Source organism: Pelmatolapia mariae, linkage group LG5, assembly GCF_036321145.2.
Source record: "Pelmatolapia mariae isolate MD_Pm_ZW linkage group LG5, Pm_UMD_F_2, whole genome shotgun sequence".
Lineage (NCBI taxonomy): Eukaryota > Metazoa > Chordata > Actinopteri > Cichliformes > Cichlidae > Pelmatolapia > Pelmatolapia mariae.
In genome coordinates this window covers 21,716,833-21,788,054 of record NC_086231.1, presented here as the reverse complement: position 1 = coordinate 21,788,054, position 71,222 = coordinate 21,716,833, and the positions used below count along the sequence as shown (strand labels likewise).

At 39.1% G+C, this 71,222-nt stretch overlaps 5 protein-coding genes and 1 long non-coding RNA gene across 7 annotated transcripts; 4 read left to right on the top strand and 2 right to left on the bottom strand.

Annotated features, from left to right (window-relative positions):
- The first annotated feature begins 13,807 nt into the window (after positions 1-13,807).
- Positions 13,808-15,628, top strand: LOC134627134 (uncharacterized). The gene is made up of 4 exons (XR_010093871.1): positions 13,808-13,873; positions 13,973-13,999; positions 14,458-14,480; positions 15,296-15,628. It is a non-coding gene; the product is annotated as an uncharacterized LOC134627134 (long non-coding RNA).
- Positions 15,629-18,168: 2,540 nt separating this feature from the next.
- crbn (cereblon) lies at positions 18,169-39,723 on the top strand. Its single transcript, XM_063474185.1, has 11 exons — positions 18,169-18,274; positions 18,534-18,646; positions 18,758-18,960; positions 20,455-20,604; positions 23,634-23,796; positions 26,446-26,508; positions 26,610-26,694; positions 27,869-27,984; positions 31,154-31,218; positions 34,220-34,351; positions 35,893-39,723. The coding sequence occupies exons 1-11, from the start codon at positions 18,202-18,204 to the stop codon at positions 36,074-36,076; spliced, it is 1,347 nt and encodes a 448-aa protein (XP_063330255.1). The 5' UTR covers positions 18,169-18,201; the 3' UTR covers positions 36,077-39,723.
- Positions 39,724-40,382: 659 nt separating this feature from the next.
- On the bottom strand, positions 40,383-43,338 carry LOC134627133 (uncharacterized). Its single transcript, XM_063473066.1, has 2 exons — positions 41,690-43,338; positions 40,383-41,547 (listed from the first exon to the last, which is right to left on the bottom strand). Exon 1 carries the CDS (start codon positions 43,252-43,254, stop codon positions 42,526-42,528), a length of 729 nt encoding a protein of 242 aa, XP_063329136.1. The 5' UTR covers positions 43,255-43,338; the 3' UTR covers positions 40,383-41,547; positions 41,690-42,525.
- Positions 43,339-49,224: 5,886 nt separating this feature from the next.
- On the bottom strand, positions 49,225-51,460 carry LOC134627792 (vasopressin V2 receptor-like). The gene is made up of 3 exons (XM_063474182.1): positions 51,294-51,460; positions 50,291-51,154; positions 49,225-50,108 (listed from the first exon to the last, which is right to left on the bottom strand). The coding sequence occupies exons 2-3, from the start codon at positions 51,117-51,119 to the stop codon at positions 49,900-49,902; spliced, it is 1,038 nt and encodes a 345-aa protein (XP_063330252.1). The 5' UTR covers positions 51,120-51,154; positions 51,294-51,460; the 3' UTR covers positions 49,225-49,899.
- A 699-nt stretch (positions 51,461-52,159) lies between these two features.
- Positions 52,160-55,964, top strand: LOC134627793 (von Hippel-Lindau disease tumor suppressor-like). The gene is made up of 3 exons (XM_063474183.1): positions 52,160-52,624; positions 53,904-54,026; positions 55,179-55,964. Exons 1-3 carry the CDS (start codon positions 52,438-52,440, stop codon positions 55,370-55,372), a joined length of 504 nt encoding a protein of 167 aa, XP_063330253.1. The 5' UTR covers positions 52,160-52,437; the 3' UTR covers positions 55,373-55,964.
- A 1,193-nt stretch (positions 55,965-57,157) lies between these two features.
- On the top strand, positions 57,158-70,266 carry LOC134627794 (von Hippel-Lindau disease tumor suppressor-like). 2 transcript variants are annotated; one of them, XM_065470864.1, is made up of 3 exons: positions 57,158-66,216; positions 68,319-68,441; positions 68,568-68,790. In XM_065470864.1, exons 1-3 carry the CDS (start codon positions 66,030-66,032, stop codon positions 68,666-68,668), a joined length of 411 nt encoding a protein of 136 aa, XP_065326936.1. In that variant the 5' UTR covers positions 57,158-66,029; the 3' UTR covers positions 68,669-68,790. The 2 variants fall into 2 exon arrangements, with proteins under 2 accessions (XP_065326936.1, XP_063330254.1); XM_063474184.1 differs by lacking the exon at positions 68,568-68,790 and adding an exon at positions 69,496-70,266 and having other exon boundaries at positions 66,015-66,216.
- The last annotated feature ends 956 nt before the right edge of the window (positions 70,267-71,222 follow it).

Here is a 71,222-nt window from a genome sequence, read left to right as displayed (position 1 = left end):
CAAACAGATTCATCCACAGTACACAGATATTGTTATCAGAGATGATGCATTGCTTTGTGATCCAACGTTACCTGATGATGACAGCAGTGATGAAGCCAGCATGGCAAGTGATGATTATAATGAAGCAGATTTAATGGAAATTGACAACTATGAAAAAGATGCCCTTTTGAGTGAAAGTGAGTCTGAAAGTGAACAAGATATTAATATGCAATCCTGTGATGAACAACCAGAGGAACAAAATCCAGAAGAACCAGAAAGTGATTTGAACAATGGAGGTTTTGCTCTAGAAAGTTGTCTGCAGCCTGTAGACATTTCAGAAGAGATTCTCTCTTTCACTGATAACACATATTGTGTGGCTCCTGCAGAAAGAAACAATCCTGTTAGCTTCTTCAGAACTCCTCATTTGGAAGCCATGGCATTTCCTGTGCAGTTTCCTACCGGGCAAAATACACTGGATGAAAAGAGACGTCTTAAACTCACACCAAGTGCTTACTTCAAGTCAAGGCTTTTCAACATTGATGCAAGATTTGCTAAAGATACAAATTACCTGTTTTTCTCACAGTTTGTCACTGAAATACACTTGGCCAATTCCAGCATGACAATACAGTTAAGGAAAGGTAAAACTTTGACCAAAGATGGACGCAAAATCACATCAGGAATGTTACAAAGTAAGACAGAAGTAGAGAAGCTGGTAAGAAATAAAGATGCAATCAGATTTATGCAGCCACTCAGAGGAACTCCAGCTTACTGGCAGAAAACTACCAGAGATTTATTCAGTATGGTTCGCCAAATAGGAACACCTCAGTTCTTTGTCACTTTCTCTGCTGCTGAGATGAGATGGCCTGAAGTGATTCAAGCAATAAAGAGACAGCAAGGTGAAGAGGTTGATTTTGAAGCACTGGACTGGTCAGAAAAGTGTGAAATTCTAAGATCAAATCCAGTAACCACCATGCGAATGTTTGATAAACGTGTTGAGGCTTTGTTCAGAGATTTGCTTTTTTCTCCTGCACAGCCCCTTGGTGAGATCATTGATTACTTTTACAGAGTTGAGTTCCAGCACAGAGGCAGTCCGCATATACACATGTTGCTGTGGATTCAAGAAAAGGTAGAAGTAGATGTGGATGATGACCAAACTGTCTGTGACTTTGTGGACAGATACATCTCAGCTCAACTCCCTGATCCAGAAAAACAGCCTGAACTGCACAAAAAAGTCGCTGAACTACAAAAACACAGCAAAAACCACACAAAAACATGCTTTAAGAGTGTGAACTCTGGTTGTAGATTTGGGTTTCCAAAACCACCAGCCACAAGAACAATGATTGTGAGACAGGATGAGGATTCAGACACTGAAGCTGCAAAAGCCAAACTCAGACCTTTGTTGAACCTGCTGAAGGAACCTGAAGCTGCTTCTCTCACCATAGAGCAGATTCTGTCACGATGCAACTTGACAATGAATGAGTATGAGCAATGCCTCCAAGACATAAACAAGAAAACGGCGCTGATTCTGAAACGTGACCCAAAGGACTGTTGGATCAACAATTACAACCCACAGCTGCTTGAAGCCTGGAACTCTAATTTAGATGTCTCGTTAATATTGAATGCCTATTCATGTATAGAATACCTCTGTAAATATATAACGAAGAAAGAATCTGGCATCTCTGAATACCTAAAGACAGTTATTGACAACTCTGATAAGAACATGGTCAATGAATGTGATGAAATGAGAGCTGTGATGCAGGCTTATTCAAAAAAGAGAGAAATCAGCGCACAGGAGTGTGTGACTCGAGTCTGTGGCCTAAAAATGAAAAAATGTTCCCGCAGTGTTGTATTTGTACCAACAGATGATAACCCAGTAAAAATGAGTCGTCCAATGAGCTATCTGGAAACCACAACACATGACAGTTGTAATATTTGGATGACAAGTTTGGCTGATAAATACAAATGCAGACCTGAGACACCAGAATATGAGGAAATGTCACTGGCTGATTTTGCTGCCTTGTGCCGGTTGGTGAGTGGTCCAAATGAAGGAAAAGATGTGCTTCCTCTTCTAAACCAGCTTGGATTTGTACAAAGGCGAAAGAATGATAAACCAGCTATAATCAGGTATTACCACTGTTCAGAGGAAAAAGATCCTGAGCAATATTATGGACGACTGTTGAGACTTTACCTTCCACACAGATCAGAGCAGGAACTGAAACCACAAGGGTTCCAAACCTATCAGTCCTTCTACAACTCAGGTTTTGTACGACTTTCATGTTCAGACCACAGTGAGTCTGTGAAAAGGGTTGTAAAGAGAAATAAAGACAAGTATGAGAAGAACTCTGAGGATATTGAGAGTGCACTGGAAGAGTTTGAACAAAATAGGGATGTTGTGATCAATGAATGGTGTAATCTGGCTCCTGAATCTGAAGTTGTGAGGTTGCAATGTGATGAGAATCTTCCTGAGAGACATTCTGATGACGAGAACGAACAGGAGAATGTTCCCGACTACAGTCGTCAGTCTGATGCTGTAACAGAGATCAGAGCCATCAGAGAACAACCTGCAGTCGATCCAGCTGTGGTACGTGTAATGTATCAGAATCTGAACCAGAAGCAGGCCTGCGTGTTCTATGCTATAAGAGACTGGTGTATTCAGCGCGTTTGTGGTTTGAACCCAGATCCATTTTTCTTCTATATCAACGGTGGTGCAGGAACTGGAAAGTCACATCTGATTAAATGTATTCACTCTGAAGCATCAAAGATCCTGAGCAGACTGCCTGCTAATGCAGAAGAAGCTGACATATCAAATCCAACTGTTTTACTGACGTCATTTACCGGGACAGCAGCTTTTTCTATCAATGGCTCTACATTACATTCTCTACTGAAACTACCCAGAAGTCTGAAACCACCCATTCAAGGACTTGGTAACCAACTGGATGAAGTCAGATGTGAGCTTATAAATGCTGAAATTATTGTTATTGATGAGATTTCGATGGTTTCAAAACCCCTTTTTGCTTATGTGGATGCAAGACTGAAACAGATCAAAGGCACTCAGAGACCTTTTGGTGGAATGTCAGTTTTAGCTGTTGGAGATTTTTACCAGCTGCCACCAGTGCGACAGTCTAAACCTCTCTGCATTCATGATCCAGAACAGATTGACCTATGGCAGGAACATTTTCAGATGATCACTCTAACCGAGATCATGCGTCAGAAAGATGATGTGGCCTTTGCAGAGATGCTGAACAGGATTAGAGTCAAAGAAAAGACAGATGAGCTTTCTCAGTGCGACAGAGATTTGTTGTCACAGGCTGTAACTGCACCAGAAGAATGTCCAATCGAGGTCTTACACATTTATGCCACCAACAAGAATGTTGAATCCCACAACACAGATACGCTCAAGAAGCTTCATTCAAACATTATAATCATCACTGCAGACGATTTCCAGAAGGATAAACGTACAGGCAGAATGGCACGAAGAGACAAACCATTTACAGGTGGGAGAAATGATTTACCCGACACCCTGAATGTTGCTGAAGGAGCTCGAGTGATGCTGACCAGAAACTTGGACACACTAAACGGTTTGGTCAACGGTGCTTTTGGTATATTGATAAAGGTGGTAAGATCTGAAAATGATGGACAAATAATTAAACTGGGGCTCAGAATGGACAACCGGCAGCCTATGAGACACAACCGCAGTTCTAATGCAGCATCTGATGATCTGGTTTACATTGAGAGAGCAGAGGAGAGTCTGAAGTTTAAAGGAGCGGTACGCAGACAGTTTCCTGTAAAGCTAGCATTCGCCTGCACAATTCACAAAACTCAGGGTCTTACAACACAGACAGCTGTAGTTTCAATGAAGAACATTTTTGAACCTGGTATGGCTTATGTTGCTCTCAGCAGGGTGACGTCTCTCAGTGGACTCTATTTACAGGACTTGGATGAGAAAAAGATTTACGCCAATCCCGAGGTAACTGCAGCGCTCCAAACCATGAGACAAGCCAGTGTTGAGGAAATGATGCCTCTTCTTCAGGTCAGAGAAATAGCCAGCAGACCTGACACACTTACACTGATCCATCACAATACGGAGGGTTTGCCATCTCACATCAGTGACATCAAGAGTCATCATGAAATGTGCTTAGCAGATGTTTTGTGTCTCACAGAGTCTCACCTCCAAGGCTCCTTTGTTGCAGACAGTCTTCATTTGGACGGCTACACCATGTTCAAACGCAACAGACATGTGTCCTACACAAACTTTCCTCACATGGCCAGCAGAAGTGGTGGTGGAGTTGTTGTGTATTTGAGGAATCATTTTCAGGTTCAGGTAAAACAGTATCTGCATAATGTCACTGATCTTGAGTTCTTAGTGTTGAAGGTTCAGGCTCCATTCCCTGCGCTCATTGCTGTTGTGTACAGACCTCCAGACTACAGTTTGACACCATTCATGCAAAACCTGGTAAGTCTTTTAGATTCACTTGAAATAATGGACTGTCACCCAATAATTGTGTGTGGAGATTTTAATGAGAACCAGTTACAGAGTGGAAGGAAACAGATTCTGGAGCAGTTTCAGTCGAGAGGGTATTCACAGCTGATCACTTCTGCCACTACAGACAAGAACACCCTGCTTGACCTCATTTTTATTTCTCAGCCACAGAAAAGTCTCTATTCAGGTGTCCTGAGGACATATTACAGTTACCACAACCCTGTGTTTTGTGTCCTGTCCTCCAGCCAATCATGAAATCGTCTGGTGAGTTTTGAAACAATTACAGATCATGTTTGTTACAGAGTTTACTGATTGTAGAGCATGAAAAAGATTTTTCATTGAAAAATCATATTTCTTCATATTGTCTTCCCTACTCTGTCTGTAAGAAGACCCTTTCTTATTGCAGTGTTATTAATCATTTCACCAAATCATGGCTGTACTTCATGCAGAGCCGGGAGATCTGCTTTCTGTTATCATGCACCTCAGATCTGAAAAATGCTGCAAAAAGTATTAAACGGACATCATTTAGTTTTTTATTCTCATGTTTTAAATGACTAAATCTACTAATGCCTTTTTTCATGGATGTTAATTGTCATCTCCTTTTTGGATACTTTTTTTACTCTGACGTATGTATCTCAACAAACGAGAGCTTCCCCTCAAAGTGCTTTCAAATATGAAATAGTAAATAAATAAATCCCAGATAAATGCAGGTATTTATTATGGGTCACATGAATAATAACAGACAATTATATTTTCTTGATTATAGTAAATTTTGTAGAATCAAATGTTTTTGGGATGAATGAGGTTTTGCTTATCATGTTTTACAGGTAAAAAATGTTAAAAGTTTTAAACTATCTTTAGGTTATCAGAGATGTCTATAATGATACATTATGTAGAGAAAAATATTTTTACAGCTTACAGAATATATATTACATCTGATTTAGAAGTACATGGAAAGTTTCTGCATCCATTTTCTGACTTGGCCTTTATCCGGGTGGGTTTGGGTTTGGGTGGATAAAGGCCAAGTCAGAATTCTCTGAGCAGCTGGAAAAAGCTGCTAATAAACAAAGACATCAGAAAGCGGGGGCTTTAGGTGTAGCCCCCGCTTTCTGATGCACTAATTAGATTTAGTAACTGACACCCCATACCAGCATTACATAGACACTTGGGGGCTGAGATGGGTGGGTGGGGAGGGTGGATGGGTGGTGTTAAAAGCACTTTATGTTTTGTAGATGTATTTTTTCAGACAGGGCACACACAGTCCTGTTTCCTTTGTGGGAAAACCTTCAAGCTTCACCATCCTCAGCTGAAACAACACCATCTTAACACCATCTTCATGAACTGCTGAGCCAAACCTGATCCATCAGTGCTGGACTGCACAGATAACTACATGCCACAAGGAGACTGCTGTTTCATGAACTGCCTTACCAGTGTGTCTTCAATGGAGAAGATGACACACCCATCACCTGATCTCCTGCCTGATCTGGAGAACATCATCATGCTGCCACACTACACACCTCTGAGACCATCAATGATGACTGATACTGAGGAAACTGTATTTCCTGTCAGAGATGCTCAGTGATCCTCAGCGCAGAGAGAGGTATGATTCTTTATCTTTGCTAAAAATGTCATTGCTTTTAATTCATTTAATTAATTTAAATCCTGTTTAATGCATAAAGAATTACACACTCAAATGATTATACTTGTTGACACTTTTTGAGTTTTAATTCACATTATGGATTAAAAATCTATGCTTTTTCTACTCTGTCTCTCTGTGCAGGTACTGCTGTCTTCTAAGTTCTTCAGTGTCCCAACTGAAACATTCAAACCTCATTGCAGAGCTCAAGTCTTTCCTCACCATCATGTGAGTGTGAGATTGCTCTGGATTCTGGTTATGTGGCCTGCAGCACCTATAAGGTATTTCAAAATTGTCCATTTTATAACTTATTTGTAGTTTTTAGGCCTACACAAATAAAACACAAATAAAACACAAATAAAATGTTCCTTTTTCTGTATTTTTTTAGAACAAGCTCGTACAGTGTGCCTGCATTCCAGCTTCTTAGACTCTACGCAAGTGGACAGAGTATCAGTGTTTGGCCACTCTTACAGACACCGACTTCTGTCAACTCACTGCTACTGATCAGGCACCTCACTCCAGGAAGACAGAGGGCTGCAAGCCTGTCATCGTTTCCAGTGTGGCTTTGAATTCTTGGGGTAGTATCAGATTTTTCCCACAAATATTCAAAGGTAACACTTATTTTAAGCTTAGTTATTAAATCAAGTCTTCCCTTGTGTTAATTTTTCTATTTTTTTTGTTTTTTTTTGTTTTCTTTTACATTTATATGCAGTGATCGGATGTGGTGGAGCTTTGTTAGCTGTGTGTAAAACATCTGTTTGTGATGATATTTACAATGAGGCTTTAATGTGACAGTTTCAATGTAATTTCAGTCCTTTTACTAAGCAAAAACATATTTGCAATTAACATATTTTTTTTCAGTTTTGTCTTTTGGATTTATTGTTAACATTCCTCTGTGACAGCAAATACTAAACTGGTCCAAGTAACCAGCATATCATTGGTCAAAGGCAAAAAAGACCACATGTCACACTAGCAAGGAATTTTTGACTGTGTTTGTGTCACCAGATTTAACAAACAATATCAGACATATGAAACTGAACTCTGGATTAATGTGCAGATGTTTTTTGTGTTTTTTTTATTGTTGAATAATTATTTTGTAGGACAAACCCAATCTATTTACCCAAACAATGTAATTTGTTTGGGTAAATAGTGGATTAATATATCTAAGTCTATAAGTATAGCAAGCTGAATTCATACAAACACACAGCTCTAAATCTTGAATTCTAGGATATACAAAAATGATCATGTGATTATTATGGACATTTAAATAACTATATCTACTGAACCATTACACATATTCTTTATAGAAATTACACAATCTCAAAATGTGAAAAAAGAAAATGTTTAAGAGAATAAATAATGTGTGTTTGTATGAATCCTGCCTTAGTATGGGGTGTCAGTAACTACATTAGTATAGAGTAGGTCTAACAGTGGTTTTCCACATCTGCTCTAATATATATAGATAATGGGTCAAACATATAAAGTCATTTTGAAAAGTTCATAAAGGTCACATCCATTTATATGTGTTCCTCTTTATCATTTTATATCAGGTGACACAGCTGACTTTTGTTTTGATCAGAGTAGAACCATAACATTCATGCTAATGGTTCTACTGTTTACAGTTACTTTATGATGGATTTCATCCTGGTCACAGCACTATGTGAAAAGCTGTTAGAGGTAAAGTTAACCCAATTAATACCTCATCATAAGTCACTCTGTAACGCAGGGCAGTGATTATTTTTCACTGTAATTTATTCCACAACAATGTTCTTTATTTGATCCCTGTTTCTTTAAATATGCACATCAATTGTTCAGCTGTGTGACTCTCTACACCTCAAATATATCACAATGTGGACTTCATTTCGACAGTATTTTGTAGATTGGTACCATATTTATCATAAAATCAGGAAAGTGTAAACTAATTGAAAAAATGAAGCTTATGAAAATTTTAACGTGGCATTGGAACATGTTGTTTATCCTTGCCAAATGGTATTTACACAAAACTCCAGCAAATCAGAGGATATATTTTTGTCTCTCACTTGCTGTTTATATGTGTGTATTTTTATAGTTAATAGCCTATCATGTGTTTGCGCATCTTAGGGCCATAAACATAAACATGACAAACAAGGATATGTTCACAATTCTAACATATGCTTCAATTGTTTGTATAGATGTTAGATCCATTTGATTTGCATTTTCTATTAATACTTTTTCTGTTTATCCCAAATGGGATTTTTATTTCTGTATGCCATTATTGTAATCATTGGAAACAACTGAGTAAATATTTTGTATCATATGTTTCTAAAAAATATTTGAATGATCTACTTTTCTGCTACTGGTTTTCTACTTTCTAAACTTTCTTCCACTCTTTGGCATTTCAATAACATTATTTTTGGGTGTTTTTATCTCTGACCGCAGCATCTTGTGCATTTATTACCTAAATGTTGTTTGTGTTGGTTTTGTTTTTTTTGTTTTTGTTGCCAATTTTAAATTCCACCAGCTGTGTAAACTCTGTTATTTTACCTTGGTTTTGTTCCACATCAGTTTATCTGCTGGCTGATTTTCTTCCTTTTCTAATGTATCTGGTAATTTTTAACAGTTAAACAAGTAACTTTCAGGTTACTTCAGCCTTTTCAGCTGTTATCTGTTGACAGTGTTTGCCTAATTATTACATTTCTGCAAAATTATAGCAGTTCTGATAACTTGTAATATTTCTGCCAAGTTTTTAATTTTCTACTAAATTATATTATTTTTGCTAGGTTACACTTCTTTTGTTTATTATGTTATGTTATGTTAATTTATGTTATTCTTAATTATTTTATTTCTGCTAAGTTGTAGCTTCTGGTAAACTACAACATTTCTGCTGAATTGTTATGTTTCTTCTAAGTTATTGCATATCTGCTAAGTTATTACATTTTTGTTAACCTAATGTTGTTCTGCAACGTAATTAAATTTCAACAACTTTTTAAACACTGACTTTGATTTCTTCAGCTTCTTCAGCTATTTTCAACTATTTTCAGCAGACAGCTTCAGCTTTACAGCATCCACACTGCATTTTCGCAGGAAATGCAAATTTTTCTAGTTCTTTATTATTATTCTTCATCTTCAAGTTGCTTCCGTACGTTTTTTGGCCTTTAACTAGTTCCACAATTTTTGTGCTATTTTCACCGTTCAAATTTCACAATATTTTGCTATTTCTGCTCTTTCCGGCTATGACTTTTGGTATTTATTACTATTATACTTTTTGAAATATCAAGTTTTTTTCCTTTAATTTGTCCCATTGAAATGAATGGGAAACTTCCGCAATTCTGCTAAAACTTGCATGTTTTTGAAACTTAACTACTTCCTTATACTTTCACATAGAAACTCCATTTAAACTTTAAAATGTTCACAAATTATTGGGCTATTCATGTTTGATTCAGCTTTTTCATATCTGTTACTGTTTTCATCTTATCCCTCTTTAAGTTTTGAGTTTCATCTTTGTGATTTTTCACAAAATACATGTGTTGTTATGGTTGCTATGCAGTTGGTTCTGTGTGAGCCACTGTACCTTTCGCAATTTTCTCTTTATGTCCGAACAGCTTCTTGCTACTTGCTCAATTTTCACTCAACCGCCACAAATTATACATCAAAACGTAGGTATTTTTGCTGGCTTTCAGAAAATGTCACTATCATTGTTGTGGGATTTATAGAATTTTGGCAAATCTCCTCAGAGCAACACAAAGTCTCAAAAATCCCCATAGAAAGTCAATGGAGAGTTCGTTTAAAATCACCGCTTGATTTCTGTAATGAGAGGCATTTTCGAACCGTCATATCTCCCGAACAAAGCAAAGTTAAGACATGAGGCTTGTGCCAATATATCTCCAGACACTCCTGACGCTCACAATTCAAGAATTTTTTTCTCAGCTATTACCATTTGGCCATGAATTGGGTTTGTTTGAGGGTAGGAAATTTGTCCCTCGCTCAGATTTCTTCAGATTTCAAACTCTGGAAATGAGGCACTTTTTTCTCTCGTCATATCTTTTTGATAGATTTCCACAGAGACCTGAAAATTTCCATGACTGTTCACCAAAGCCTGCTGTCTCTTACGGTGAAAGAATGATATCTATACTCCAAATAGATTTAGAGTTAGAAACCGTTGTTTGAGGGCAAGTCAAGGCAGTTTTCGCTTTGCCTCTACTCAGTTATGGTGCATTAGAAGTCAAATATCTTCAATAATTCATATTTTAATGATAAATTGTCAACACTGTAAGATTCCCCCATCTCTTCTGAACAAAACGGTGTAAGAATGACTGTTCTAGCCCCTACGGTTAGGAAATTATAGCCATTTGTTTGAGGGGAGTCCTCACTATGAAAAGTAGACAGCACAAATCCTGTCTCTGTGCTGCGTGTGTGCACCTGTTTTGGCGGGAAAAAGTACACAGCCTCTCTGATTGGTGGATTCAAATTTAGCAGCTCCCAGGCTGCTTGGCTGACCTAGAAACTTGATTTTCTCTCCCTGTGTGTGTGTGTGTGTGTGTGTGTGTGTGTGTGACAGAGAGAGAGAGAGAGAGAGAAAGAGAGGGCGAGAGAGAGTTTTTATAGGAGCATCTTATTGTATGATTTAAATTCAATATATTTAGACTGGTTGACTGAATTTGATCCTGTGTGTCTCTCTGTGTGTTTCCATATGTGTCCATATTTGTGATTGTGTGACTGTTATACTTTTTTTTGCTGATTTTTTTTTCATTGAACAATTACATTTGAGGGACCCTTAGCATGTTCAGCATTTTCTCAGCTGTTCATTTTGCTTTTCCAATTTTTCTATTTAAGTTATTACTATTGTGCTAAGTCACAGCATTTCTGCTGCTTTTCAGTATTTGTGCTAAATATAGCATTTCTGCTAAATCATACTATTTCTGCTATTTTACAGGATTTGTACTTAATATAGTATTTCTGCTTAATTATAGTATTTCTGCCATTTTATAGTATTTGTGCTAAAACATAGTATTTCTACTAAATGCAGTATTTCTGGGTAATCATTGTATTTCTATATATTTCTGCCAGGTCCCCAGGGAGTCAATCCTCTGTAAGGACTGTAATATTCAAATTTATATATCAGGACCTGCACGACTTCACAACTAGCCAATCACATCTGAGGGCTGGCACATTCAAATTTGCATATTGGGGCATTCATGGTTCCTAAGACAACCAATCATATCTGAGGGCTGGCACATTCAAATTTGCATATTGTTGCCTTCATGGCTTCCCAGCAAGCCAATCATATCTGAGGGCTGGCACATTAAAATTTGCATATTGTTGCCTTCATGGCTTCCCAGCCAGCCAATCATATCTGAGGGCTGGCACATTCAAATTTGCATATTAGGGCCTTCATAGCTTTCCAGCCAGCCAATCATCTATGTCATATATCTATAATATTTCATATTTTTATTTTAAATGGTCAACATTTCAAGATTCCCCCATGTCGTCTGAACAAAACGGTCTAAGAATGACCGTTTTAGCCCCTACGGTTAGGAATTTATGGCTGTTTGTTTGAGGGGAGTCCTGACTATGAGAAATAGACTGCAAAAATCCTGTCTCTCTCTTTGCTGCATGTGTAAAAGCCTTCACTTGGTGCACCAGTTTTGGCGGGAAAAAGCACACAGCCTCTCTGATTGGTGGATTCAAATTGAGAATCTCACAGCTGTTTGACTGACCTAGAAACATGCTGTTAACAGCCCCTGTTCACTTGCTGATGCTGATGCTGCTGCTGCTGTGTGTGTGTGTGTGTGTGTGTGTGTGTGTGTGTGTGTGTGTGTGTGTGTGTGTGTGTGTGTGTGACAGACAGAGAGAGCCTTTTTATGGGAGCATCTTATTGTATGATTTAAATTCAATATATTTAGACTGGTTGACTGAATTTGGTCCTGTGTGTGTCTCTCTGTGCATGTGTGTTTCCATATGTGTCCATATTTGTGATTGTGTGACGGTTATACTTTTTTTTGCTGATTTTTTTTCATTTAACAGTTACATTTGAGGGACCCTTAGCATGTTCAGCATTTGTTCAGCTGTCCATTTTGCTTTTCCAATTTTTCTATTTAAGTTATTAATATTGTGCTAAGTCATAGCATTTCTGCTGCTTTTCAGTATTTGTGCTAAATCTAGCATTTCTGCTAAATCATACTATTTCTGCTATTTCGTAAGATTTGTGCTAACTATAGTGTTTCTGCTAAAAAAGTGTATTTCTGCAAAATATAGTATTTTTTATTAATTATAGTTTTTGTACCAAATCATAGTACAGTTTTACTGCTTTGTATATGGCTTCTAAGACAACCAATCATATCTGAGGGCTTGCACATTCAAATTTGCTTATTATTGCCTTCCTGACTTCCCAGCCAGCCAATCATATCTGAGGGCTGGCACATTCAAATGTGCATATTGGGGCATTCATGGCTTCTAAGACAACCAATCATATATGAGGGCTGGCACATTCAAATTTGCATATTATTGCCTTCCTGACTTCCCAGCCAGCCAATCATATCTGAGGGCTGGCATATTCAAATGTGCATATTGGGGCATTCATGGCTTCTAAGACAACCAATCATATATGAGGGCTGGCACATTCAAATTTGCATATTGTTGCCTTCATGGCTTCCCAGCCAGCCAATCATCTATGTCATATATCTATAATATTTCATATTTTTATTTTAAATGGTCAACATTTCAAGATTCCCCCATGTCGTCTGAACAAAACGGTCTAAGAATGACCGTTTTAGCCCCTACGGTTAGGAATTTATGGCTGTTTGTTTGAGGGAAGTCCTGACTAACTTTCCAATATTTTCACTTAAGTTATTACTATTCTGCTCAATCATAGTATCTGTTCCAAATCATTGTTTTTAAGCTATATTGTAGGATTTCTGCTAAATCATAGTATTTCTACAATATTATATTTTTCTATCTAAATATAGCATTTCTGCTATAGAATAGTATTTCTGCTATGTTATAATATTTGTGCTAAACTGGAGTATTTTTGCTAAAACATAGTATTTATTTAAAATTACAATATTGATGGTATATTACAGTGTCTCTGGTAAATGACAGCGTTTCTGCTATGTTGTACTGTTTTTCTAAATCATAGTATTTCTGTAATGTTTAAGAATGTTTGGCTAAATATATTCTGTCTGTTATGTTATACTATTTCTCCTAAATTCTTGTATTTTTGAGAAGTTATCGTGTTTCTGGTAAGTTACATTTCTGCTAAGTTCTGCTATGCTATTGTATTTCTGCCAAGTATGATGTTTCCTCTAAGATATTGCAGTTCTGCTAAGTTACTACATTTTAGCAAAGTTCCTTTGCTTCTGCAAAGTTTTTACAATTTCTGCAAGTTTTCAGCTTTTTCAGCTATTTTTAGCAGACAGCTTCAGCATTACAGCATCCACACTGCATTTTCGCAGGAAATGCAAATTTTTCTAGTTATGATTAATATTTATGATTTTAACAGTAATTTTGTGTTAGTAATGTAAACTAAAAAAATGCGAGTCTTAACAAAACATAAAATCAATAAAACCAACTCGACTGCAGGGTTAATTTTGTGCTCAACAGAAGGTCATCGCCTTTAGAAAGAAGGAAAAGTAGTTGGAAAACATCACCTGGGTCGCTCGTACGTTGATTTGGACAGTTGGACTACATTTCCCGTTGAGCTGAGGCGCTTCAGCTGTCGCCTGAACATGACGTCACGACACTTTTAAAAGCCGCTCGTTTTCTTCGTCACATCCTCTTTCCGTTGCTCTTCTCGCTTTGAGGTATGTTGAGTTCATTGCCCGCAAACAGGATCCAATTTAATCTGCTAATTTAACCGGTCATCCACTCTTACTGATCACTAATTGTTTTCATTTTCACAGAAACCTCTCCACACGATGAGAGCCAAGGTGAGATAACAAACCAATATCGGTATTTCAGCTGTTCGTGTCCTCTTCCCGCGCCAGCTAATGCTGCTAGCTCCTTCCTTAAGCTTTTCATGTTTATAGAATTAAATATACCCTGCTACCCAGCTTCTTAAAATATTAATAGAATTTTAAGTGATAACGGGGCATTGGATACATGTAGTAGTATAAATGCTAATGCTACTAGAAGCTTTGCTTTGGTGCATCTTGCAATGTTGGCACCGTAGCTCGCTGAACCCAGGCAGCCATGCGTGTTTGAAAGCTGAGATCTGCATGCAGCGTGACAAACACCACTGTGAAATGCTTTTTGGTACAAACATGTACTGCATGTTTTGAGGCCCTGTAACTGTCTACATCACAGTAAGCATGCTGTCAAAGTAGTGGCGCAAATGTGGTCTTGATGTATTCTTAATGACTGTGCTTTTTTTTCCTCCTTTTTTCAGTGGAGGAAGAAGCGTATGCGCAGGTAAGCATCATGATAAATGAAGAAAAATGTCTTTGCCAGCCCCCTAATCCAAGCTGCTTAAATTTAGGGCTAGATGGCTGGACAACACAATTGTTTAGGCTTTGGAAAAGTTAGGTTTATAAGGAAGCATGTCTTTGTTTTTGGTTTTTTTGTTTGTTTTTTTAAATTTAGTGGATCTGTTAAGCTTAACTGTAAAGTATGTTAGGGTGGGGCTTGTTCAAACGTTGACAATTGTTTGACCCATGTTTCGATTGGATGCAGGGAAAATTATATCTACTGAAAATGACCTGGGTTAACTGAAATTCACTTTTCAGTCAAGTTTGTACGGTGTCAGTGTTTAATTTAAAGATGTACAGGTTTGTAACTGAGGGAACACTGTACAAAGGTTTACAAAATGAATGAATAAATGTATACACATCAATGTAATCACAAACTCGCTTGGTCTATGTGGTGATAAAACCATTGAATAGAAAACACTCCTGTCCTCTCCTTAACAGCTGAAGGGAAATTTACATAATTGGTCCCATATTGATGTGCATCACAGGGCTGTCCAGTTTTGGTCACAATCTCAATAACTAGTATTACTGAATTGTAGTTTTAACAAAATTTTAAACAATTTTTGTTACCATCTTAATTCCATCCTAGGTCATTTTCAGCTGTGTATTCAAGGGAGGAATATTTGATCTTGAATTTACTTTATTGGCTACCTTGGTGGCTCAGCTAGATTTCTTTTTGGTGATGAACATTTGTTTTATAAATCATAAGTCCTTGTGCTATTGAGTGTTTTACTGACAGCTGCTGTTGGTTTCCAACAGGCTGAAGCGTAAAAGGAGAAAGATGAGGCAGAGGTCAAAGTAAGCCCCTCCTCCTCCCTGCCAGCTGTGATCACATCTGAGCCTCTCCAGGTGACTGACATGCGGACGAAGGGGGATTGCTCGGCGGTTCCATCAACGAAATAAAAGGCCTAAACCCCCGATTTCAGATGACCACGCTTTTCGCGGACCCCGCTGTGACAGTCTGACTGGAAGATGGTGAAGATGCTGGAGAAGAACATGACTGCAGCTGCTTTGTTCATGGACCATAATGCATCTTGTTTCTGTACAATTGTTTGTGGTGTTTTGAACAATAAATGAACACTGTTAAATTACCGCCAGTTTAAACCTCTTGATTTTCTTATGTTATAAAGCAAGTCTAGGTTGACTTACATGTACTTATAAGAAAGTGCACCACAGGTGTCGAACTCCAGGCCTCGAGGGCCGGTGTTCTACAGGTTTTAGATGTGTCCTTGATCCAACACAGCTGATTCAAATGGCTAAATTGCCTCAACATGTCTTGCAGTTGTCTAGAAACCTGGTAATGAGCTAATCATTTCATTCAGGTGTGTTGACCCAGGGTGTTATCTAAACTCTGCAGGACACCGGCCCTCGAGGCCTGGAGTTCGACACTACTGAATTGCACAATATGTAGGTGTTACCAGGGCTGTCACTCGTGTCGTTTGAAGTGATGGGTAACTGCATGCAGGGAGTGTAAAAATGTTTATGTTAGCTGGATGAAAAGAATTGGAGGCAAATATAAATGCAGGTGATTTATCCAAGTGCCTTTTTGAAAAAATGCTTTTGATCTGAAATCAAAAATGTTAAAGTCCTTCAGTTGGGGAGAGAACTTATAGTACACGTTGTGTTTAAAAGCGGAGGTCAAGATTGACACCTTTGTGAACTGCTAAAGGTCAGCTGTGACAGAATCCTGGTGATAGTGTTTTTAATTTCAGTCAAGTTGTAAATTGCATCTTGCTGATGAAATGCTGCTTTTCAGGGAAATCCCACAACAGTCATTCATTTCCATTATTTTTCATCTCTATTTTCAACCGTTCTGGTTCTTTGTTTTTTAGCCCAGTGACTTAATGCAAAATCTGCTACATAGTTGCTCATTAGAAATGAACTTTCTATGTATGAATGAAAAGATCAAGTATGGACATGTTATTAAAGTTAAAAATTTCATACTATTAAATTCCTTGCAAAATGTATTGAAAGGGATAATATATCCCCTTTGCAGGCATTAATATACACCGATAATGAGTAGATGTGGATTAGAAAGTCACTGTTCAGTGTATTCAAGGCTAAGTACCTGACAATATTTGAGTAAATGTAATAACTTACCCTTTGTGTATGCCACTTTAAATGAAATGCCCTATTTCCTGTATAATCTAATTTAAACTACATAGTTATCTCCTTATTCTCTTTTCAAAACCTGCTGGACCGTAAAGGTTTACTGTAGGAATATCAAACATGTGGCCTGGGGGCCAGAAGTAACCTGCCAAACGGTCCAGTGTGGTCCATCTGATTGCTTTGAAAATTGAAAAATTCCACAGAAGATAAGGTTAGCTTTTGGACATTAAGAACTGTGGTAATATCAACTTGAATATTAGCTATCAATGGTACCTCTTCATTCAGAATATGTGGATTTCTGGAATATATGCATCCCAAAGTTTTTTTTTGTTTTGTTTTTTTTTAACTTATAAGTATACACAGAAAGACAATATATATCTCTATTTCAGTTTTATAATTTAAATTAATTTACAGATTGTTGCCTACTGGGTAAAATACGACCAACTGTTAACCAACTGGTCTTCAGATAACTGAAGAACCTTTGTAACGCAAGTAACGACATCATTGTAACTGTAATTTAGTTACAGAATTTAGTGCAGTAACATATACACTTATAGATGTTCATACTTTTATTTTACAATCAGAGAGAAAGAAAAAGAGAAGGGAAAAAGTGCAGGACAAACAGAAAGGTGACAGGCTCAGGTTTTATACACTAGTACAAAAATGAGATGAGATGAGAGCTAAATTTAAGTATAAAGTGGTTAAGTTTGTACACTGGCCAAATGTCTGGGTCCTGTGAATAAACTACTATTCTTTTAACTTAACAAGTGAACTGTCTGCTTGTTTCTTCTTAAAATAAAAATGGGTCAACACCACCAACAGAACCAGCTAAGGCAGCAAAATAACCGAACTAACATTAAAATTAGTGTAATCGATTGTGCTGTTTGTGCGGGGCTGTAAAAGTGATTTTAAGCTCAGTTTCAAGGTCCTCCTGTCCTCCACAGCTGTCTGCTAAGGTTTAGGCAGCATTCACAACCTTTGTACATGTTTCAGCTTGTTCTGTTCGTGGATATTCTGGCATTAATTATCCATAAAATCGTAATGTCTCTTTAACATTTAAGTTGATCTTTGAACGGCGTGCATTATAAAGTAAAAGCTTTAAAAGCAAGTGGAACCTGCATTAAGTACTAACTAACATCACTAATGTCACATAACTTTGCTGACATGCAGCCAAATTGAACTTTTTCATGATCTTTGTCATTGGAACATTTGTATCGCTGCACAAATAAGTGAGATAAAACCCAGTACTTACTTTTAGAATTTTACTTTTTGGTTGTCGTGTTTGAGCCATTTTTAAAAAAAATTTTTTTATTTAGTTATTATTTCTAATTTCCTTTTTAAATTTGTTTCCTTTTTCTCTATTTTTTCCCCAACGTGTTTTTTATGCTTTTGCTGCGTTTATTCTGCTTTCGTTTGGCCCCTCGGGGCCACCGTAGTAAAATGGCATTTCAACTGTGTGCATTATGTAGTTATGTCGCCGGGGGGCGCTATATTTCTAGCGGGTACTGCACATTGACACGCCGTAGAAGAAGACTTAGTATTGTAAACACAAGGATATGGCTGACGAGAGGGGTGGAGGGGAAGACAACGCCAACGACAACATGGGGAACCAGTTACAGCTCTTACCAGGTACCTGTTAAGCTGACCGAAAGCCTGCTCGGTGTTTTCACCGGGACAGTGCGTTTCTCTTTCTCCTGCTAAATGCTAGCTAACACACCTCCACAGCAGGCCACTGTTAGTGATCACACTCACTGTCTCAACCCTCTGCTTTCGCTTTCTTTTCAGTTATGCCTTCAGTGCGATTTATTAAGGTGAAGCTTTTACGTCTAAGGCTTGTCAACGAGCTAACTAACTTAGCCTCTCTGTGTACACTTGTGCGCTGTGACAGACAATGAGGAGGAGGAAGAGGAGGATGACATGGAGACTGAAGATCGAGACAGTGAGGAGGCAGAAAAGCCCAACATCATCACCTTTGACCCCAGTCTTCCCACATCACATTCAGTGAGTCATGCATCACAATCCCTCTTATTTGCTTTCATACATGTGATCCTTCTCAGAGTTTTAGTGTCTCTGCAGCTGCTGTGTTAATCTAACCCCCTTTTTGTGTGCCAGTACCTGGGTTCAGACATGGAGGAGTTTCATGGCCGCACGGTACACGATGACGACAGCTGTCAGACCATTCCCGTGCTGCCACACACAGCTGTGATGCTGGTGCCGGGCCAGACGCTGCCTCTGCAGCTCTTCAGGCCACAGGAGGTCAGCATGATGAGGAGCGTCATCCAGAGAGACCGCACTTTTGCTGTGCTCGCACACAGGTGTGTGATGCTGTTAAAATCTCTGTGTATGCTGGCAATCATGGAAAGATGAACAGCTCTTACAAATGGAAAGCATTTTTTTTGTTTTCTTTTGAAGAAAATACAGTTGTGGTCAGAAGGTTGCACACACTCATCATAGGCATGAATGTCACTGCAATTTTGGGCTTTTAATGATTTCTTTGAACTGTTTTTCCCCCAGGGTTGAATGATTGTAAAACGTATATCAGAAGTTTGAATTTATTTTGGATTTTCTCTAATCCATGGAGGGTTAAAGTTATACACTCTGGCTTACACACACTCGCTTAAATCTTCAAATATGTGAAGGTTATGCAGTGTCTTTTAACCTGACAAGTCTTAGGTCTATTAATATCTCATTTCTGATCACGGTTGACCACAACTGGTAGTGTCTCTTTCCCAGGATTTACCAATACTTAGAACAATGGGAAAGTCCAAGGACCTCACTATAAGAACCAAAATGAATGTTTATATTTTGTTTATTTGTTATGGTGGCACAGGTGTTTAGATTTTCCTGCACCTCAGGTGATTGCATGAGGGTGTGGTCGCATGTTATTCACCTGACACTGGCGTCAGGTGAGGCTGCAAACCTAGTAACACAGTATTAGCTGCATAAATATGGTGGTGATAGCATCATGGTTCGGGTTTGTTTTGCTGCCTGTAGCTCTGCTACATTGCACAAAGTACATGAAAAAATTAAGGTGTACCACCTCTAAATTCTTCAACTTTAACTCACTCACAGCTAGTTGGTTGAAACTTGCATAGAATTGCATCTTTCAGCAGGGCAATGATCCCAAACACACATAAAAACTTGTTTTGGAATGGCTAAAGCAGGTAAAAGCTTCTGGAATGGTCTTTCTAAAGCCCTCAAATCAATTGGTTGCCGACCTCAAATCAATTGAAAACTTGTAGACAACACTTAAAAGCCAGGTCCATACCAGGAAATCAGTGAATTGAAATGTACTCTTATCAATTCTGCCAAGAAGACTGGTCAAATATCCAGCCAGAAAAAGCTTCTTGCTGGTTGCCAAAAGGTCACGGTCAAGATCCAACTTACTAATGTTAACAAAGTATTAGTGAGAGTGTATGTATATATTTGAGCCTGTTTGTATATTTTTGAGCGTTTATAATCCTCTGTGGATTATAGAAAATCCCAAATAAATTCAAGCTTGTGTACCCCAATTCTTGTTTTAATGTTTGTTTGTTTTGTTGTTGTTTTTTAAGCCAAAATTACCATTGCATTCATGCCCATGATGAGTGTGTGTAACCTTGTGACCACAGCTGCTAATTTCCACGTCAGTTGTCACGGCTAGTTTTATTCACTCTGGGCATGAACCAGACATTGAGGATGTTGGATTGTGAAAAATGTTTTTCAAGATTGTGCTGACTCTTCTTTATGTAAACTGTTTCTTGTGGGTCACTGAGGTGGATAATTCTCAGCATTTCATTTCAATTTCTGCATCTGATGTGTGTCTGCAGCGATACAGGTGAGCCGGATGCCGAGTTTGGAACTACGGCTGAAATCTATGCATACAGAGAGGAGCAGGAGTACGGCATTGAAACAGTCAAAGTGAAAGCTATAGGGAGGCAGCGATTTAAGGTCCACGAGATAAGAACTCAAGCAGATGGGTAAGTTGAAGTTCCCTCATAAAGCATTAAACCAAAGGTCAGGGCTGAATTCTTACTGCCAATCCCTGGTTCAAAGGTGTGCGACAAATCAACAAAGCCACACATAACCCTTAAAAAATGCCAAATGAAATCAAATATATGCAAATACGATATCTCTGAGCAGGTCAGTAGTGGATGTAATATAATGTTTTGTCTAGTTCGGTGTACTGGGCTCTGCTCCAACTTCTGACTTCCTGGAGCGAAGGAAAAAAAATGCAGCCAGATGTGGAACAGAAAATGGGTGCAAAACATTTTTCTTGTTTAATTCAGAGTTTCTGCAGTAAAAAAGGAAACTTTGTTTCTCACATGTAGTGAGACAGCTGTTTTCTACAGGAGTTGCATACCTGCAGGTTTTCAGTTAGACAACTAGTCAGAAGCACATTTAGATGAGAAGGAAAACTATGTCAATAATGGCACAGAGACACACCGTCAACAGTCACACAGTATTTGACCACTAGAGGGCAATCTAACACTTCATAAAATCAACTAAAAACACGGTCAGATTAGTGTGACTGCAAACTGCAGGCATGCAGTTTGGGTTTTTATTGTGTCACAAACTGCTTCAAAACAAGTAGCATGGAGGCTGTCTCTAATAGATTTACTTAAAAGAAATGTAGTTTCTTAAAACATTTGCTTGTGGAAACCAGAGACTACAGCAATTCAGCATCACGTGGATGTGCATGTGGATGTGTAGAGGTGATGTCAGCTCTATACCTATCTATATTACCAAGAGGTGGTAAACAGACACTACACAATACGAGATTATTGTGATTTTGAACATTTTGCAAAATGCTGTGTATTTTAATAACATACTGTATATTGCAATTTATCATCAACTGCAAAGTATCTGTTTTATCCAATAAGATAATGTTATGTCATTTTAGTTCTTTTTTTTTTTCTTTTTGCTGCAAAATGAGATTGTCAAGCATACCAACACTTATCACTAAAAGTCTGTAATCAGTCTACCTTTGAATGGGGCAAGTTGGCAATTACATGCAGTCTGTTTCTAATAATGCAATGGTAAATCATTGAAAATTGCATATCTGTTGCTGTCTACATAAACTGAAATTCACATTTAACTATTACATTTATGCTCAGCAGTCTTCCTCTTCTATTGGAATATAACCAGAATGCAACCAGCTGGCAGCCAGTTGAATTGAGTCCCCTTGAGTTGTGCTCATTGACAAAGACTCATTCAAACGGATGGCAAACTGTCTGCATTTATAAATTAGACAGCATGTCTGTGCAAACCTTCAACAATCTCTCTGTTAGTGACTGCAGTCAATTCAAATCAGAATGTGACTGTTTGCAGAAAGGTTGTCTCCTATTGGGTGATCTGTGCATTCGCCTTATGACTGCACAAGTGGTCATGACTGTGCAGCACTCAAATTCAACCATCTCGCCACCATAAGTCCTATTTTTACTTGCGTCACTGAGCCATTAGCTTGCTTTTAATTTGGAAGTAGCTTTGTCAAGCTAAGTGTGTCCAGTGTTGGATGGTTTTTCAGTTGAGATGAATTAATATAAGTTTGGTCGGCTAATGTTATCACAGTATGATGGTGCATGAGATGCCCTCTCGTGCATAGTATTCCCAGAGTATTTTAATGTATTTAATAAAATATCAATATTTAGTGTTTCCAGATCCATACAGTATCACCACACAAAATCACAATCACTATACTATGCTTTAGCAATATTTTTTTCGCCGCCTCTAGAATCATCCTCACACGATCCTCACATGTTGAAATTTGTGAAACGGCCACAAAGGCAGTAAGAGGGCTGTTGCAACAACAGATTTATGTTTCTGACTTATTCCAGAGTTCAGTGCAGCTGCGTTAACTTCTTTAAGTTAGTTTGCGTCTGCGTAAATGCAAAGCATATTGTCTTTTTGGACTGAAAACAAAGGAAGCGTTGATAAAGATGTATCTGTTGAAGTCATGTAATAGATCATATTAACCCACATCCTCCCTGGAAATCATCGGCACATACTGTCCATAAAAATGAGGCTTTATTAAGGCATTTTCCTTTTCTCTAATTGAGGTTATATAATGCACATACAGTGGTTGCCATGATTGTGTTGACCTTCTGTTGTGACTCTTGGAAAATACAGCATTTAATCAATCACTCAATTACATGCAGTCTGCTCTTTGTCTTGTTTAAAATTAAAATATACTTTGTACTTTTTCTGTCTATTCTTTCTATTTCAGTAAACATCCTCCCTGTAATATTTCTAGGATTTCCTGCAGAGGGAAATATTTGTAGGGTGTGTCAGGGATAAGAATCTGCCTTTCACGGGTGGAGGGTTATCAGTCACATCCAGTAGAGACAGTGAGTCTGTGTTACCTTATTTGACAGAGGTCTGTGCATTTTCCCAATATTTTATATAGTTTGATAAACAAAATGTGTGTCATGCTACAGAAATTACACCCCAGTTAACAAACCCTTAAAATCTGTTGCATGTTGATTTTTTTCCCCCCTCTTTGGGATTGGCACCAAGCTCATTATGTGGAAACTCATAATTTGATATTTGAGTCTGAATCATTACTTTTTTTTTGGGAGGGGACTATGACAAAATGTCTCTCAGATGTGTAAAGGGATGAAATGGCTTAGTAATTATATTTTAGATCAGATTAAAAGGTCAAGTCTGGACAGACATGGATTTAGCCGCACAGCTGTGAGGCAGCGTTTCTTGTTTCTCTGTGGTCTGGCTTTGCTTCGTATTTCTCTGCACGAAGTTCACTGAGAATAATCTGTGTCGGGCACTGGCAGAATATTTCTTATTGTCGAGTGAGGAAAAAACCCAGATGGCACCTTTTTGTGATCACCTCACTGATCCAAACATCCTGTAATGTAGCGTTTGGCCAGTGCACCATTTGTTTAATCTACTATTCGCCTGCTCAGTTTCACTCATATTCTGCTGTCATCATTCACATTTCCCTTCTTTTGTGTCACGGGTCTTTGTTATTGTCTGCTTTTGTTCCTCTTCTCAGGATCAAACAGGCTAAAGTGCAGATCCTTCCAGAACGAATCCTTCCAGACCCCCTCTCCGCTGTGCAGCTAACGCCTCTGTCCAGGCTCCACATGCACCCTTCTTCCAAACCTCCAAGTCAGAGCTGCAAACAGGCTCAGTGCTGGTGGAATAACTACAAACAGGTACAGAGAATCACGCACAAACGTGAAATCTGTGTGCGCTTTCTAAAAGTAACAGTTTCTACTTTTGGAGATGTTCGAATCAGATGACAGTGACAAGAAAGTTGAAGTTCCTCATCTAAGATGCAGAATGTATTTTTCCACTTTGAGAAACTGTTCAGTAAAACATCAGATCAGTCGGTGCCTGTCCAAATAATCAAAGGTGACAGAAGTCTAGTTTTGTCTAAAAGTGAAGACCTGAAATACATTCAGAGAATTACTAGAAATATATGGTGAAGTTTCCATATGGTAGTTTCCATTTGTATCATGAGCAAAATGAGCATATTCACCCTGAGACTGAATCCCACCCTAATCCTTTACTGTTAGATCGAAAGGTTTTTGGACAGTGATATAAAAAAAAGATTATGCCTGTCTACACCACCACAGTAGATTTTAAATCAAATCACAATTTTTCCTAAAACGTTGCATTAACTACCCAAAAGTAATTGGACAAACTAACATAATGTTAATTACATGGAATGTCTTTAATACTTGATGAAGGTCTGTGGACATAATCAAAAGCTGTTTCCTCCCCTGAGATCCTCTGCTAGACCGTGGCTCTCTTTGCCTTTAGTTTTGTCTTTGATAACTGAAAAGCATGCTCTGTTGGGTTGAGATCAGGTGACTAACTTGGCCACTGAAGAATATCTAAAATATTTTGCCTTGAGAAAATCTCAGCTTGCTTTTGCAGTTTGCTTTGGGTCATTATCCATTTGCAGTGTGAAGTGCAGGATTTGGTTGAATCTGAGCAGACAGAATAGCCCTGTAAACTTTCATCAGTCATTCATCCTCCTGCTTCTGTCAGCAGTCACATCATCAATAAACACTAGTGGTCCAGTTCCACTGGCAAACGATACATGCCTGTATCATGACACTTCACGGATGTTTCACGGATGATGTATTATGATTTGGCTCAAGGGCTGTTTTTCTCCTTCTCCATACTTTTCTCTTCCTAGCTGGTACAAGTTCTTCTTGGGTTCATCTGTCCAAAGAACTTATTTTAGACCTACGCGGGCTCTTTTAGATGCTTTCTGGGAAGGTCTAATCTGTCCTCTTATGGCTGAAGGGGTATTGTCGTCATCACAGTTAGTGGGATGATTGTGAGTTTGTGAATGTGATAACTCGAGAATGAGGCAATGTTTGAATTTAATACAGTGGGTGCAGCTAATAAAAATCTAAGCGACCTTGAGTTTGAGCCCAAGGTCAAGTTGAGGTCAAGTTTTCTGAAAATCTTTTAACACAATAACACAAAAAGAAATAAATGGCCTGTATTTATATAGCGCCTTACTAGTCTCTAAGGACCCCAAAGCGCTTTACATATCCAGACATCCACCCATTCACACACACATTCACAAGAAGTTCATGTAGGATTTTGAAATTGATCCCACAGGTGTCTCTGCTACTAGGGTGAGTCATACCACTGGCGATTGTCAGTGTTTTTGTTCTTTAGTGTAACCAGTAGTTTGCACCTTCTTGTAAATCCTCCTTGCCCAATCATGAAGTCATCTCTTAATTGTAGACTATGACAATGATACAACTGTATCTCACTGAGTGTTCTTGACTTGGTCAGATGTTGCTATGAAAATAATTTGGTTATGACCATTTGGTAGGGGTCTTCTGTGGTCTTTCAGGCCTTTGATTGTTGATTTGGACCTAAAGTTTGTGCTGTCCCTTGTAGGTTTATTTACTTTTTTCAGTCTAATGATGGCCTCCCTCACTTCCAACGACATCTCGCCAACAAGGGAAGAGACCTCATCTGCCCATTATACTGATTAACATTCAATTGTCCAATTACCTCTGAGGCCCTGAAAATTGTTATTAAAAACAATTAAAAAAACAAAACAAGATAAAAACATCTCTAATTCCTAAACTGTTAATGCAGTACTTTTGTAAAACTACTTGAATTAAAGCTGAAATCCTGCCAATTCAAACACATTTTGATTGTCTGATTCAGATCCGTTGTGGTGAAGTACTGAGGCAAAATTGCAAAAAATGTGTCATTGTCCAAAAATTCTGGGATTTTTACCTCCATAAACTGTAAATGGTAACACAAGATAAGCGGATTCTTTCGGTCTTGTAATATTAAATACTGCCTACATTTAACTGAGTGCTGAATTATAGCTTGATATTTTTATGGTTCAGCATGTTTGGTGTTGAGCACGCTAATCTTTATTGTTTGACATTTCCAAATACAACATGTACATATACCCTTTGGTGTGATTAGTTAGTACATAGTTCATTTTAATCCAGGTCACTCACATGAATTGACTAGTTGTTGCAGCTGATGTGTTTCATAATGTAAAGATGTGAAATAAATCAATACAGTTATAAACAGTAGAGAAAGTGACTTAGTGCAGATATGTTGGCAGGTGTTAGATTGTTTTAGTAGGAGAAAATGTTAATGTCTACTGTTAAAGGAGAATAAGTAGATGACATGTTAAGGTATCTCTGCAGGTGATATTAACACTGGATGTGAAAGTAGCCCATGTGCAAAACTGTGACCTGGAACATGCTACTTTTACTTCTCTATACGACAAAGGGACGGATCTTGTGTTGCTTCCACAATCATCAGATTAGATTTGATTTAAGTGATACATGTGTTATTGACCACAGAGAAAGTTTCACTGTGCCAGTCTGACGCCATGGCCACCCTGGGTCTACGCACTCTATGATTCAGTAAGTACTGCAGCCCGCGGCACTTCCTCCTCTATATATAAACATGACACACAAGTGAATATAAACCATGATTTCTCGGCTTCTGGTGGTTCACCTCACAGGAGTCGCTCATGAACAGGGTGAAGAAACAGCTTCACGAATGGGATGAGAATCTGAAGGATGATTCCCTCCCGGCGAATGCAGTAGGTCAGACTATGTTGATTTTATTCCAGAAGGATCACAGGTACAGATGAAGACAAAATTATTACCTACCCTATTATTAAAGTGATGAAATCAAGGGGAATTTCTACATAGCTTTTCTAAACACACTAGTTTTTTTGCAGAATGTCACTTGAGAAAGTGTTGTGCCAAAAATAAAATAAATCAGTTTAGATTTAAGAAAAGGAATTGTTGATGGTCACAAGGCAGGAGATGGATATACAAGGTTTTCTGAGTGTCACGAACTGGAGTGAGACGTATCAATAATAAATTCAAAGAGAGCTACCAGTACAGAACAAGCCTGGCAGAGGCAGGAAGCCAAAAAGGCTTCCAAAGGCTCTGGAATGAAAACTAGTGAGAGATGTGTTTAAAGACCCCAGAACAAAAGGCAGAGACACTAGTAAATGATTTAGCAAAGTCAGAAATTGTAGGCTCAAAGGACACTCACTGGAACGCCACACAGGAATGGACTACAAGGTTGCTGAAGGGAAAAAACTCCACGAAAAAGACCAGACTGAAGTATGCTAAAGACAACCTGGAAAAAGATTACGCAGAACTATTTGGCCAAAGAAACGTTGCTTATATCTGGAGGAAGAAGAGCGGTGGACAGCCCAGAGAGCACCACAATGAAACATGGTGGTCGGAGTATCATGTAGGGATTCTTCAGTGCTTCTGGAACTAGGAATCTCATCAAGGTGGAAGGAATAAAGAAGAAAGACGTGGAGATTTTAAAAGAAAGCAGTCAGCAGCATAACTGGTTCTGGGTCATTGCTTTGTCTTCCAGCACAGTGACTCAAAATAGGGTGGTGGAGATTGACCAAAGAAGAATGGGCTGGGATTGCTCAGAAGACGTGTGTGAAAACCACAACAAATATCTGCAAGGTGTTACCCAGAAAAAAGGATACGCAATAGATTATTAGCATCAAGGGGGCTAATAATTTTCACCTGATTGTTTCTGTTTCTTGTGAAATTGTTTTGTTTCTGTGTGCAAAGTAAAATATGGTAAGCAATCCCCATTGGGAACTACTTTTTTAGGGGGGCTAATAATTCTGTCCTCATCTGTATGTAAACATGCACGCTCGCAACTTGTTTGTGTTCGTTGTACTTTCTGTCCTCCTCTTTATTTCATCCCTCTCTTGTCCTTCTGTCTACGCTCTGTCAGATTTCTCCTACAGAGTAGCAGCCTGTCTGCCCATAGATGATGCTCTGCGGCTCCAGCTATTAAAGATTGGCAGCGCCATCCAGAGACTTCGCTGTGAGCTAGACATTATGGATCGGGTAAGTAAAGGTCACCAACAGCCTCGCTGACCTGCCCCAAACCTCAGACATAATTCGTCTTATGCAGTGATAAGATGCAGTCTTCCTACTTGTGCTTTACTGAGCACACCGTGTCCCTCTGGTGTGTCTTGTTATATTTAACCATGTCTGACGGGGGCTGACAGATGTGTTAGTGCTGCAATATTTCAGTTTTCAGAGTCAAAAGCAGTCATTGCAGCATTTAAGGTTAATGGACCGGTATTTAGCATGCAGTGGACATCAGCTGTTTGTCACCTTGAAGGGGTTGATCTGATTTTAGGGAGAGGTTGGACACAGCAAGAGAATATCCATATTTCAATTTAACCACCGCCCCCCCTCCCCCTCCCCAAAAAAATAACCAAACAAAAAAAAACCAAAACAAAAAACAAAGCACTCTGGCCTCTGTAGATCTGCTTTTACTCAGTCATGTGGGCCAAAGCAGTCACAGGTTGTTTTTAGCCGTGTTAGCAGTATGGCTTTGTAGTAAGGACACTTATGCTGGTCAGTGGTTTCATCACTTTGCTGCGATTGAAATTGCTTCATAATTGTTACATTGAACTTTGGCGCAAACATTTAACTCCCACTCCAGATTATTTGAAATCATCTCTGGTCTGGTAACTGTTCTTCTAATCCCTTTAGTCAGGTCCAATATTTACAGAGACTATTCTTCAGGCCCTCTTGAGTCATTGCCATACTTGAGCACAGGAAGACATGCTCCACACATGCTCGGTGGAGAACAGCAATGGCTACTTTGTTTGTGTTCATCTGAAGAGGATGACAAAAAGCTATGTGTGAGTGCTTAATGAGAGTAAAATCAAAGAAGGGAAGGAGAGGAGTTGCATTAAAGCTCCTATATTGTGTAGCGTATTGGTTAATATGGAGACAGGTTGCGCCCTCACGGGGCTTTCATCAGCATCAAACACACATTGTTTACTCCTTCTTCTCTTAGATACTCCCATTAGGACTCCACACTGTTGATCATCCATTTTCATCTCTCCCAGTCTTTTTTGTCTTTCTCTGTCACATGTCCAGCACCTGACTGTCTGCTCTCACCACATCCACAAACCTCTTGTGCCTTCTTTTTTTTCCCCTCTTGCCCAGAAGCTCAAACTTTAATAACCTTCTCTTAAAGATAACCATCATTTCTCCTTCCTCTCTCATTTTGTCCCTGAGCCTTCCCTCTAATATGCTCATTCCTAATCCTGTCCATCATTTTCATTCCCAGTGTAAATCTCCTTCACATGAGAAACTACCTACAGTTCTGCTTCCTGACCTTTTATCTCTAACCTGCAATTGAGTCCATAAGTTTCTGTGACATTTCTTGTCATTTTGCCTGTGTACACCAACATAGTGGATTTTATATAGTCAAGATTGAAGTGATTGAAGTGCAGAGTTTTCGCTTTCATTCAAAGGTTTTTTACAGAAAGCTTTGTATTACCTGTTTAGGAATTTTGGCAATTTTTGTATATAGTCCCTCATTTTCAGAGGTACAAAATGAACTGGACGATTGACTGACAAGGCTAGGTGAAGCCTTTTCCCCGTTATTTCATGAGAAATAAAGTATATGTAATATACTTTAACTTAAGACCATCTAACTAAGTCAGAAACACTGGTGCATGTCACTGTCAGGTTCTCCAATCAAGAGTCTCCTTCATGAGTTTTAGACTTTAGGCTCCTTATTAAAATTATGTAATTTTTTTCCAATTGCTTTTGAGTCTCTGAAAATGGGAGACTGTATAAAAATGGCTGAAATCCCCACACAGTTAATGCAGGACTTGAAGCCTCTGGAATTAAAGCTCAAAGTCTACAATTTTGATACTTTAATTTGAAACTCACTGTGGTGGTGTAAAGATGCTTAATTACAACAAATTATGGACCTAACTGTATATGACACACCCGATCTCACTGCTACCTTTCCTTTTACTTCCATCACAAATCATTCCTGATATGCTCTTTACCTTTCTTCCATGACCGGCGGCTCTCTGAATGGACAACACATCTGATATCATAGTGGCTCACACTATGATATCGGGGTCTTAATCTAATAACAAATTAAAAAAAAAAGAATGCAATCAAGGTACTTAAAAATATTAAATATAAATCACAACAACAGTCACCTCAAGGCGCGTTATATTGTAAGGTAGACCCTACAATGATAAATTCAGAGAAAACCCCAAAATCATATGACCCTCTATGAGCAAGCGCTTTGGCCACAGTGGGAAGGAAAAACTCCCTTTTAACAGGGAGAAACCTCCAGCAGAACCAGGCTGGCCTGGAGGGGTGGCCATCTGCCGCGACCGGTTGGGGTGAGAGGATATGTTAAGCTATTTGATGGCAGCACCACGTCTCTGAAAGCTGGAATGAAAAAAAAAAAGTCTGGGAAAGGAAGTAAGGTACTAAAAAGAAAGCATTTTGCAACTAATGAATTAAATTGACAACAGACCAGTAACATGAGTGGGTATGACATTTTAAAAAAAAGCATCTTAGAGAGGTAGAGTTCCTCAGAAGTAAAGATGGGCTGGCCTTCACCAATCTGCAACAAATTGTTCCTCAGTGTAAACATACAGTACATAACATCAAAAGACTCAGACAAGAATAGGACAACGTTCCTCTCCTAAAGTTCTTAGTCATTTACAGACTGATTTACTAACATGTTTTCTATGTTGTGAATGAAAAATGGTTTTAAAAAAAGGTGTGACTCTAGTCAGTTAGCCAAATCCAAATAATAAGGAGTAAAATTAGAAAAACAAACAAACATGTAATTGGTTAGCAAGCTCAGATGACTGATTCAGGAGGAGGATGGTAAGTTAATGTTAATGCCTAATGTTTTTCCAGGCATGTTTATATAAACAGTGATCAGTGTGTCGCACTTGTGTTGAATCAGAAGCTGAAGCTTGATGTGTGAAGTGCTCGTTAAATGTGTTTGCCCATTATCTGTTGTCCCTTCTTTCTGATTGAGGATAATAATCCCTCTCACCAACGACACTGAAGTGACCTGAGCTCGGGCCATGTTTTGAGTCGCATTTGTGAAGTGACGAATGGCATGATTAATATAACGCCCTCAATGAGCCTTAACAATGGACGCTTTGCTTTGAAAATATGTGACATGTATACATATTGTTAAAACCCTCTTTTCTCTCCTCCTCCTCAGTGCACGTCGCTGTGCTGTAAACAGTGCCAGGACACGGAAATCACCACAAAAAATGAGATCTTCAGGTGAGGACTGGATTTTTTTATTTTTTATTTTTGAATGGGGAGGGGGGTTAAAATAGTAGTTGGTAATGATCATCTGCACATAGTGGTTCTGTCTCAGCACTACTAACATCCTTCTCACATCACTGGAAATTTGGATTCAGTAATAGAATAAAAGATGATGTAACCAACTTCACAGACTTCACAGATTTCCGTGTTCAAGTCGCCAGTTTTTCCTGCTTTTAACAATAATGAAGTGTAGTAGACGTTTCGGGTTTTGCTTTGTTTTTTATTTTATTGAAAAACGCATGAAATTAAATTTTTGACTGAAAATGACTTTTATAGTTTTTTGAGTTGTTTCCGGAGCAGCTGGCATAATTGGGGGTGGAGGTGTATGACAGTTTTATCTTGTTATCCAAGTTCTTCTTGTTTTTTTCCTTCATTGTAATCACTGAAATTATTAGCACGTCAAAGTCAATTTGACTGTCTGTCTGAGAGTTACGTAAACTCTAGGGTTACATCAGGAAAATAAGTGGTGCTTCTCTACACCTCCTCACTCATACAGTCTAAGTGCACTCTCTTATACGCACACTGTTATATAATGTCATTTTCTGACGGTTTGCTGTGTAATGGTTAATCTGTTTGTCCAACAGTGACACAAAACCTTGAACAGTCATGAAATTGCCCAGAACATTCTTAGGGGTTTATGAGAAAAGTGCACTCTCTGTTTTGTCATCCATATAATTTGAGTCAGTGAGTGATTATGTGTGAGAGAGGCATGCAGACTAATTGTTGAAGCACTGCCTCTGACAAATTTACATACTGTATGGTGCTAATGCATCTTCTTTCAATGCCAGAGCAGAAGTACGTTAAGTGTAACCAAATTACCGCTTTAAAGACTGACTGAAAATGAAGTTGGGTTTTTTGTTTGGTTTTTTTTGGGGGGGTGTCTTCCAGCACATCAATGAAAAATGTCTTTTGATGCGTCATTTCTGATTGTGTTTGGCTTTTGATACTTTAAACCTGAAAACGCAGTCTCTTTGGATTAGATTTACATCATTCATGGTGTGGGTTTAGCACTTTACAGGAGCTGCTCTACCGCCTGTAGCTCAGGAGGTAGAGCAGGTCACTTACTGATCGGAAGGTTGGTGGTTTGATCCCTGGCTACTCCAGTCTGCATGCCAAGTATCCTTGGGCAAGATACTAACCCCAAGTTGCGCTCCGATGCATCCATCGGAGTATGAATGTGCGTGACTGTAGTTAGGAAGCACTCAGTATAGAGAAAGTGCTTGTGAGAATGGATGTGATTGGGTAAATGTGGCTATGGATCATTCAAGCATAAAAAAGGGACCTAGCTCAAGTGATGAACCGGTATTGTGTCTAGACGTAATGCAAACAACCAATTTTAAATTGCATTTTTAGGTACTTTGTTACTGGCAGCCTACTACAAAACACATAATTTAATCACATTTGTTTTTGTTGACTCTATAATAAATGCCACAGATAATACAGTTTACAGCATAAAATAGATTATTTTTTTTTGCACCAACAAGGTGATTCGCAAAGAGATATTAGGAAAACTTGCCATGTCTCAGCATTGTCTGTGGTCTGTCCGTAAAAAAAATGTAAGGAAACTGGACAGGACAAAAGAAGAAATGACAGGCTGAAGTAACATCAGCAGATGAACAATATCCGAAAGTCTGAAAGACGAATCCGAATTTGAAAAATGCACAATGGAACGATATAATAATAATAATAATAATAATGCATTGGATTTATATAGCGCTTTTCAAGGCACCCAAAGCGCTTTACAATGACATTATTCATTCACACTCACATTCATACACTGTGATATCAGCCTTGGCTTAGCCTCTCAAGGTTATTGAAACGGTGTGGGATAATCTTGACAGAACAAACAAAAGACAGTCAAAGAAGCTCTTTGAATGTCCTTCAAGAAGCCTGGAGAACTATTCCTGAAGACTCCTTAAATAAATTAGAAGAAAGCTTTCATAAGTGAGTTCAGGCTGTGTTGAAGTATAAAGGTGGTCATAATAAATATTGACTTTCAAGCTCATTTTACAAACTCTTATTTTACCTTAGATACTGTATTTCATTGTATCATTGCACATGTTTTAATAAATCACTGCACTTTCTTCCCATTTTTCTCTGGGGATGAGTTGAAACTTTTGCACAGTCCTTTTGAGTTTCCAAATTTCACTCTTAGCTCCATGAAAAGGAGCAAATGTTCTCCTCCAGCTAAAGATAGATGACAAATAAAGGAGAAAAACCCCCCCCATCATTAGAAGCCTCAACCTCAGCCTAACAGAACAGCTTCACTGGTCCTTCTCCACGTCTCTTTGGAGAGATGAACGCCACTCCTCTAAAAGACATTTCCTCATTTTTTTTTCTCCATGTTTTAATGATGCCACTGTGTAATCAGACCAAATGGGTTGTTATCTGGTGGTGCTAAGGTCTTAGCTTAAGATTCATGTTATTTTCATATTCTTCTGTCGCTCTGAAAGAGATCATGACCATCAGAGGAGAGGTGATTTCTCCCACTAAGGCAGGAAGTGGATACAAACCATGCCAGTAAAATGCCTTCACGGTATATCAGAGCCAAATTCCTTCCATCTAGTGGTCAAGCATTCAGTTTTTAAAATTGTGTGAGTCATGTGTATGCCTGCAATTTTATGTTGCATTTTTAGCTTAGCTGAAAATAGCACTGATGAGATTCAAAGTTCTTAAGAAGCTCCACTGAAAACATTACCCAAAAGAGTTAAAATGCTCTAAGAAGGAAACGATGAAGACAGAAAATTTGTCTTCATTGTTAATATAAAAATGATGAGCACAGCTGAAATTTTTGGCATTTTCAATTTTAGACCTCTTAAAGCCCGTTTCCCCTTTTCATTTTCAGTGTCTCACTTTCATGATTTCCGATGTTTTGTTTTCGCTCAACAGTTTACTGAATTCACACATTTTCCACCTGCCTCTCTCTCTCTCTCTCTTTCTCTGCCTCTCTCTGCAGCCTGTCCTTGTACGGCCCCATGGCTGCGTACGTCAACCCTCACGGTTACGTCCACGAAACGCTGACTGTCTACAAAGCCAACAACCTTAACCTGGTTGGAAGGCCATCTACGCTGCACAGCTGGTTTCCAGGGTGAATATTTTTAGCATACAGCATGTGTGCTTTCCATAAATGGATGTTTTAAGTAAGAGACACATCTCTTGATACCTCACAGCCCAGGGCTTAGAATTTAATGGCATCTGGTGTAGCCGCAAGTTGCTGTGACACTGCTCAGTGCCTGAAATTAAAATGCTTTGTACTGTACTTTGTGTCAACTTGGTTATCAATGGTGCATCTCAGCCAGCTATGGCTATGCCATCTCATGTTCAGGTTGTGCAATCTTGGATTCTGCAGTCAGTGAAGCCTCCAAATGACTTACAATAATAATCAGCCCATCCTTCTTCTCCTGCTTTTCCCATTCAGGGCCACAGGGAGTTAGTCTGTCCCACCTGCCATAGGGCAAAAGTGAGGGGAATCCCTGGACAGGCCATTAGGCTGTCACTGGGCTCATTTAGTAATAAAATAACCCAATTTAAATTCCTGCAACATGATACCTGTGCAAAGCACTTTATGCTGACAGTGGTGTCAGTTTTTCTTTTAAAATTTTTAGATATTTTTTAAAGTTGTATCACTGAACTACACTGTGAGAGATTTGGTGAATGATAGCAGAATTAAACAGACCTGTAAGAATCTGTTTTAGAAGTTGAGGTTTAGATTCGACCAGGCGAATCAGACTCCAGAGTGGGACTTGTGATTTGGTTCTGTTGCAAACAAAAACAGTCACACTCTTAAGAGGAATGAGTTTGGACACAATTGACTTCTAGACCGATTTATTTTTCAGTGCAAACGTGATCTGACCTCATTCTGACTCATCTGAGAGATGTACACATAAACAACTCCAGCAGCTGTGCATGCTCTGAATATTGATACACAGATGAGCAAAATCAACAGTTGCTGTAGTTGCAAACCACTACTTATTTTTTTCTGCCACATGATAAAATGGGCTACTCCCAAATAATACAGAGTTATTCTAGAAGTTTCTTGAGACATGGTTTGCTTTTGTTTTGTTTTTGCTTTCACTCTGGGCTTACAGAGTAATACTGTGAACTTCTTAGTGATGTGAATTCAAGGTATATTTGACTTTCTGTACATTTCAGTGTTTCATTTGTATGTTTCACCTTTACTGTACATGTGATTCGGCACGTTTTTTTACTGAGACATCGTTGAATCTATTCTTATGGCACACTCACAGGAAGGACTGTGTTGGCATTAACTTGGAACTTGGAAGTCATCTAATCATGCGGCAATACAGTACAATGCATAAGTCTTAAGTTGCACTCCATTTTTTTATTTGCATTGTTTTCTTGCCTCCAAAGAGCCGGACCTCCTTGTAATTTTTAAAGTGGTCCTGAGCAACAGTTCTTCAGGCTTTCTGCTCGTAGCAAAGTGCCAAAAGTATACACAGTACTGTATGCACTACTGATCACAACAAGTGTGATCCACCTGTTGTGATCGGACTAATTCTGGACTTTTTTTTTTTTTCAAGAAAGTAGTGACAGCTTTTTATTCTGAAACATCTTAAAACACTTTTGTAGGTTAAATTAAAGAAAATGTGACACTTTGATTGCTTTCAGGTACGCCTGGACGATTGCTCAGTGTCGAACCTGCGGATCCCACATGGGTTGGAAGTTCACAGCCACCAAGAAGGACTTGTCTCCACCTCGTTTCTGGGGTCTGACCCGTTCAGCCATGCTCCCCCGTATCCCACAGGGTGAAGGGGAGGAGGGCAGAGAGGGATCTCGCCTCTTCTGTCTGTGATACCAGACCATCTATTTGCCTCATTCAGAAAATTCCTGCAAACTTCCCACAGTCTGCATCTTTAGCCACTGTCTGGCTGCAGTTACTTCAATCACAATGCCTGTCACCCCTGGCAACAAATTCAGCATATTAGCAGAAAGGTCATTTTGGCCTTCAAATGGCACTTTTTAAGTGCATATTTGAACAGTCTGGATGTAATTATTATTCTAAAAGGTTCTTAAAATGCAGAGGCAGTGTCCAGGTTGAAAGCAGTCGGTTAGAGTGAGAGTCAGACTGAGACTTGCAGAGTAGACCGTGATATGTGGTTAAGATCCCAGCATGCAGCTGCCTGATCTGCACCTCTTTCCAGCTGTTTTCCAAATAGAAAAACACACAGACCCACAGGGGGACGCTGAATGCATAATACTCTTTACCTTCACCTCCTCTCCTCTGTCTTAGCTGGCTGCATGCAGCTAAAATTGAGACGTCGTCGGCAAGCTGCGATGGCCACTTTAAGCTGTTGTAAAATCCACACACAGTAATTTAATAGTCTAGCATTCAGATCCTTTGTGAGTTTCTCAGATAGGATTTCTAATATTATTATCAGCTGCGAGAGACCGGTGGAGAAAACTGTTTGAAAGAGAGTGCACTCATTTATGTGTAGATCTGTCACGATAGGAGATATTTTGAATTTTGGAATTACAGCGGATGTATTTTTGTATGCAAGAAGGTTGGAAATTAAGCTAACATATTCATTGATGTTTGGTGAAACTGCAATTTGTTATCACAGTGGATTTGTTTTGTTCGAAACAAAAGAAACTGAAGTGACAATAATGATATTGTGTAATATATCTGATATAATCTGTGTCTGTTTTGTATTCACTAGAGACTCATTATCCCATCTGGAGACAAGCATCATCTTTGGTTGCACGAGTGAAAATTAGCGATGCATTGGTGCCTTGCGGCAGACTGTTTATCAAAGGTCAAAGCCCACTGAGACAGAGCAAGAGGAGCATTTACCCTTCTTTTAGTTTGTTCACGCGTGGTATGTTAAAATGGTGTGCCTACGCTCCAGCTCGGTGTCTTTTGAAGTGCGAGGAATCGGATTCAGAAAGGCAAAACGATGATAAGATTTAAGAGTTATTATTATTATTATTATTATTATTCTCTTGGTTTTGTAGGGTGACAGTTTTCAGGATTTTACTTCTTGTGATTCTGTTGCAAGGGTACTGGCTCACGTCTGTATTTATGTACGGTAAAACTGAGGCAGTATTTGTTGTTTATGTGGCTGTTGACCGACTGTTTGTAGAATCTAATTTATTTATTTTTTTGCAAAACTCTTTTGCTGATTCTTTGTTAGGAAATTATCTTTTTATGAGTAAGCTGAGTAACACAATGAGAAATCATCTCGAATGTTTGTCTGATGACATGTTTTTGGATAGAGCACATATTTTTAGGATAAATGCGTCTTTTTCTTCACTTTTTCTGCTGAGAGAGGAAAACATTGTTCATGTCTGTGGGATCATATTAAAGTGGCAATAAATACATTTTAACTTTACCCTTCTAGCAATGCTGCAAAAACTGCAAAACTTTCTGTTTAACCCCCCCCCCCCAAAACAGCATGGTTCATCACACCACCCCTGTTTCTTTCTACCCTTGATTGTTACTCTGGTTGTTCTGCAGTCTTCCATTATCGCTGCCTGGTGTAAGCTATAGTAGTATGCGCATCTACTCAACCAGTCATTTAAATGTTGCTGCTCTTGCTAGTTAGCACCAGACCATTACCTGTGTTACTTGCAAGGTGGAAACCAGCGCAGTTCTGCAGTAAAGTAAAGTAAGTAAGGGCCCAGTCACACAGGTCTAGAGACTGGTTTGCAACCATCTAGCAACCACCAGTTACGAGGGAAAAATGAGCATTTCCTGACTGATTGAAAGCGATTGCTGGGGGTTAATGGCAGCTGCTGGGGAAGTGGTTGCTAAAGATCCAGTTGTGCAGGTCTATAGCCTATTCAGTGACCCCATGGCAACCAGCAGGCACCAGGAGAAAAACTGCCAACTAGTTGACCAAAATCTCCTTGTGATTGCTTTGGTTGCTAGCATATTGCTGTGGTCGTAGTTTGAATTGAAATGTGTGAGTGTGACACAGACAGGAAATAGAGAAAGTTCACCTTCACAGTAAAAGTTGTCTCAGCTCTGCAGCTAATTTATTAAAAAGCCACAATTTTTCTTCAAGTTGGGCTAGTGTATAGCAAGTATTTGCAGACAAACATTAAAACCACATGCAACACCTGTGGGTTTTGGTGAAACATCATGTTTGCTAACGATTTCATCCAGTGAGAGCCAGAGACCTCCACGAACTGGTGCCAAACATTTGAGGAACATTTAAATTTGGCTACACCTACCCTCAAATGATGTGCAAATGATCCAAACAGGTCTTCCAGAAAGCCGTCATGAGACAGATGCTGCCCAGGAACGGGAGAAGTCCTTTAAGGGACAGAAGGTGCTTGGCCATGTTTAAATAAAGTATACTTTCTGCTCTTTCAGGATGGAGTCATAGAATTTTTATGATTGGAGCCTCTGATAGCCACTACATTGTAATAGCTACTTTCAGCTTCTGCATCAGTCAAAGGGGCCCACCACATGTTTGACTTACAGTTGATATCCTTCCTTATGCAACCCCAAAGGGATATGTTTCTCCTCCTGGGATTTAACCAGGGATTGTTCGCTTGTCAGGCAAATGTGCAAACAACTAATTTATGTAATCCACATTTTCTTAATGAGGATTTAAAGTAATTATTGCCACTTTAAGCCACATCCACCACCTGGTTAGTTAAACAGTAAGCTGGGGGAAACTGCTTGTATGTGACAGTAATTTAACTCAAAAATTGAAAAGCAAGATTAGTGGTTCAATCAGGCAGAGGCTCATAATATTACTACTTAACTACTACTTAACTATTAAACTTTAAAGAAAGGAGATGATGGTACAAAGTTGTTGTTTTTTCATTTTTTTGCCTTAGGACAGAGGCACATTAGTTGTTTTCACTGGTTTCCAGTCTTCATGCTAACCTAACCAGCAGCTGGTTCTGGGCTTTCTTCTAACAGACATGTCATATTTCTCTCAGCATTAAAAAAACAAACAAGCCCATTTCAAAAAATAATCTATTTCTCTAAAGGGGAGCAACTTACAATTTCAAATTTCTTCCTTGTTATTCTTACTGCTGAAACATGATGTCTAAGTGTACAGAGTTGTATTGATACTTGTTGGGGAAATACTTTTGTTATTTAATAGTTTATCTAGATGTAATCCAATCACCAAACTTCATATTATTGCTGTTCCCTCAAAAATCTGAAAATGTGAGCTTCCGAGTATTTATTTTTTAAGCTTTTACTCATAATCTTCATATTTCATATCAAAACACTGTTTCGTCGAGCAGATATATCCGCTTTGAGAGGAACTCAGAAATTTAAATGACTGTCTTGTGATCTTTTGGTGATATTCTCCATCATATAACTGATTTGAGTGTTTGCCATGCCGTCTGATTTACACTCACATATTAAAAACTATAACCTGGATGCTTCACTGGATAAATCATCTGTTTGCAAAAGCCTTTGCTCGTTTCACCAAGCCATTCGTTGTACCACAAATTTAAATAAACACGCAGGTTCCAAGCAGTAGCTCTTGTCTGATTTACATGTTTGTCTAAAGAGGACATCTGTGGGAGGTTTTTGAGATGATCTGCTGATCTGTAACATGCAGGTAGAGCTAACCAACCACCATGCGCCTTCATTGCAGCGTGCAGTATGCAGATGTGACTACGTGCAACTATGCAGATGCACGTGGCTAGAGGATCATTGATATTCTGTAGCACGTGTGAGAATCTAATCAGTCTATGTATGGGAGCGGAGAATCGTCAGCCACTGGCCTCGAACGTGAGAGCCCATCGGAGAGGAGCATTTATAGTAAAAAAAAAAGTTCACTTAGTTTCACACGTGGACTACGTGACCTATGGTGGTGGTTAAAAAGTAAAAACACCTCATCCCAGATCTTCCGGTCATTATCAGGTCTTAAATGAGGTTAATACACCTTCAGATGAACAAAAACACATGAAATATTACACTATGTCATTATGAATTTAACAGAAATTGAGCAAAAATGCAGGTCCTTTTGGTGTCAAAAGTACCCCCCATAAGTAAAATGTACCCATACAAAAAATACATATACTATATTTCTCATAGTATGATTCTCATGAATGTTACCCCCCTTTTTTTCTCTGTAAAACATTAGACAGCTTCATTCATTTTTTTATACGAAAAATGGAAGGCACCGTACAATGATCATTTGAAAAACAAACAAAAAAATTATTCCAAACAAAAACAAATTATTCACAAACAGTCACCACAGCAGGAACCTCTGCAGTATTTAATTTGGCTGATTTTTACGCCAGATGCCCTTCCAGATGCAACCCCCAGGGGATTTGTGTGTCCTCCCAGGAGGGGAGGCTTGTTAGGCAAATGTTTAAACTGCTACAACACAGAAAACAAATATTTAGCATACTGTTGTTTGCATATTGGTCAGCTTGTTTTGTGGCTTTAGCAGTTGTTTTGTTTCTCTCTTTCCTCCTTTATGAAACAGATGATGAGGTGGTCCTTTTTGTTTAGTCATCTGTGACCAGCTTCTGTAAAGTCATTCCTCGATTTGTGGTCAACAAAAATCACATAAATATAGAAAATCCTCCCTACAGTTCCCTATTGGAACTTGTTTAGATAAAAATGTAGATATTCATTGACAGGCTAACTGGTAAAGTTAGTTGTTTTTTTTTGAGTAAGTTTAAATTTACTTTTTTTTAACAATTTGATTTTTTAAAGTCCAAATTGACGACAGCTGGCTCATTATTATTATTAATTAAAGTGAGATTTTTAATCTCACATAAAAGTTTCATATTGTAAAAAAAATATATATATATATATATATATTTAAGAAAGCTAGATCAACATATGCTAACAGGTCAGTTTATTAGGTACACCTGCTCAGCACTTTTAACACACGTCTAATTAGCCAATCATATTGCAGCAACGCCATGCATTTAGGCAGGTGCACAACCTGCAAAAGTTCAAACTGGGCATCAGAAGGGAGACCGATTTAAATGACTTTGAATGTTGTTGGTGCCAGACAGGCTGGTCTGACCATTTCGGAAACTACTGACCTGATGGTACTTTCCCACTCATGCATCTCTCAGGTTTACAGAAAATGGTCAGAAAAACAGAAAATGTCCATTCATGGTGAAAACACCTTGTTGATGCCAGAGGTCAGAAGACAATAGCTAGACTGCTTTGATCTCATAGGAAGGTAACAGTAACTCAAATAACCACTCATTACAACCAAGGTATGCAGGAGAGCATCTTTAAATGCACAACAGGTCCAACTTAGAAGCAGATGGGCTACAGCAGCAGAAGACTCTTCTGTCACCAAACCAAAACTGGACAATAGAAAACTGGAAAAGCTGTGACATTTGTAGTGTCAGAATTTAGTGTAAACAACACGTTGGATAGCTGCTGGTATGGTATCAAATATATTTTCTTCGCACTTTGGGCCCCCTAATATCAGCTGAGCATTGTTTAAATGCCACGGCTTACCTGAGTATGGCTGCTGACCACATCCATCCTTATACGACCACACTGTACCCATTCTCTGATGGCTCAAATCATCTCAAACTGGTTCCTTAAACATGACCGAGTACCTAAATCACCAGGTATCAGCCCAATGGAGAATCTTTGGGATGTGGTGGAACAGGAGATTCACATCATGGATGTGCAGCAGACAAATCTGCAGCGACTGTTTGATGCCATCATGTCAAAATGAAGAATTTTTTAAACATTCTGCTTTTATCAGCTAATTTAGGTTCAAGCATATATCCCCAGTCTGCTGATTACTATAAGAATATGCCTAACAAGCTTACGCTTCTCTAACTTCCTTGTTTATTTTGAAACTTCCATTCTTCCGCCTGTCCCATGCAGACTCAAGTGACATCGTTTGAGGACATGCACCGGATTTCTTTTCTGCTTATGCAGCGTGAAGGGCACATGTAAGTTTTACTCTACCCCCAAAATGTGAAAAACAATTTACAAAAAGATCAAAAACTAAACTAAATACAACATAAAATTAAACAACTTGACTTTTTTTAAGGCCAAGATAAGATAAAGTGACATAACAAAGTGCCCAAAGTTGACAAAGCAGACAAAAGACAAAGGAGATCTTTGGCTGATCACAATAATGTAGGCAAACAGACACTAACAAAGTGACTAAATAGAAAGAAGTAAACCAAACGGTAATGTGTAACCAAATAAAAAACATATGTAAAAGTAAATAATTTGAATTCCCCCCATGATGTATCTTTAAGGAATTCACACATTCAGACAAAAAACTCAACAACAGTTGCAGAAATGCAGTCCCAGCATGCTTCACAGGCTGCCTAAAGCCTCTCGTCGCTGTGGCTGTCTCCACCCTCCGAGTTGGAGTAAGATCTCTCATCTGCTGAATCTCCAGTCCACACCTTTTGTTCCCCCTGCTTCTCCTGCTCCCCTTGTGCCCTCTGCTCCCCTTGTTCCTCCTCCTTCTCCTCTTGCTTCAGTTTGTTGACATCCAAGTCCTCCTGTTTCTGTTCACCTGAAAGTGTCTTGTCTTCGCTCGATTCACACATCTGGAGCTGCTTTTTGCTCCCTCTCCTCCCATTAAGACCGCTCCTGGCCAAACATCTCCGCACGGTGGATGGGTCCACCAGGGTGCCGCTGGTCACCGCCAGCTCTGAGGTGATGGCGCTACTGGACATGGTCCGATTCTCCAGGAAAGTCAGCTTAATGAGTCTTTCGTCCGCTTTACTTAGTTTCCTCGGTCGGCCGCTGCGTTTCTGATCTTCAACCGTGCCCGTTTTTTTGTGCTTCTGCAGAAGAGCTTGGACAGCACGTTTGGAAACACCTGTCTGCCGCGAGATTTCCGCCTGTGAGAGACCTTGCTGGCGCAGGCTCACCACCTTGTGTCTCGTTTCTATGCTCACTTTAGCCATGGTGTTTGATCTTTCTGATCCCAGCAGCCTCACCTTATCCAGGTAGACCAGACGACGGGAATCACAACCACAACAGCAGGCGGAAGAGCGTCTTCTTCTGCGTCTTCTTCTTGATGCATACTTGAGGTTGGCACACATCTAATTGGTGCATTACCGCCACCAGCTGGTCCCGATAGCGTTCACTACTTAAAGACTTCAACAGCCAGGTTAACTTTTAGTTTCTTGAGGTTTTTGGACCACTTTGCGTCTCATGTCTTCATATTTTTAATAGTATAATACAACATGTTTGGTTTTTTCCTGTTAGGAATGACAGATGGGAATCTCTCCTGCTCCTCCCCAGAACCATTACCCTTTCACTTCGTCCTTTCATTGCTTTTGCCACCTTTTCAACATTTTCTGCATCACGATGCTCTTTATTCCTGTCAGACTGAGTTTAACTAAAACATTTCTTTCTAAAAAAAGAACTTTATTCATGAACATCAGTGCAAACAAAAAGGCACTAATAATAGTTGTCTTGATTAACTATCATTAGTGTCTTTTTATTATAGTTATTCAAATAACCTATATACACAAGGTAGGGTGGCTGTGGTGGGGAATGAGAAAGAAAACACAAGATCATTTTAAAATTGTATATACATACATATAGATAGATAGATAGATATACACTATGTGAGTGTTTTGAGTGAATTTGAGTCAAGTTATTGGTCTTGTATCTTCAAGTACTATGAACATTTCTCCCATGTTCATTCATAATCCATCAGTAATGTTTTCCTCTACTTTGATAAGAAACTCAGAAACAGTGACCATCACTCTAATTGATGCATCTGCATCAATGTGAAAAAACTGCAGTGCTGATGAATGTATGCCTGTACTGTATGTTTAAAATAAAATCCCTATCCTTGCTCTTTTTTTTCCATTAATGTAAATTCTTCTGTGGCGACAGGAAGTATTTGTCGCTCTTTTGCCTGTAATGGCACTGTCTGACTAATGTTTAACTGGCCTATTTTAAGTTCTGTTGCTCTCTGAGACTAGCCAAAGCGCTTTGTTTTTTCTTTCCTTTTCCCATCAAGCTCTAAAGAACGCCTCGTGTTGGATGACCCCATTCATGGCCCTGTAACTTTGCTCAGCAATTTAGTGTTAGCTGCTCCCTTCTGATTTCTAGTGGCATTCCACCCAGCTCTGCTCATTATGCTGCTATTGGGGTTGTTTTACACGCAGGTGCGCTGGGTGCAATTGTATGTTTGTATGTATCTGATGCTGAACCATACACTACAATACTCCATAATCTAATACTGGCCTGATAAATCTGCTGTATATGGTCCTCATAGAATTCCTGTCTGCTTAGTTATTTTCAATTAAACATATGATTACATTTAACACTCTTGCATTTCTTACTGTTTTTCTTCATTGTGTGTGACCCATGTAATCCTTTCATGAAACCATGACCAGCTCTTGATTGCTTACATTTTCCACTGTAAAGCTTCCCATGACATGTATGTATTTATCCTTCTGTAGTTTTTAAAAGAAATGTATCTGTACAATAATTTGTAATGCCTATTTTCCTCACTTTCACTAGTTGACCTTCTCTTCACATCGTGTCATATTGTATATCATGGCACTTTGTTTAGTTACATTGCCTTTTCTAATTTCATGTTTTAAACGTAAAGCTGGTTCAGTTGTACTTCTCCCTCTTCTAAGCCCACTTTCCATTTTATTATCTATATAGTACTTTAACCATTCATTTCATATATTTCTCCATTGTTTTGCAGATTTGGATTCTTAAGTTATTGGTCTGTAATTTCCTAGTTCGCTATCATCTTTCCCTGGTTTTCACATTGTTACTACCACTGCTAACAGAGCCTCCCAGTCTCTGTTACACAGCTCTAATAAGATATCTCTAGATGTCTCACTAAGATTGGTTATTAGATTTTCTCTTAGTGCTGAATCTGCTTTAATACTGATTCTGTCCCAACTTCCATCATTTAGACATAAAACATTTCCCATATTTTCATTTCTTCCTCGTGTCTCTTGCGCAGCTGAAATAATTTATTTTATTTCAAATATTTATTTCAGTTATGTCACAAGTTAAACTAAACAGGACTCTCTGGCTGCATAGTACTATACACTCATAGACACGAAATGAAAACTGTTTGACTCCACAGCTAGAAGGAGAGCCTCCATTACTCCTGGATGCCAGAGTCTGACGGTCCAAAGATGTGTGCTGTTGCAGTGTAATAAAGCAAAAGTATGCAGAAACCAAACAGGTGTGAAAATACTAATTTAATATGAAACAATAATATGGACTCAAAGTAAAATGAAATCTCCCTATTATCTTTGGCTTATCCATAATTATTCAAAATCAAAAGTTATTATCAAAGTTTACATCCTAAAACAATACTATGGTTACATTTTGAGAAAACTAACAAACTGCTCTTTGTCTAAAGCAATAGTTACTTCTGAGTGTCATTCATTAATTCCAGTGAGAGCTTACTACATGGGTTGTAAAAACTGACTGACTAAAAACTTCTTCCTGGTGTGTCTACCCCACTCTTGAGACTGTGCAGGGAGACACAGCAAACCATACTGGTTGAGATGGAGTGCCTGTGCAGTCTGAATGGACTGCTTGTTTCACAGCAAACCTGAACTGTACCTGCAATAAAACATTAAATTGCTGTCTACAAGTGTCCAGACATATTCAGGTGCCTGCAGCACCAGGTGAACTCACCATGAACAGTGTGATTCTAAATTTAGGGTTTAATTGGTAGATTTTTGGATGCTTGCATTTATTGTCCCGGTTTCAATTTTAGCGCATGCTGCAAAACAACTCAAAAATTCTAAAAATCATACAGTGACACTTACATTTTTAGATCCTGCTCCCATTTTGGGGTTTTTTTCTAATCAGGGCATTTGAAAAGTGTGAGAGGAGCACAGAAAACAACGAAGAACATGAGCTGCTCTCTTCTCTTCTAAATCCTGGTCTCACACTCATTAGGAGCTTTATGGTTTGTCTTTCTGCCTTTACTGAGCTTTGTATTTTTACCGAGACAAGAGTGTCAAATAACTGAAGATGATGGTGAAATACATTATCTTGTTAAGGCCTTTAATCAGGTTAAACCCACCAATTTCAAGATCAGACTGCACATTACTGCTATCCCTGGGGAAACTGAGTAATTGGTGCAGCAAATATAAAAAGGTCCACCGGGGGAAAGGTTAATCATTTTTACAGGATAACACATGCAACATGGATTAAATGGATGTCCACCAATTTTCACAAAAAATATGTCTATGTGACCTGGTGAATGCCTGTCTCTTTAAAATAAAAATAAACCTTTTAAATAGGCAGAACAAGGAGAACTTAACAACTTCACAAACGTCTCATATTTATTGCATTTTCTACTGAAATGTAAAAATATTTTTCAGATAATAATTTTTCTTTGAAACGAATACAAACACACGACAGCTGAACATGTAATCTAGTTTTGCACTTTAAGTTTAACATGAACTGATCTATATAAATATAATATATAACTCTGAGATTGTTGACATGCTTCTCTCAGGATAATGTGATGGATAAAAATGCCTGATCCTGATTTTGCAGACATGCAATCCCAAACCTATCAGGAAGCTCCAGCGTGCTTCACGTGTCGCCTAATCTGTCTCCTCAGTCCTGTGGCTCTCCAGCCTCTGTGTTAGAGTCAGAAATCTCAGCCTCTGAATCTTCAGTCCAGACCTCCTGCTCCCATTTATTGTCATCCCAGTTCTGCTGTTGCTGTTCACCTGAGAGTGTCTTGTCTACGCTCGTTTCACACATCCGGACCTGCTTTTTGCTCCCTCTCCTCCCATTAAGACCGCTCCTGGCCAGACTCCTCCGCACAGTGGACGGGTGCACCAGAGTGCCGCTGCTCACCGCCAGCTCTGAGGTGATGGCGCTACTGGAGATCTTCCTATTTCGCTGCAAAGTCATCTTAATGAGTCTTTCGTCCGCTTTACTCAGCTTCCTCGGTCGGCCGCTGCGCTTCTGATCTTCAACCGTGCCCGTTTCTTTGTGCTTCTGCAGAAGAGCTTGGACAGCACATCTGGAAACACCTGTCTGCCGCGAGATTTCTACCTGTGAGAGACCTTGCTGGTGCAGGCTCACCACCTTGTGTCTCGTTTCTATGCTCACTTTAGCCATGGTGTTTGATCTTTCTGATTCCAGCTGCCTCACCTTATCCAGGCAGGCAAGATGGGCGAATCACAACCACAACAGCAGGCGGAAGTGCTTCTTTCTCACGGTTTTCGTTGGCACGCCGACCCTCGTCGGAGATGCTAAAATGGCATAATGAGCTGAAATTAAATTTCAAAGCTAATATTCAGTCTTACTCACAAGTTATTGAATATTACCATATGAAAATGCACGTTAGCCCTTTATCATTGGCATTTATTTATGGTGAACGTCCTGGATTTCAGAGAGCTGCTGCAGAGATGAGGATCACTACAGGGCTGCATTCACATCCAGTGGAACCAAAGGGCAACAATGTGTTCCTGGGCCCCCGAGAAAACAGCAGCTACACTGATTTGAAAAGATTGGCTGATTACTCCACCCATCAATAATTATTAATGAGAAAAAATGACTCTGACTTTAATCCCAAAATATTTAATATGAGTTATGATTCATGCAACCACCAATTCACGAACATGCACACAGGGTTGTGATGTCAGTCATATGAAAAGACGCTCTTCTGCAGGCAGGTTAATAAACATGAAGGAGCCAGGAGGAGGTCACTGTTTAAGATTAGAAGGGTTGCAGCTAAACTAACCTTAATGTAGTTTTGCCTGTACCCAGTTCACCTCTGATTACAAACAATAATCTCAACATGTGTTATGTTTTGAATGTGTGTTTTCAACATGAACAAAAAGCTTGGTGAAACACATCTGAGCTGTCAATAAAATCAAGTGTTGATGAATTAAAGTGACCCGATTTATTATTGACCTAAACAGGAGGGGGAGAAATAGCCTGCTACCAGACAGAACTGTTTACTCTCGCATCAGATATGAGACAAACACAAAGGAGGACAGAAGAGGAAATCATTTCTGGGTTGTGTTGAAACATTGGTGATAATATTGAAAGAGAAAAGCTGACAATAATTATTTGGAAGCAACAAAGAAAACCAGTGTGTTGAAGCATTATGCCTAAATTGTATGTTTTTCAATATATAAATAAAATACTTTCTGTTGTAAATTTATGCAGAGGTACAAGTTAGCGCATAAAAATTTACCAGAGAAAATTGGATAGACTCCCAACGTAAGCTGTCGGATTACCTCAGTGCTCAGGTGAGCATATATGTGCACGAGTAACTGCCACCAGTTAGTGTCTGCTGTGATGTCTCTTTCTTTATAATATCTCAAAAAACACATTTAGGAGGGAAAATAAGATTACGTTACTGCAGGTCCCTGTGGACTCCAGTGAAACCAAGAAGCACTGCTGTGAAGGTCAAAGTGTTCAGTCATTTTAAGATCCTCAAATGAAATTTAGACCATTGCAGCTCCCTTAGTTACAAAGCAACCAACAAAACTTTTCAGCTCAGTACCGATGCTCCTTTTTCCACTGTCATATAGGTAGCACATGTTGGATATGCCTTCATTGTGGTTTCTCATTTGTCATAGTAATCACTGAAACTAATTGTTGTTGCTGATGACTAATTTTCTAGTTTGACCTGAAGTCCTGATCAAAATTACTGACTGACTTGGACAATGAACGGACCACGTTCCAAGCTTCATATGTCTCTCATGCTATGTCTCTCTTTGGCGTGCTGCTCTTTCAAAGAAGGTTTTTCACTCTGATGACCTACAGATGTTGCATTACGTAGTGCAGGGTTGTCCATCTGTCTGTTTGTCTTTTGATTACATTCTTCCAGCTGTAATATTTGTGGAAAGATATGTTGACAATGTAGACAATTCAATCCTTGTTTTAAAACACAGTAACATTAGGTGAGACCGCATGGACTTATATCTAAATATTAGTGCCATAAATACGATCTGTATCATTTGTGAATGTTCAGGATTACAAAGGCTACCTCATGTGTTATGTATCCAACAGCAGTGCAACACATTTGTGACAACATTTTATTCCATAAATAAACAAAGTCAATCATGGCATGAACAGTATTTTACAAAATACAAGCTCCTGGCGTGTGATTTTGTGAACTGTGAGTAGGTTTTCACCATAGAAACATTTAAAGGGCTGACAAACATATTTCACAATCTTTAAATACAGTTTGTTCCAACATACAGCGTGTCTCTGTTTCCTCTCTGTTACACCAGTGAAATACATATGCTTGCTTTTAATCTTTTGTTTGGAAAGCTATAAATAGATTATATTTACTTTAGTTTGGTGAGATCAACTCAAGGAATGTTTCTATATACGGCAGTATGCAAAACACTATACAGCTGAATCCAATCTGGCTGAAAAGACTGGCTCATTCAGATACCACTAAATGGGATGAATATTTTCTTTCTCAAAGAAAAAAGATTTATCCAAACAGCTTGATGATCCACACCAGTTGTTTAGTCTCTCCAGATGCTGTTATCCAACAGCATCTAGAGCTCTGTTCTCACTCTCTCGCCTTTGCTGGCTGCTTTTTACTACACACTATATCTTTTTATGTGCCAGATAACATACAGCATGAGTTGCCTTCATCCTTTGAAACGGTGGCTCAAATTCAGAGAGGCAGCATATCCAGGCGCACAGACTTCGCACGGTTTGCCTTGCAGGAGTTTCCCATTTTTAGTAATGCGCTACCTTCACTTGGACTCGGGGGGATTTTTTAAGCTTAGATACAAAGTGCTGACCAGCGTCGCCTCCTCGTGCACTGAGTCCTTTCCGCCTGAATGCCTCCTGCACAGGAGCGACACCAGCCTCTTGGGAACCTGACCGCTGAACAGAAGGTAAATGCAGGGATTCGCACAGCTGTTCAGGCTGGCAAGCAACATCAGGATGGTGAAAGTAGCAGCTGGAATTAAAAGAGGAGGGCAAAGTGTCACGTGTCTGCCAAGCATCTCACCTGCCACCTAGAGATGAGTAATTTGTGTTTGTGCGTAAATACGCTCAGGTTCTGTGTAATTAGAAAACGTAAAAGACCAAATGAACTACATTGATTATGACGATCACACAGCAAATATACGCAATACTTACTTTCTTTAGGCGCCTGCTTGTCCCACGCGGACCACAGCTGGACAGTGAAAAACGGAGCCCAGCAGACAATATAAGCGAGTACTATGACCACCGTCATCTTCAGTGTTTTCACTCTAGCCTTCGACATGCCGGCCACACCGCTGGCTCTGGATGGCAAACCCACCCTCCCTTTCTGCTGAGTCTTTTGGTAGATGTTGATCTGGATGGCTCGGCAGATGCGCACTTGGCAAACAACAACTGTGATAACGGGTAAAACAAAAATGACCAGCGTGGTCCAGGTGATGTAAGTCTGCAGCCCCCATGGCTGGATAAATGTAGCCCAGCAGTCAAACACACCCGGTGTAACCTCCACCTGTGAGAAAATGAAGACCTGAGGCAAGCTGCCCAGCAGAGAAATCCCCCACGCGACGCACACGGGGACATTTAGTCTCGTGCGTGTCCGCTGAAACTTTACCATCGGGTTGCAGATAGCCTGGTACCTGTCAACTGTCATCACCACGATCATGTAGGTCGATGAAAACATGCCGAGAACTTGCAAATACTTCACAAGTCGGCACACCAAGTCCGGTCCGACGAACCTGTCTGTGATGTCCCACAAAAGCTGCGGACACACCTGGAAGAAAGTGACCACCAGGTCCGCCAGGCACAGGTGGAACACGAAGACGCGCATTCTGGACATCTGTTTGCGCTGTTTCCACAGGACGAGCAGCAGGCTGGTGTTGAGGACGGCGGCGCTCACGAAGATGACACTGAGCAGCGCGATCTCCACCTTGGCCAGACTCTCATCTCTTGGCACATCCTGTGCCTCCACAAAGTCACTGTCATTCATTGTGATTGAAGACCTTCGATGTTCTCGAAAAGTATCTGAAATGAAGGAAAAATAGAAGATTTTTATGTTATGCAAACAAACAAAAGTCAAAACGTAATTTCCCATGATAAAACATTGTTGAAAAGAAGATTCTGTTCCATAAAAGTAACTGCAATGTGGTTTATTTCTGTATACCTGCTTAAACCTCAAATAACGTTGAAGGCGAATGGAAGCTTTACTCCTGCAGTCGAGTTCAGTTTGCGAATGCTGTCTGGTGTTAATCTGGAAGGTTTCTACTGTGCCTCAGTATTTTATGTCAGAATGAAACTGGGTGGAGCTCATATTCATTGAATCTTATTAGCATTTCTTACACATAAAAAAAGGCATGGGTTAATCCTGATAATTAAGTATAAAGCATATGGGAGATTACTGCTGGCGGATTGTTGTTTAGGCTAAAGAAGAAATATCATGTGATTTTTATTGCATTATAAAGCTTGACTTTCAATATGTTAAAATGATTTTTTGATATTTAATATCAAGTATAATAGTATAGTATAGTATAGTATATATAGTACTATTTAGACTACTTGATGTTGCCCGATTTATCTCTTCTCCACAGATCCTTTACTCAGTAAAGGACGAGCAATTGTAAATACTTTAGGCCTATATGCATTTGTATTATCAAATATAAATAGGCCAATTAAAGAATCTGTTATTATATCTTTTTATATATTATTGTATAACCTGAAACTTTGGTTCGCATGCATAGTCTTAACAGATCAGGTCTAGTAAAAGTGGTTAGAACGTAAAATATAGAGTTTTATATCTATCTATCTATCTATCTATCTATCTATCTATCTATCTATATATATATATATGTATCACTAAATTGCTTTTATTTATTTTCTAGGTGGAGGTGGGTGAGAGTCTGATAGTTTTCCTGTTGTGATTTCTTTTTAAATTTATTTTCTTGTTGCTGCTTCTGCACCACGTACACCGCGTACTGAACGCCTCTCTTGTGGCGAGCCACTGCATGTCGTCACGCATGTCACGACCAATCAGAGATCAGAACAGTTCGACGTTCCACACTTTCAACCGGAAAAGTGACTGTAAACAAACTAGTTGAGAAGTAGTTTTCTCGCTGCGGCGTTTAAAAGTGTTTTTAACATTTTCTGTTTTATAAGATAAGTAAGCGACTAGACAGATTAACTGATACGATTTTTATAATTTCGAGTAGCTGCCGTCGCGGACGATTGTAAACATTTAGGGAGCTACTTGCTAGCGTTAGCTACAGAACGCGACTCTCGCTGCGATAACAGTTTAGCATTATTTAGCTCCAATGCCTCAAGAAGGAGAGGAGTCTCTTCCTCTGGTTCGTTCCCTGAACAGTCAGATACCAGTTAAAGTGCTGTTTTTTAACCGTAGTCCCCGTGTCGTACGGCCTTTGTGGATAAATTACCAGGGAGAACCGCATCCTTACGATGACATACAACCAGGGACGGGACGGAGGATCCACACTTACGTCGGTAAGACGGCTGCTTACACGTTACTAGTGCATAAAGCGATTAGCTAACAAGTTGCTCTTTGTAGCTTTGTTGTAGCAAGGGTGCTTACTCAGGTATTTCTAGAGATTTAAAGCTTTGTTTTGTGTGAAAAAGCAATGAGTTTTATAGGAATGCTGGTATCACCTGAACGCAGCTTTCTCAGACAAGAACCCAGCCCAGACTAAAGGAAAACAATGGATGTCTAGGATTAGGTTTACTACAAACACACACACACACATATATATATAGACTTGTTTTTATGCAGTTATGTTACATATGATGTCTTTACAGACTGGAAGTCAGCTTTCAGTGGTTTTGATTATCATCTGTGTTGCCAGCTCGTATTGATATTTGTGCTTAATTCTGTCTTGAACCTTGTACTGACTGACTGATTGATTGGAGTTTTTTTGTGTAATTTTAATGATTGTCTCTTTGTTTAAATAATATGTTTTAGTATTTTGTCTGTCTTTTAATACCGAGATTCATAATAATGATAATAATAATAAAAATAATAAGCCATGTCTTGGAAACTGAACCTAGAATTGTATCAAGAAAATCATGAAATAGTATCACCTTTAAAGCATTATTAAGCGAACTGAAAGAGATCCAGATGTCGTCTGACAATGGGTCGGAGCTGGTCCAGGATGAGCCTTTCCAGAGTCTTCATGATGTGGGAGGTCAGTGCCACAGGCCTGTAATCCTGGGGGCCACTTGGGCGTGGCGTCTTTGGTACAGGAACGAGGCATGATGTCTTCCACAGCACTGGGACCCTCTGCAGACTCAGACTCAGCATGAACAGCTTATGGAAGACTCCACAAAGCTGGGGGGCACAGGCCTTGAGAACGCGGGGACTCACTCCGTCTGGTCTAGCAGGTTTGCCTGAGTGGAGTCTCCTCATTTGCATCTGAACCTGGTCTGCAATGAAAGTGATGGGTGTGGGAAGGGTGTCAGGATTCTCACCGGAGGCAACAGCGCTATGTGGAGAGAGAGGCAGGCACAGTAGTGTGGCTCTGGAACGGTAGGTGGGTCTTAAAACCATTCTGGGTTACGCTATTTTATGGTGAGCGTTAGGCTGTGATTTTGTACCTGTTGATCCCTAATCTCGAAAAGGTACAACAAAAGGACAACATAAGTTATCATGGCGATATACCCTGACAGGAATTTAACCACCCTAGTGTGCAGTTAACCCAGGGTTAACTGTTCGTAGTACAGGCCTCAGGCTTCAACTCTTAAACAGTGTTTCTGCTTGTATCTTTTCCAGGTCACCCGTGGATGTTCAGAGATGCAGAGACCGATGACCCTCTCAAGGTCAACAGCAAAGAGCTGTTTCTTCCTAAGCCAGCAGGGGGTGGAAATGTGACATATGCCAATATCAGTTTACCAGGTAAAACATCAGTTATATTACCTGAAGTATCTGTGCCATACAATTATGATTTAGTAGTAAGTGTGCATTAAGCTAGTTTCAGAGTATACAGAGTGATTGACATATTGATCAAATCATACTGGCTAATTTCATCAGAATCAGAATCAGAAAGGGTTTTATTGCCAAATGTTGAGCAGGTTTACAACATTAGGAAATTGCTGCAGTACTTAGGTTAAAAACATACTGTCAGACAAGGCTTAAATAAACATAAAAATAAAAATTAAAAGTGCTAAGTAGATATATATATACATGAATGCAGGCGGTGATCAGTGCAAAAATGGAATGATGCAGTGAACACAGTGTAGGGTCATGTGTTAGTGGTGCGAACAGTCATATGGTTATTGTTCATGAGTCCAATAGCAGAGAGGAAGAAACTGTTCTTATGGCGAGAGGTTCTGGTGCGAATGGACCGGAGCCTCCTGCCTGAGGGGAGCAGGTCAAACAGACTGTGTCCAGGGTGAGAAGGGTCAGCTGTGATCCGAGCTGCACGCCCCAGTGTCCTGGAGGTGTACAGGTCCTGCAGAGATGGGAGTCTGCAGCCAATCACCTTCTCAGCAGAGCGCACAACACGCTGCAGTCTCTGTTTGTCCCTGATAGTGGCTCCAGCGTACCACACGGTGATGGAGGAGGTGAGGATGGACTCGATGATTGCAATGTAAAATTGCATCATCGTCCGTGTTGGCAGGTTGAAATTCTTCAGCTGCCTCAGGAAGTACATCCTCTGCTGAGCTTTCTTTATGACGGAGGTGATGCTGGGCTCCCACTTCAGGTCCTGGGTGATGGTGGTACCCAGGAAGCGGAATGAGTCCACAGTGGTGATGAGGGTGTCCGTCAGGATGATGGGGGGGGGAGTGAAAAAATACGTAATAGTTTCTCTGGATATTATAGAAATTTTACCAGTTGTTTTTTTTTTCATCAGCAATTTTCAGGGGAAACCACACAAAATAGTGTGACAGATGTTTTAATTAAGAAACTCTGATGTTAGTAATGTTTGATTCACTTTAAACTTCTGGCATAAGAAAATTTGGTAAATTTAGAGACAAACTGATCTATATTTGGATTTGTGAGTTGACAAAAAAATCCCACACTGTCAACAAGCATTTGTTTACACAGTTTACAGTCTCAAGGATCGAGCTCTTCAGGTTACTCGGCGTCTTGTGCGACCAGAAGACTACAGGAGCTTGGAAATAGCGTGGTGTCTCCACGAGGAACTTGAAGATCGCCCGAGTGTTTTGAAAGATCTCCAACGCATAAACCAGCGAGTAGCCCAACATCTGAAAGAGAACACACAAGGGCAGGAGAAGTGATGATTAAGGCAGAATGGATATTTATCACATAAGGACAGATGTTCTTGCACTTTCAGTGAACATAAAGAACTTTAAAGATGAAACACAGGACTTACTTCACAGCGGCTATAAACACATTTTTTGGAAATCAGTTTCAGTTTGATCTCCTGTCTGTTTGTCACAGTTGTTGAACAGAAGAAAATGTGTTTTTTCCTTTTTAGTAAGAGTTATATGTAATATAAATCCATCTTCTGTATGTAGCCACATTAGAATTCAGAGATCTGTGTTGTTCATATTCTTATTAGTAATGCTTGATATGAGGTTATCTTGCCATACCTGCACAATTCCCTTCAAAAACAGATGCTGTGTTGTATTCTATTGTTGTAGCTGTTAAATCTGTCAGAAATATTAGGTTATTAGGAACAGGTGAGACTGTCATAAAGGTTAACTTGCAGATGATTTCCAATGTGGGGAAAATACTGTGACTGAGGAGCTTATCCTCTTGTTTTTGTCTTCTTTTTTGTCTTCTTTGTAATAATTTTCCTGATGACACATTGCTGCTGTATCTAAAAGAGTTTTATTTGTATATTGAATAAAATATATACAAGTTTTATTAACGGATGGAAGCCTTGATGCTTTGGAACAGTCTTCAGTTTACATTACTGTTTTAGTTATTGGTGCCGTCTCTAAATAAAGCAAATTTATAACAGTTATGTTTCACAGGATGTCCAGGGGATGTGAGGAAATAATAGTTGTAAGAAAAAGAAGATGTGACGGCACAATCATAAAATGAAGAAGTATTTTAAAACAATTTATTTCAGGGTGACAGCTAAGCCATTGGATTCAGCGGTAACAAAAAAGTAAAGCTGCAAAATTTACAACGTGGTCAAAAGAAGTGTCCTCTACTAAAACATTACAAAGACCAATGCAGACCATCCTCTCCTCCTCTACACATCTCTGCAATTAGCTGAGTGTAGTCAGCTGTGCCTAACTTACTGCCTCGAAAAGCACATTTTCACAAGAGTCTATGCAGTCCTTTGAAAAACATGTGCAATGCTCAGAAAAATCAACTTTGCAAAGTTAAACAAACCACAAGATTTCTGGAGCAATATCCTTTAGACAGATGAGAGCAAAGTGGAGATGCACAGTGCCACGTTTCCAGAAAACCAAACACAGACGCCAACTGTGCAGCCACACAACCTGGGTACCTTGCAGTCATTGAACAGGCCAGGAACACTTTTGTATACCAAAACAGAATTCAGTGAGGCTGTTTGTGCAACAGGTAAAGCTTTGCTCATACTGGGTCATTCAACAGGACAACAATCCCAGGCTCAGCAGCAAATCTACAACAGAATGGCTAAAAAAGAAAATAAGGTGATGTGGTGGGACCTTAAATAGAGCTGTGTGTAAATTAATGCCAAGATAATTAATGCATTTCTTTAAATTTTAAAACAAGAATAGATGAATTCTAACAAGTTGGTATAATTAATACAGGTAACAGCGTAAATGGGTACACAGGTGTAAAAGCAATTTATGCAATCCTGTATCCTGTGTCAAAAACAAAACAATTAAACATCCAATGAGCATCTCAAGAACATCTCGAACAACGTAACCTCCTCTGTGTGCAGTCATACATGCCCCCTTTCCCTTTCTGTGAGGATAATAAATAAATAAAGGAACGACCAGGATATCACTGAGTTACATGTATTAGTGTCTTTATTTGTTGCTCTTCTGGTTAATAATACAAAAATGTATCCATTTATATTTTATATTAATTTATGATATGGCATTTGTTTTTTTTAAAATTAACACTTGAATATTTTATCATGATAGCAATGACACTGCTCAGACTTCACATGTAATATACCCAAATAACCTCATGCTGTTGGCACTTCTGTAGCATCTCACTCACAGCCTACATGTGGATGCCCTCTTTCAGGAACACATCACAACCTGAAATCATAACGTGCTTCTGTTTGCTCAGCAGGGGCACTGTTGCCAGACATGTTGCTAAGTGACAAAGTAACACAACACATTTTTGTGTGTGTGTGAAACGAGTTGAGCTGGGTGCCGTGTATCAGGAGCATGCAGGCGGGGGAAAAGGAAAAAAAACAGGACTCAGGTCGTTTCAGGCGAGAGCTGTAAGACCTCAGCTTTTCTCTGTGTCTCTCACAACTGTAAATAATTAGATCTTGGATCCAGAGTTCATCATCCTTTTCATTTTCTCCGCCAGCAAAACATTTTGGCCGAGGAGTCACCCAGTTGTCTTTCCACACCTGCAGACAGATCACTGGAGCAAAATGAAAACAATGGTAAGAGTAAAATGACAAGAAATTCTGCCTACCTGCAGAGCCACAGACAGATTACTAAATCATAAATTACTGTGAGCTGGTGTCATGGTTATTCCCACATAGGTACCAGTTTATTTTGCGTCACTTCCACCATCCTTGTTAAAAGAATCAGGTTTGTGAGAATAATCAAGTAAAAGAAACTGGCCTTTTCAAGAAAAATGTCTCTAATTTCCAATTTGTTTGTGATTTTATAATATATTTAAGTGGCTCCGTCTCATGGAGGTAATTCTGCTCTGAACCGCACCACCGGCAGCCCGTTACCTCCTCTGACTCAGGATGAAGGTGCAGGTAATGATTCTCTTCCCTCCCTCTTGTGAGCATATAACAGGTGTCACATCAGAGTTGGTGATGAACTCTTAATTTAGGTATCGGTCTCACTGCTGAATCTTTATTTTGTTTATGTTTTTTCACTCTAGGCACATTTAAAAAAAACAGTGTTTCACCTCGAAACATGTCCCAGTACAGGAATGTGTTCAATGAGCGTGCTAGGACGGGCTTCTGCTACTGGCTTGTGGAGAAGAGTCCAACATGTTAGTACTGACTGAAGAAAAATGAAGCAAAACGTACAATAGATATCTGCTTATTGCAACTTTCATGCACGTGTTGCTGGATTATCTAATGTGATACTAACAACCTGAGTTCCAAAAAGTTGGTAAGCTGTGCAAAATGTAAATAAAGACAGAATGCATTGATTTGCAAATCCCATGAACTCATATTTGAGTTACAACAGAACATAGAAAACATATCAAATGTTTAAACTGTGAAAAATGTACCATTTTAAGATAAATATTTGCTTATTTTGAATTTGATGACAGCAACACATCCCAAAAAAGTTGACACAGGGCTGTGGTTACCAATGTGTAGGGTCAGCTCCTCTCCCTTACAACAGCCTGTAAACATCTGGGAAAGGAGGAGACCAGCTGTTGAACGTTTGGGGGAGGAATGTTGTCCTAACCTTGTCTGATACAGGATTTTAACTTCACAGCAATTCTGGGTCTTCTTTCTCATATTTTCCGTTTCATGATGTATTAAACGTTCTACTGTGGTGCCATTGTGTTGTAGTAGATCAAGTATACGGTTTAGCATTATCTAAAATATGAAAGGCCTTCCCAGAAAAGTACATCATCTGGGTTTCTGCATTTATGGTGCCCTTTCAGATCTGCAAATTCCATAGGCACTAATGCAACCTCACACCATCAGAGATGCAGGTTTTTGAACTAAGCTGGATGCTCCCCCTCCTCTTTATTCCAGAGGACATTACTCAGTCCCTTTTTACATGAGCTTTACCTGAGAGAAGACAGGCTCATTTATGGAACATGCTCACATATGGCTTCTTCTCTACACGAAGAAGTTTTAACCTGCATTTGTGACAGTGAACTGTGTTTACAGACAATGATTTCTGAAAGCGCTCTTGAGGCTCTGAATGATTTGTCTTTTTTAAATGCAGTGCCACCTGAAGTCCCGAAGTTCACGGGACTTCAGGTGGCGATTTATTTTTTTCAGCTGTGTCCATTGTGCACAGAAATTTCTCTAGATTCCCTGAATCTTTTGATGATATTAAGTAGATGATGAGATATTCAAAGTCTTCACAATTTAATGCTCACAATAGAATAATTTTATGTTCTATTGTGAATCTAATTTTTGATGGCAGACCATAAAATGAATCAAGTGATTCTCACAATCAACATCTGTTGCACCACAGCAGATGATTGTATAAGAGATAATTCTTATACAAGAATGTTCATGAATGGGTTGCTGTTATAAGGAAGGACAATGATACATGACTAGTTTACACATTGACATCTTTTTCTTTTCATTCCTCTAGGTAAAGGATGCAGCTTTGGTGCATATAAAACCTTTCTGGGATTACCAAAAGTTTGAAGAAACAGTTCACCAGACCTCTTCTAAAGATGCCCACATTAGTTTGAAAAGCTGAGCTTGCACTTACTTGAAAATCTGTAAAGAAGCATTATCAGAAATACACATACTTCTGGAAATTTGTTTAACTTTCTTTTTTCTGCACAAGTAATGAGGTATGGCAAATTACAAAACTTTATTTCCAAAAGAGACTTGATATATAGCCTGCTCAAGTTCTCTTCGCAAAATATCTTTATTTTGTTTTTAACATAAGTAATAATGATAATGGCAAATTTAAATTTAATAAGTTAAGCCTCACCTCTCATCACCTTCACAAGTGGAGTGAAAATCTTGTATATTCCCCTGTGCTTTAAACGCTGTATTCGTCTTTTTTATGGTTGACTTTGTCTTTAGTTTCCATTCATTCTTATAGTCTTAACAGATCAGGTCTAGTAAAAGTGGTTAGAACGTAAAATATAGTTTTAAACACACAAACACACATATACCTCACTAAATTGCTTTTATTTATTTTCTAGGTGGAGGTGGGTGAGAGTCTGATAGTTTTCCTGTTGTGATTTCTTTTTAAATTTATTTTCTTGTTGCTGCTTCTGCACCACGTACACCGCATACTAAACGCTTTTTTTTTTTTAAATTTAAACAATTGAACAACAAACATACATTGTAATGTAGATTATAGAAAGGGTATGAAAAATTTCACAGCTTGCAGTATCTTTTACAAGTAATGAATACAAATACAAGTACGTAAACAAAAAAGTATACTTTAGGAGAAAACAAACAAACAAAACTGGGGAGAAAAAAAAAAAAGGTGCTCAAGGTATAAATAAACAACATATAAGTCAAGTGAAACTATACATTCGACACAGCTCTTGTGTTTTACATGCTTTGGAGTTAGTGCTGTTCCTTAGATTCTCTAGATAATTGGAAAACAGGGCTTTAAAAGCAAATATGTTTGGACGCTGTTGAGAAAATTTTGTACAATGTATGTGAAATTTGGCAAAAATAATCAGAAGATTGATAATATATTTTTTTCCTGGAATTTTTTTATCAGTATGTGAGAGGCCAAATAGAATATGCTCAAACTTCAGTTTACATGAGGGATCAATTTTGGTGTTTATAAAATTATTTAGATCAATCCAAAATATGTGTATACGTGCATTCCCAAAATAGATGACATATTGTTTCCTCTGCATTGCTGCAAAAAGTACAAAGAGTATCAATATTTTCCTTAAATTTAACCAGATATGTCTTTACCGTATAACATCTATGGATCAACTCAAGAGTAACTTCTCTTATCTTATTAATGATAATAAATTTCCTTGATAGAATCCAAGTGTTTTTCCAGTCTATCATTGTAAATATTGTTCCAGTAAAATACAGCTGCATGTTTGGAAACAATATCTCTTTGAATGATTTGTCTAATACATTGATTTGTCGCTTTATCACTCAATAAAGGACAGATGTTACTGATGTATATGCTAGCAGGATTTAGTTCTGGAATAATACAATTTCTACCTTTAGGAGCAGACACCAATAACCTTCTCACCCCATCTGGTATTGCATCAAAAACTACAGCATATTCTCTTGGAGCGACAGGAAAATGATAAACAGACAAAAATTCCCTATAAGAAAATAATTGACCATTATCATTCAGTAATTGACTCACAAGTAAAATTTTTCTATCAACCCATTTCTGAATATATAATGATTTGTTCTTAAATGTAATATCCTGATTGTTCCAAATGAGATATTTATGGGAAGAAAAGTTGTGAGAGTATATCATTAACCAAGATGATAAGAGTTGACTATGAAAGTTGGAGAGTTTAATCGGTAGTTTAGAGATATTGTAATTGCATCTTAGCAGAAAGTGCATTCCTCCAAGTGAGTTAAAGATATGGTTGGTAATAAAAATCCAAATTGAATTGGGATTTTTTTAAAAAGAGTTTGATCCATTTGATTTTAAAAGACGCATTTAAGGAAGTGAAATCTAAAGAATTTAGGCCACCAGAACACAACTTGTTTATCATTACATTTTTTTTAAATATAATGTATTCTCTTTTTCCAAATGAAGTTAAATAATATTTTATCAATTTTTGTGCATAATTCTTTTGAAACATCAAGTGCCATAGCTGCATAAATAAGTCTGGAGAGGCCTTCAACTTTGGCTACCAAGGATCTTTCAGTAATGGATAAATCTCTTTGAAACCAAATATTAAATCTTTGTTGTATTGCAGTTATAAGAGGGTCGAATTTTTCAGATAATCTGGCATCTTGGTCTTTTTGAACGGTAATACCAAGATATTTAACCTTATTTTTAACAGGAACACCTGATATAATAGTATCTGTGCAGAATTTAACAGGGAGAAGTTCACATTTTGGAATGTTGAGTTTAAGACCAGAGGCTATTGAGAAATTATTGACAACTTTGAGACCTTCATCAACTTGATATTTATCCTTTAAAAAAAAAAAAAAGTGTTGTGTCATCCACTAGTTGAGTAATAGATAATGTTCTGCCAGCAACAGAGAGACCCACTACACTGCTGTTTTTAAAATGAATAGATAGTAACTGAATAGGAAGAAGGAAAAGATATGCAGAAATTGGGCAACCTTGACGGATCCCACGGTTGATGTCAAATCTTTTCGTTGTACCAAATGGGAGTTTGATTGAGCTATTTGCGTCTGCATATAAAGTTTGAATTGATTTTTTAAACATATTTCCAAAACCAAAAATATCAAGTGCTTTGAACATGAATTCATGTTCAATGGAGTCCTATCAAAAGGGTGTCTTTTTGAGGTTTAGGAATCAAAGTAATTAGTCCCTGAGTCAAGGAAGGAGGGAGCTTTTCATTATCAATGCTTTCAATATATACTTTATGTAAAAAGCGTGATAAGTCCTTTGAAAATAATTTGTAAAATTCAGAAGTCAAACCGTCATTTCCTGGACTCTTATTAAGTTTCATTTTATTAATAGCACCTTCAATATCTAGTGTTGTGATGGGGACATCACACAGTTTTATTATTGTCACTAATTGTTTTAATATTACCTAAGGAATTATAAAATTTTCCCATCGCTTCTGTAGAAAAATTAGATTTGTATAAATTTTATAAAAAAAGTTCACAAGTCTTGGAAATCACTTGAGGGTCTTGTGTGATGACCCCATCTGAACAAAGTTTAGTCATGCTGCCAAGTGTATTATGATGCTTTTCTAATTTGAAAAAATAGCTAGAGTTTTGTTCTCCCTCTTCAAGGCATCTCCTTCTTGACCGCACAAAGGCACCTTTTGCCTTGTAAATATATATATTATCTAATTTTAATTGTAGAATTTGAAGTCTGTTCCGGTTATCTTCAGATAAATTATCGGGTGATCTTGACAAAGCGATAATTTCAGAAATTATTTCCAACTCTTCTTTTTTTCTATTTTTAACTATTCCACTTCCCTTTTTCATTAAAATGGACCTCAATTCAAATTTCATGAGCTCCCAATTTTTACAAAAAGCATTTTCAACACATGCCTTGTTCCAATACTCATCTATTTTCATTTTCATTTCCTTTACCAAAGAATCATTCAGTAGAAGAGAATTATTTAATTTCCAATATGAATTCACTCTTTTAGACAGATTACTGGCATTAGGGCTGCACGATTTTGCATAAAATGAGAATCACGATTTTTTTGCTTAGAATTGAGATCACGATTCTCTCACGATTTTCTTTTCCAATATAAATATTTATCGCACTTATTAACTGCACATCAACTTCGTAACAGTTGAAACTGAACATAAAAACAATAAATAAACATAAAAACAATAAATGCCTCACATTTTGTGGTTGCTGCAAAATGTTGTACTGCTTGAAATTCCGTCTCCACCGTTGCTCGACACTGCGTGTATAGAGCAGGTAGTGCAACAATAGAAAAATAGTTGCGGGACGGCACTGTGTAGCGTTTGTCTAGGGTGTTGATCATTTTCCTAAATCCCTCGTTTTGCACAGTGTTGATATATCTTTGGTCAGGTGATAAGTAATAGCCTCCGTAATTTCTTTGTGCCTGCGGGAGTTCAACGTGTATAGGGAAGCGCTGTATAAGGTTCCCGTTATTGATGTTTGGGTGGTTGACCGGGACGGATTTTCTCCTGTCACTTTCTCGTCATCCCTGACGTGTTCTCCGTTGTTTTTTCCTGCCAATTTGAGGATCACGGCACAGCTTCTGTATCACGTGGTATAAGGCTCCGCCCTTGTCATTTGTTGAGCAGGAAGAGTGAGCGCTTGTTTTCATGCAGATTACGTCCCGGATCAAAATGCGGTACAATCGTCGTCGTCTTTTTTTTTTTTTTTTTTTAAATCGTTGTCATTTGGAAATGAGATCGCACATAAGTATGAATCGAGATCGCGATTTTCTAACGATTAATCGTGCAGCCCTAACTGGCATACAAACATATCTCCAAAAAAATTGTTTTATGATCTGTCAACGGTGTTGGCAACATTTTTGATGTAGAAACATATTCGGATAAAGGATCAGAAATTAGCCAATAATCAATACGAGACTGTAATGAACCTGATCTATTTTTCCATGAAAATTCCTTAATTGTTGGATTTTTGAATCTCCAGATATCAATTAGGTCTCTTTCATTCATAAAATCCAACATATAATTACTACTTTCCTAACTTTTACTTGTCCATCTATCATGTTATTGAACGAGTGATTCCAGTCTCCTCCTAATATAATCTTTAATTAGCAAATTTACTTATTAAAGACTCAATTTTTTCATTTACTACAAGTATTAGGTCAACATTCTCCTGTTTGTTTTTATAGCCCTTAATGTTACCCAGTAAGAGGGTCTGATCATTTAAAAAAAAAAACAACCAGCAAAATAAAATGTCCTTTTGGATCAGTTTCTGAAGATATAATTTTTCCATTAAATTTATGCCTTAAAATCAGAGTTCCCGCTGAATGGTTTGTGCCATGAGACATCCATAAATCTTCGCCCCATTGGGATTTCCAGAAGTTAGCGTCCTTAGGTTCAGAATGGGATTCTTGTAAGAGACAAAAGTCAGTATTGAAACTTTTAGCATATAAAAACATAGCTTTCCTTTTGGTATTGTCCCTTAGTCCTCGAGCATTAAAAGAAATAAAGGATAAAGATGAAATTTGGAAAAGTAAATTAACTTTTTACCCTGAGAAGAGTCTGTAAGCTTCAGAGAGAGCAGAACTACTCTGTCTAAAAAAGTGCTTCACAAAACGTTTTAGCAGCAACAGCATACTATAAGTCTTTAGAACAATAAGGAAAGGAAACCTTGAGGTATATCCACAAACAGGACTGGAAGAGATTTCAGTGAATTTCTTTTCTGTTCAGGAAAGCACAGTCTCCGACGAAGTAGGTAATTTCCCCTTCCTTACGTGCTTTCTCCACCTGTGGCCATAGCTGGTTGCGTCTCTCTCGGTCCTCGGGATTAAGATCTTCTTTGAAATGAAGTTTCCTTCAGGTCTTCAGGTAGTCAGATCGCTTCGCCGCCTTCCAGATGATGTCTCGAAAGTGTCTCATGGTAAATTGCAGGAATGTGGCGCACAAGAGGACTCACGTCGTTGACCGATCCTGTGGACTGAATCAAGTACCTCCGGGAACTTTTCACGGTGGTCAGGATCCATGTTTTGGCAAATTTCAATAACCTTACTGCGTACGTTTTCTCCTTCTTCTTCAGGTAGCGCGTGAAGTCGCAGGTTCCATCTTCGTTTACACCTTGTTTTCCAGTATTTGAATTTTCTCTTCTGCTTTATCCACCCTTATTTCAGTACGAGACACTTTTCATTTTAGCTCCCTGAGATCTTCTGAGATAAAGTTAATAGTAACCTTCAGATCGCTAATACTCTTCTCGCTCCTTGCTCTTCAATAGCCATCTTGAGCGTCGTAATAATGCTTTCCGCCGTGTCAGTTTCCATCACCCTTTTCTTACCAGAAGGTTTTGAAGGGGAGGAAGTAGGAGTGATAAGAGCTCATTTGATCCCAGGTTTTTTGCCATTACATACAGCTAGAGTTCGCTTTGCTGCTTCTAAAGGGATTTTAAGACAGAGCGAGTTCTGTAGCACACAGTTCACAGCGCCGCCATCTTACCCCCCGCCCTACCGAACGTATCTCTTGTGGCGAGCCACTGCATGTCGTCACGCATGTCCCGACCAATCAGAGATCAGAGCAGTTCGACGTTCCACACTTTCAACCGGAAAAGTGACTGTAAACAAACTAGTTGAGAAGTACTTTTCTCGCTGCGGCGTTTAAAAGTGTTTTTAACATTTTCTGTTGTATAAGATAAGTAAGCGACTAGACAGATTAACTGATACGATTTTTATAATTTCGAGTAGCTGCCGTCGCGGACGATTGTAAACATTTAGGGAGCTACTTGCTAGCGTTAGCTACAGAACGCGACTCTCGCTGCGATAACAGTTTAGCATTATTTAGCTCCAATGCCTCAAGAAGGAGAGGAGTCTCTTCCTCTGGTTCGTTCCCTGAACGGTCAGATACCAGTTCAAGTGATGTTTTATAACCGTAGTCCCCGTGTCGTACGGCCTTTGTGGATAAATTACCAGGGAGAACCGCATCCTTACGAAGACATACAACCAGGGACGGGACTGAGGATGAACACTTACGTCAGTAAGACGGCTGCTTACACGTTACTAGTGCATAAAGCGATTAGCTAACAAGTTGCTCTTTGTAGCTTTGTTGTAGCAAGGGTGCTTACTCAGGTATTTCTAGAGATTTAAAGCTTTGTTTTGTGTGAAAAAGCAATGAGTGTTACGGGAATGCTGGTATCACCTGAACGCAGCTTTCTCAGACAAGAACCCAGCCCAGACTAAAGGAAAACAATGGATGTCTAGGATTAGGTTTACTACAAACACACACACACATATATATATAGACTTGTTTTTATGCAGTTATGTTACATATGATGTCTTTACAGACTGGAAGTCAGCTTTCAGTGGTTTTGATTATCATCTGTGTTGCCAGCTCTTATTGATATTTGTGCTTAATTCTGTCTTGAACCTTGTACTGACTGACTGATTGATTGGAGGTTTTTTGTGTAATTTTAATGATTGTCTCTTTGTTTAAATAATATGTTTTAGTATTTTGTCTGTCTTTTAATACTGAGATTCATAATAATGATAATAATAATAAAAATAATAAGCCATGTCTTGGAAACTGAACCTAGAATTGTATCAAGAAAATCATGAAATAGTATCACCTTTAAAGCATTACTCTTGTATTTCCTGTGTCATTCAGTGGTGCTTTTGGTACTCTCAGCCTCTCACTGAATGTGCTCCTGTGACTGACCAGCATGTCATGGAGTGGGTGGGAAGTATTATCCAACATTGTCTTTATTTTGGACAACATTCGCCTCTCCGACACCACCTTAAGGGAGTCCAGCTCCATCCCCACAACATTACTGGCCTTACGGATCAGTTTCTAAGTCTGTTAGCATCAGCGACCCTCAGCCTGCTCCCCCAGCATGCAACGGCATAGAGGATTGCACTGGCCACAACAGACTCGTAGAAAATCCTGAGCGTTGTCCGGCAGATGTTGAAGGACCTCAGTCGCCTTAAAAAAATAGAGGCGACTCTGGCCCTTCCTGTAAAGTGCTGTGGTGTTTTTAGCCCAGTCCAGTTTATTGTCTATGTATACTCCAAGGTATTTATAGTAATCCACAATGTCAACATTGATCCCCTGTATTGAAACAGGGGTCAAGTGTTTCCTGGTCTTCCTGAAGTCCACGATCAGTTCCTTGGTCTTTGCCACGTTGAGCTGAAGATGATTCTGCTCACACCACGTGACAAAGGAGTCGACCACAGCCCAGTACGCTGTCTCATCATCCCTGCTGAAGCATCCAACCACTGTAAAGTCATCAGAAAACATCTGAAGATGGCAGGTCTCTGTGCAGTGGCTGAAGTCTGTGGTGTAGAGGGTGAAGAGGAAGGGAGAGAGGACCGTCCCTTGTGGTGCCCCTGTGTTGCTGATTACCTTGTCAGACATACACTGTGGATATATTGTGGTCTTCCTGTCAGGTAATCAACAATCCAGAGAAGCATCCACCTGCATCGCTGTCAGCTTATCTTCCAGGAGGGTCGGCCTGATGGTGTTGGAAGCACTGGAAAAGTCAAAAAACATGACCTTCACAGTGCTCGCTGGCTGGTCCAGATGGGTGTAGACACGATTAAGCAGGTAGATGATGGCGACCTCAGTTCCGAGACGGGGCTGGTAAGCGAACTGAAGGAGATCCAGATGTGGTCTGACAATGGGTCGGAGCTGGTCCAGGATGAGCCTTTCCAGAGTCTTCATGATGTGGGAGGTCAGTGCCACAGGCCTGTAATCCAGACTTGACTGAGTGGAGTCTCCTCATTTGCATCTGAACCTGGTCTGCAATGAAAGTGATGGGTGTGGGAAGGGTGTCAGGATTCTCACCGGAGGCGACAGCGCTATGTGGAGAGAGAGGCAGGCACAGTAGTGTGGCTCTGGAACGGTAGGTGGGTCTTAAAACCATTCTGGGTTACGCTATTTTATGGTGAGCGTTAGGCTGTGATTTTGTACCTGTTGATCCCTAATCTCAAAAAGGTACAACAAAAGGACAACAAGTTATCATGGCGATATACCCTGACAGGAATTTAACCACCCTAGTGTGCAGTTAACCCAGGGTTAACTGTTCGTAGTACAGGCCTCAGGCTTCAACTCTTAAACAGTGTTTCCGCTTGTATCTTTTCCAGGTCACCCGTGGATGTTCAGAGATGCAGAGACCGATGACCCTCTCAAGGTCAACAGCAAAGAGCTGTTTCTTCCTAAGCCAGCAGGGGGTGGAAATGTGACATATGTCAATATCAGTTTACCAGGTAAAACATCAGTTATATTACCTGAAGTATCTGTGCCATACAATTATAATTTAGTAGTAAGTGTGCATTAAGCTAGTTTCAGAGTATACAGAGTGATTGACATTTTTTTTTCTTTTTTTGAGAAAGAAAGAGAGGAAGGAAAAGAAAAACAGAAGGGAAGAGGGACAGTGAGAAAGGGCACTTACAAAGACAAAGAGAAAAAAAAAATCTCCTGTATCACCTGTTGAGAGAAAAAGAATAGAAAACAAGCAAAAAAAAAAAAACAAAGCAACATACTAAACACAACACCATCATGTTAATCTAGCTAAGTGTAAACAGCAATAAATACTAAATATTGAATGTTGTTGTGCAGCACAGACAGCGCACAATGTGCTTTGAAGTAGCAGCTAAGAAAGGTGTAGTTTATGTCTACGAACAGTGAACACCCATGTGCACACCCGTGTGGATCAGCGCGCTTGTATACAGAAGGTTTCCCCATGTAACGGTCTGCTAGAGGGTGTGGAGGGCCATAGCCCCGTCCCCCAGGGCATGAAGCAGGCATGGAGGAGATCCAGGCTCCAGACATCCAGGGACCCCAGAGTGCGAGAGCCCAAGGAGTACCACCGGAGGGGCATCCGTGCCACCCTCCTGGGAAGGGCTGAGGAGATCCCCAGACGAGGGGTCACCCAGTAGCCACGGAGCAGAAGCCAGAGGGGGCTGCACTGGCGCGCCCGCCGGCTCTGCCGGCAGCCAGCTGTGCCAGAGTGAACCGAGCTGCAGGCCCCGAGGCCCCGAGTGATTGACATATTGATCAAATCATACAGGCTAATTTCATGAAAAAATACATAATAGTTTCTCTGGATATTATAGAAATTTTACCAGTTGTTTTTTTTTTTCATCAGCAATTTTCAGGGGAAACCACACAAAATAGTGTGACAGATGTTTTAATTAAGAAACTCTGATGTTAGTAATCTGGCATAAGAAAATTTGGTAAATTTAGAGACAAACTGATCTATATTTGGATTTGTGAGTTGACAAAAAATCCCACACTGTTAACAAGCATTTGTTTACACAGTTTACAGTCTCAAGGATCGAGCTCTTCAGGTTACTCGGCGTCTTGTGCGACCAGAAGACTACAGGAGCTTGGAAATAGCGTGGTGTCTCCACGAGGAGCTTGAAGATCGCCCGAGTGTTTTGAAAGATCTCCAACGCATAAACCAACGTCTGAAAGAGAACACACAAGGGCAGGAGAAGTGATGATTAAGGCAGAATGGATATTTATCACATAAGGACAGATGTTCTTGCACTTTCAGAGAACATAAAGAACTTTAAAGATGAAACACAGGACTTACTTCACAGCGGCTATAAACACATTTTTTGGAAATCAGTTTCAGTTTGATCTTCTGTTTGTTTGTCACAGTTGTTGAACAGAAGAAAATGTGTTTTTTCCTTTTTAGTAAGAGTTATATGTAATATAAATCCATCTTCTGTATGTAGCCACATTAGAATTCAGAGATCTGTGTTGTTCATATTCTTATTAGTAATGCTTGATATGAGGTTATCTTGCCATACCTGCACAATTCCCTTCAAAAACAGATGCTGTGTTGTATTCTATTGTTGTAGCTGTTAAATCTGTCAGAAATATTGGGTTATTGGGAACAGGTGAGACTGTCATAAAGGTTAACTCGCAGATGATTTCCAATGTGGGGAAAATACTGTGACTGAGGAGCTTATCCTCTTGTTTTTGTCTTCTTTTTTGTCTTCTTTGTAATAATTTTCCTGATGACACATTGCTGCTGTATCTAAAAGAGTTTTATTTGTATATTGAATAAAATATATACAGGTTTTATTAATGGATGGAAGCCTTGATGCTTTGGAACAGTCTTCAGTTTACATTACTGTTTTAGTTATTGGTGCCGTCTCTAAATAAAGCAAATTTATAACAGTTATGTTTCACAGGATGTCCAGGGGATGTGAGGAAGTAATAGTTGTAAGAAAAAGAAGATGTGACGGCACAATCATAAAATGAAGAAGTATTTTAAAACAATTTATTTCAGGGTGACAGCTAAGCCATTGGATTCAGCGGTAACAAAAAAGTAAAGCTGCAAAATTTACAACGTGGTCAAAACAAGTGTCCTCTACTAAAACATTACAAAGACCAATGCCATGCAGACCATCCTCTCCTCCTCTACACATCTCTGCAATTAGCTGAGTGTAGTCAGCTGTGCCTAACTTACTGCCTCGAAAAGCACATTTTCACAAGAGTCTATGCAGTCCTTTGAAAAACATGTGCAATGCTCAGAAAAATCAACTTTGCAAAGTTAAACAAACCACAAGATTTCTGGAGCAATATCCTTTAGACAGATGAGAGCAAAGTGGAGATGCACAGTGCCACGTTTCCAGAAAACCAAACACAGATGCCAACTGTGCAGCCACACAACCTGGGTACCTTGCAGTCATTGAACAGGCCAGGAACACTTTTCTATACCAAAACAGAATTCAGTGAGGCTGTTTGTGCAACAGGTAAAGCTTTGCTCAAACTGGGTCATTCAACAGGACAACAATCCCAGGCTCAGCAGCAAATCTACAACAGAATGGCTAAAAAAGAAAACAATCAAGGTGTTGTGATGTGGTGGGACCTTAAATAGAGCTGTGTGTAAATTAATGCCAAGATAATTAATGCATTTCTTTAAATTTTAAAACAAGAATAGATGAATTCTAACAAGTTGGTATAATTAATACAGGTAACAGCGTAAATGGGTACACAGGTGTAAAAGCAATTTATGCAATCCTGTATCAAAA

Bases quoted from the DNA above. Each gene is read 5' to 3' on its own strand.
- crbn (XM_063474185.1), top strand. From the start codon at position 18,202: ATGGCTGACGAGAGGGGTGGAGGGGAAGACAACGCCAACGACAACATG. The intron at 26,509-26,609 runs GTAAGTACTGCA...TTCACCTCACAG, and splicing joins TCTACGCACTCTATGATTCA to GAGTCGCTCATGAACAGGGT. The intron at 31,219-34,219 runs GTGAGGACTGGA...CTCTCTCTGCAG, and splicing joins ACAAAAAATGAGATCTTCAG to CCTGTCCTTGTACGGCCCCA.
- LOC134627133 (XM_063473066.1), bottom strand. From the start codon at position 43,254: ATGTGTGCCAACCTCAAGTATGCATCAAGAAGAAGACGCAGAAGAAGA.
- LOC134627792 (XM_063474182.1), bottom strand. From the start codon at position 51,119: ATGAATGACAGTGACTTTGTGGAGGCACAGGATGTGCCAAGAGATGAG. The intron at 50,109-50,290 runs GTAAGTATTGCG...TTTTAATTCCAG, and splicing joins CAAGCAGGCGCCTAAAGAAA to CTGCTACTTTCACCATCCTG.
- LOC134627793 (XM_063474183.1), top strand. From the start codon at position 52,438: ATGCCTCAAGAAGGAGAGGAGTCTCTTCCTCTGGTTCGTTCCCTGAAC. The intron at 52,625-53,903 runs GTAAGACGGCTG...TATCTTTTCCAG, and splicing joins GAGGATCCACACTTACGTCG to GTCACCCGTGGATGTTCAGA. The intron at 54,027-55,178 runs GTAAAACATCAG...TTGTTTACACAG, and splicing joins TGCCAATATCAGTTTACCAG to TTTACAGTCTCAAGGATCGA.
- LOC134627794 (XM_063474184.1), top strand. From the start codon at position 66,030: ATGCCTCAAGAAGGAGAGGAGTCTCTTCCTCTGGTTCGTTCCCTGAAC. The intron at 66,217-68,318 runs GTAAGACGGCTG...TATCTTTTCCAG, and splicing joins GAGGATGAACACTTACGTCA to GTCACCCGTGGATGTTCAGA. The intron at 68,442-69,495 runs GTAAAACATCAG...TTGTTTACACAG, and splicing joins TGTCAATATCAGTTTACCAG to TTTACAGTCTCAAGGATCGA.